General features: G+C 45.8%; 3 long non-coding RNA genes across 5 annotated transcripts; 1 reads left to right on the forward strand and 2 right to left on the reverse strand.

Annotated features, from left to right (window-relative positions):
* LOC110407896 lies at positions 359 to 25,509 on the reverse strand. The gene is made up of 3 exons (XR_002444075.1): positions 25,418 to 25,509; positions 1,186 to 1,301; positions 359 to 721 (listed from the first exon to the last, which is right to left on the reverse strand). It is a non-coding gene; the product is annotated as an uncharacterized LOC110407896 (long non-coding RNA).
* LOC110407895 lies at positions 5,752 to 12,494 on the forward strand. 2 transcript variants are annotated; one of them, XR_002444073.1, is made up of 4 exons: positions 5,752 to 5,787; positions 5,910 to 6,013; positions 8,824 to 8,990; positions 11,298 to 12,494. It is a non-coding gene; the product is annotated as an uncharacterized LOC110407895 (long non-coding RNA). The 2 variants fall into 2 exon arrangements; XR_002444074.1 differs by lacking the exon at positions 11,298 to 12,494 and adding an exon at positions 10,574 to 10,905.
* On the reverse strand, positions 49,121 to 60,035 carry LOC110407810. 2 transcript variants are annotated; one of them, XR_002444043.1, is made up of 3 exons: positions 59,864 to 60,035; positions 53,559 to 53,622; positions 49,121 to 53,071 (listed from the first exon to the last, which is right to left on the reverse strand). It is a non-coding gene; the product is annotated as an uncharacterized LOC110407810 (long non-coding RNA). The 2 variants fall into 2 exon arrangements; XR_002444042.1 differs by having other exon boundaries at positions 49,121 to 53,076.

Genomic DNA, 72,089 nt, shown 5'->3' on the forward strand with positions numbered 1-72,089 from the left:
TACCAGAAGACAACTTTATGTGTGGCCAAGAATTTTTGATTATTTTAGATGTGGAAACCCAGCTGTTGAACGCTGCATTTCAGGTGAAACAAAACCTGCAGCCAGCACTCCTTCTCACACTGTTAATGAAGATAATCTTGCCCTGTCATTGACTTTTTTCCAGAAATAGCAGGAGAGGGATTTCCAAATCCTCTCAGGTTTGCAGAATGTGGTCTCACTCTATTCCTTTCATCTCCTGATACTGAAAGATGGAGCTTTTTCAGTTCTGGCTGGATGTACTTCTATACTCCAGCAGCAAACCATGAAAGGGAATCAGGTTTAAAGAGAAAAAAAAAACAATAAAGAGTTTGGAGTGCTAACATTTACTTGGGCTTGTCTGGACTTTGTCAGCATTGAATTCCAGCACGATTGACCAGGCTGAACATTGCACAGAAGAGACAAGAAACGTGACAAGCTTCATATACAAAGAAAGGCTGCTGGGCAGAGGAAGAGATCACAGTCCTCTGTATGGCAGTGGTGGACAGGGTAAGAAGTTGGAGACCTCAAGGTCAGTGAGGGAGAGAGGTAGGCTGGCTGGGAAAAGGCTTCCTGTAGAACTCCAGCACTGGGTTGGGATATGCTGCAGGATAGCAGCTTGAAGAACAAGGTGGGCAAACATGGAAGTGGTGAAGCTGATCCTTCCCCAGAGGAAGAAAATCTGAGGTCCCGCTGACACTGGTTTCTAGAAAAAAACACACACGGAAAAACTGCACAGCTACAGTAAAAGGCAGCAGTTTGCCTAAGCAATTCCTCCCGAACCGCAGCGAAGGCACAATTCATAGCCTGCTTTTTCATTTCCATGAATCTTAATTGCTCACATAATAATCGCAGAAGTATTTAATAATACAAAGCATATGGGCCAGATGTTCAACTGGTGTAAATCAATAGCACTTGGGAAGCTGCAGCGGTGCTGCGCTGGCGCAACCTGAAGGGCTGGAGCTGCCTTTTTAAGGTGGCTCTCAGGACTCTAGCACCTTCTTATTGCTGCCACTAAAACCAAGCCGCAGTTTATTGCCCGCATGCAAATCGCCACCCCTGCCAAATGCCTGAGTCTCAGATAAAACATCTAAAGCTAAAAGCAAATTGACTTAAGGTCACTTAAAACCACTGCTTTGGACATCCCAAAGCTTTGTCATAGCCACTTACCTTTGCACTTGATCGTAACCTAACTTGAGTGGGAACAGCCAGCAGTCCCTGACCAGGTGCCCATCCAATGCTTTAGTTTAGTCTCACCAGCCACTGTGCAAGCTCTGCTTTATTTGCTTCCCACCATTAAAAAAAATAATGGAAAAAGAAGAAGAAAAAGCTTTTAATTCACTTCCTCCTGGGAGTTTCTGTGAAGCTCATTGATCTACTCCACGAGTACTTCACAAACGCTAATGGATCTAGTGAGATTCTCCACTAATCTCCTTCTGCAACTTGGCACCAAGCTGCTCACTTCTGATGGTTTCTCTTTTTACAGTTGTTTTTCTTTGCTACCTGTTTCAGAGGCACTCCAGGCCTCATTAATTGTTCATCCCTTGTCCCTAGAAAATTTTCCTTTTAATCTTTCCAGTAACATGTTGGATACTGATGTGAAATAGACTTTAATTCGCAGCCTTTCACACTTGCAAAGACACTATTTGAACCGATCATGGCGTTATCAGTGGCACATAGATACACGTAATTGAACTGAAAAGCTTTGCAAGACGTGTATTCATTGGGCTTCTGATCTCATTTGTTAGAGTGCCTCGGGGAACGGGCAATTTCACCTCCTCAAATTATGGAAACCGGTCATAGTTACTTAAATGGAATAAAATAAATCCTGGGGCACGTGTCCCCCCTGGAATCCGGGATGGCAATTGTACCCATAAGAGAATTAAGCTGCTCAGTGACAGGATGGCACTGAGTGAGAAATACGTACAGCGGAAAGGCCAGGTAAAGTTTTTTGCATAGGTTCCCAGGTTAATATCCATCCACTAATACAGTTCCCTGGTTGAGAGTCTCACCGCTTTCAGTAAATTACATGGAGACTATGCAAATACATCTGTCTATTGTAGTTGAAAATAACCTACCCTTGTGCTAATTATATCTAGGGCCAAGCACTGACCTGCTCTACTTCCATAACTAGATTTTCTGCTGCCATCAACAGCTGGATGTTCAGGAGAAATGCACATGAGCTCAGCTTGGCTCTTTTGGCAGCACAGAGCAGGAGGAAGGCTACTCACATCCTGACACTTGACATGATGCTGGTCATGGTCAGCTGGGGGCTGAGAATCCAGTCCTTGTGTCAGATAGCAGTCACCACAGCCACTAACGTGCTGCTGCATGAGAACACTGCTATAGGATTCACAACAGTATCCCAAACCCAAGCTGCACATTTCTTAATTATTGGTATTCTTCTCCAGCGCAAGAAATATTTGCATAATTTCCCAGCAGTAGAAAACAGAAAAATCAAGACAATAAATGAAAAGATGCACCAATTCACCACTGAACTGCACGTACATTTGCTGGCATTGTTCATTTTTTTGCATATCTTAGGCAGGAAGAGCGGATCCTCAGTTTGGCTTATACAGAATCAAACTGACTAGCACTAGCTGAGGAGCTGGCCCTGTGTTAGTATGTTTATTCCACGAGTTTTTCATGGAGCCCAGATAGCTTTGGAAAGAATGCCAATTCAGACAGTGATCCTGCAAATATTTAAGCAGTGAATATTGTTGCTGTTACAGGCAGAGCTGCTGGCACCAGTGTGACTGCTCACAGCAGTGGAGTGAGCCAGGGGAAGAGAGTTTGTGAAGCCAAGGCCTTACAGAGCAAATACGCTTTACCATTTGCTTTTTAATGATGTGGGAGCACATCACACAGGCAGCACATTGCTCATGCACAGGTAAGGGAGAGGTGCAAGCCATGGGCTCTGAATTTAACAGAGGAGGAAACAGGTGATGGGATTGGCACTGGGACTCAAATGCCCTCACAGGAGGTCTCCAGCTCTTATACCTGATGGTCACTTCTGCAAATGGGGATTAAGGACCTAAAGCATGTAAGTGCTACAACCCACTGCTTCCCATTCAATGACAATGACTTTAAACCAATTTTTAATTGCTCTTCAGCTGGTCCAGCTGCCCACGTGAAAACTAAAGATGTTCTTTGACCCTATCTTGTCTACATTTGTGAATGGTTCAGATACTTCCCTTCCTGGCACCATATAACTCAAAATGCCATTGCCCTGGTGAAGTATTTTGAAGGGAGACCATTTTCATGCTGTACTATATCAGGAGAATGACAGGTCCTCGTGGTGTACATCAGCAGAAAGATGACACTCAGCTTTTGCAACTTAATGGCTCCAAGAAATATCATGGGAAGTGCTGTCTTGTTTCAGAAGCCGGAGGGCAGGCACAAGGTGTTATTGTCAAAACGAAACAGAAAAGCTGGGTGGATTTGGAAATCTGCTGTCCCAGGATGATAGCAACAGGCAGGAGGCCCTGGAATCGTCTTTGTATGGTAGATAGGGATTGTGTTTCCTCATCGCTTCATCCCAAGTGTGTTCCTGAAACCATTCCTTCAGGATTTAACTTTTTGCTTAATTTTTACCATCTGCCTCAATCCCATGGACTTTCAGTGGATTTGCATGTGTTTAATTTTAAGCATGTTTTGTTACCACACTACTTAGGGATGGTAATCTGGATTTCATAATGCTGAGCTTAGTTCTGTATATTCAGAAGAAAATGAGAATAAGGAAATAATTTGGTAAAGACCAGCAAAGGATGAGGAAAGATTGATTTGTGAAGAAATGACACAAACGTTCCTCGCTGACAATTTTTACTGAGGAATCCAGCATATATTAAACAACGAAGAGATGCAGAGCAGACTCTCCACCAGCTCCCAGCTGCAGGTGAAACCACAGCCTGCCACCAAGCGCAAAGGAGGAGCTGCAAGAGGACAGGTACCCTAGCGAGTCCAGAAATGGACAAGAGACAGAGATGGCCCCAAAGCAAAATCCTGGGCTTACACACAAAGATGTGGATTTCTAAGGGGGCCTGATGGAGGGTGATCCCAAAGCCTCAAAGGCAGCTTTTTCATTGCGGAGCATCACAACAAGAGCAGTAAGCATGGCAGGGTTGTAGTCTACCCAGCCAAGAGTTCTAGATTGAAGATTGTCCTCAACCCTATTTCCACCATTCAACTATTGGCTCAGGCTTCATCTCACAGATTTAAAGCCTGCCACAAGCTCCCACTACGCTATATAAAATCTGATCATTACATTCAGCGCGTTGCTATAAATTAAGTATCAATAGTAAGTTCACTGGCAACGCTATCTTTCTTGGGTAAAAATATACCAGCAGCATCAAATGTAACTAGATTTAATTTCATGCTGAAGAGTCTGTGAATATTCATTTTTAAATAGTCACCAAGAGCCTAATTTTAATTTGTGTGATGTTTCTGCTAATACCAATGCCTACTTAAAATAACCATTAAAAAGCCTTAAGAATATTAACAGGGAATTCTTACAGAAAGGCACTAGAGTTTTATGTTTTGAATTACCATTACAGGCTTTTTGGTTTAACTCACGTTAAATAGATTTCATTATTAACAAGAATGTGTGCAAATTAAAACAAGCCCATTAGAATCTAAAATTCCATGCTAAAAAGATTAGGGACATTTGAGTTATTTCCTTCTGAAGGAATAAGTGTAATAAAAAAGGATAGGGAGTAAAAACCAATACTTAGAAAAGCACAACAAATCAACAGATTTGAGCCTTGAATTGTGGTCCAGCACAAGGCTGGCTTGGGAACAGGGGATATAAAGAGAGTTGTGCTCTGGAGTTCACCCTGCACTACAAAAACTGCCCAACAGGTTGCCAAAATCCAGCATGCTGAGTGCACCAGACAGCATGGATTGAGCCCCTGGAAGAATGTCCTTTGCTCCAGTGCTAAAATACACACAGGGTGAATCCATGCTAAGGCTTAAGCGGCAGTTAAGTGACTTCACACTGCAAAATGTACTTCTACTTCAGCTGCTTTCACAGGCTTTGGCTCCCTGCTCCTGTATTGATCTCCCCTTCTAAATAACCCTCAATTCGATAAAGCCATCAATGAACAGTCTGCTGCTCTAATAAATCACATGAATATTTACACTGCCCCATGTAAAATACATCTTTTGACACATTGGGTGCTTTACGTGCCCATTCCCTGTCTAGTTACCTCTGTCCTTGTCTTTACCTGTTGCTCCTGTGGCAGGGGAACAATGACCCTGTCCTCAGCTCCAGTGAGCTGCGGTGAATTATCTGTGTTAAAACTCCCTCCTGTCAAGCTGCCAAATCTTTTGCATTAATCCTGAAAATTACAATTAATGAGCACTAAGAGGATCTTTCCACCTTTGTGTAGGGCTCTGCTCTGTTGTAATGATTCCTGCTTCTCCGCCAGCATCTGGAAGCCTCCCGTGGTCCAGGCTGTTGGCTCTCAGGCAGTGTGCTCAGGGGGAGGCAGCAGGCAGGGCTACTTTCTTTCCTTCTCTGATAGCCTGCCATCAAAGATGGGCTTCAGTGATGATGGGTGTAGTGGAAATGCTAAGTCGTGGCCTGAACCAGTGATTGAGAACCTGGTGGGAAGGCAGGGCCAACCCAGGGGAGCTCAGGTGCATGCAATGCACCTGAGTGAGTGGAAGGGGAGGAGCCAGGATCCACCCCTTCCCAGACCTCATTTAAGTGTTGGCAGTTAAGACAAGGGCACCTCTTGTTGGAGATCCCTGTGTGCATGAGGCCTTCTAAAGGTGAGCAGTGCTTTACCTCTGTTTCTGTATCTGTGGTGGCTGCATTTGGGCTTGTTCTCATTTGCTGTTTCCAAAGACTTTGCTACCCCTCTATTATCACTGTACTTTCCATCCCATTATAGCATTACAGTGGGGGTGATTGGAGTTAACAGGAGCCCATGACCAGCTGAGTATGGAATGCTCCTCTGGTGCAGAAGATCACATCATCACTTTATCATTGCTCCAGGTATTCTGAAGTTGTTGTTTCTGTGACCCATGGTAAGATGAAGTATGGGGCTGGGAATCAGGTTGCCACAGGTCTACAGTTCCGCTTTGGTTGGTTGAGGGCTTGAAGTAGTCCCTCTGAGGCTCTGGGATTTGATTTCCTAACACTTCAGTGCTGTTGCAGACTCAGTTCTGAGGTCTATGGAGGAGGAAAAAAAAAGTAGGGATATGGTATTTTTAGTTATTAGGAATTAGAATTTGGAGTCTCATTGACATGCAAATAAATTGTAAGCATGAACTAGGGATCTCTAAATCAGGTGTGGATCAGTTCATCTCCTGGCTGTGCACTGAACCGCTCATTCCTTCTAGGATTTGGAAGGAGATCTGTTCATTTTCGTAAGCACAAACTGGTTGCCATTCTCTCATGACAATGCTGTCTCTACTTGGAGATGCTGAATTGTTCCAGGAAGGGTTTCTGCTGTGCTGCAACCAGCAGTAAGCAGTAACTAAGTTATTTTGCCATTGGCAGGTGCTGGCTCTGGTTCATTCAGTCATCAGATAAAAATGAAAATATCTCCTCCAATTCAATGGGCTGCTAAGTCCTGTACTCCTACTTTCACAAACCTCTTCATTGACATTTCCTCTTCAGGACTATTTATCTGATACACAGCTCTTTTTTCTCTCTTTGTGTTCACTTGACCCTAGTCTGGGTTTATACAAGCCACTTCACCATGAATAGAGCATTTTTACATTTCCAGCTTTTCTGCCCCAGAAATAATCCTACAGATATCACTAGAATTACACTAAGGAAGAAAAAAAACACAAGGGATGTTACTGTAGAAACAAGGTTTCTTTCTCTATTTCCTTAGAAAGGAAATGTTAGATAACTGCTTCCCCCAAGTTAGTAATTTCCACTCTCTTTGGTGGAATTATTTCCAATTTGAACTAATAATGAATTTAACTTGTAATGCCTAGGTTTAATCTATAAAATCAGCCAGTCTGTGCTGAGCTTAATCTGTGAGGTTAAGCTCTTTAATTCTAGAGGATGCAAATAGAATGAGAAAGTTAGAATAGCCCAAATACCTACTGCCCCTGAGCAGCCAACTTCTGGAGGTATCTCTACCTGCATAGGTAGGAGCTTGTAAATGGATGGGGATCTGAGCGGGATGGGGTTAATAGGATTAGCAAGGCAATAGGCAATGTGGGGCTGGTCAGGAGTGCCTGTCCTCATCCTGTGCATTCACACAATTTCAAGCACTTAATGGACTTCTCATCTCAGCTGGGGACTAGAGCTGCTGCTGTTACATAAAACAGTAATGATCTCAAGGCAAAGGGAGACATTTCACAGTAGTCAGTGCTGACATGAGAACTGCTGGGTATGTCTATACACAGCATGCAGTGCTGCACACAGACCCCAATGGCTCTGCTCCCATCAGTGCTATGGCTCTGCCCTGCTATGCCTTGTGTGGTGCTCACAGACCCACCTAGTTCTCCCCAGTCCCAGATCTCATACAGGCAATGAGGACTTTGGTAAGAAGATGTTTGTTGTCAGGCCAGTGAACCTCACTGCTGGAACATGATAAATCTTCAGAGCTCCCAGTTTATCTGACGCAGAGGTTTTTGCTGGTGTTTGGTATCAGTGAGATCCCATTAGAGGAGTTATCTGCTGGGGTCACAAGTGCATGCTGGAAGAGCTGAATGAGAAGTGTGGGAACAGCAGTATTCGAAGAGGTTTGCTTTCCAAAGGCTTAAATACCAGATCTGCATGGGAAACAGGTGTACAAGAGAAAGTTGTGGGATTTGGAAGAAGCAGGACAGCGAGCAAGCAGCAGTATGTAACTGGTAGATGCTCTGTCCTTGGAGGCATTCTGGGTCAGACTGGAGGGGCTCTGAACTCCTGATGGAGCTGTGGGTGTCCCTGTTCACTGGAGGGGAGTTGGACCAGATGGCCTTTAGAGTTGGAAGCCTCCTTCCAACTCTATGATAACTTGTACGAAGACAGTGGGGCTCATCTCAAAGGAACTCTGCCAGTATAAGATGCAATTTGTGCAACCTAAGCTGAAATGGTGATTCTGCCTTTCTTGGCTGGAGATCTTAGATGCACAGCAGAGGTAGAGGAGAACACGGCATCCACTTGAAAGTGCTGCATCCTGGGAAGGGTATGGGATTCGGCCAGCAGCTCACAAATACAGGAAGTAACACGGCATGGGACTGTGTGACCACAGGCAGGGTGATGGATTTAGCACCTCCTTTAGCACAAAGACCCTCTCAACTCTCATCGCTGCTGCCCAGCTTAAGGGGAAATGGTGCTTTCTGTGAGACCAGTGGCCTCCTTTATCTCCTGGTGCTGTTGGGTTGGTGTTAGCTCTTCCTTTGAGAGGGCAAAATTGACTTCTTCCTTTGAATGCACTGGAAAGGCACTTGTGGATGGAGATGATGCTGGGATAGCAGAGCTAATAAAATCGGCAGAGAAGCAGCATTTATCAGCCAGGAAAGCAGAACAGTAGTTTTTTTAGGAACACATAGGCTCTTGCTTTGATGTTGTGTTCAAGTCAAAGCAAGGGCATGTTTTAAATTCCCAATAACTCAAGTTTCTTTTTAAGTTCCCAAGCCTGGCTGAGCTCTTAAAGACAAGAGGAGATCTTGCTCCTGGGGTTGGCTTTCCCAGGCAATCACAATTCTGCTCAGAATACTATTTAAATACCAATTATTTTAATTCTCGGCAGAAATATTACAAGCTTTCAGATTTTTTTTTCTTAACAGCCAAAGGGAGACATTTCCAGCATCTATCAAAACTCTTTTATTTTAATCCACATTAAAATTTCTTTCCAGAAGGACCGGGCAACGGAGCATAATTTATCACTACAGCTCAAAGATCTGCCATGGCAGAGCCTGCTGCCTTGTGCCAAGCCAACCTGCCTGGTGTAACCTTTTGGGGGCAAGGAGGGTTGGCTGGGGAGCGAAGGCTACAGAAGCAACAAGCTAAGGAGAGCAGACAGGTAAGAAGGAGCAGAAGCAGTGTCTCATGCTTCCCTGCAAGCAGCAAGTCCTCTATCTTCTGCACTGTGGAGGACATTGCTACCTCTTCCTCTGATTTTTTTTTTTTTTTTGTCTGGACAGCCAGCAGGCAGGACACAGCCTGAGACATGGCTGGCCACCAGCATGTGTTCACATCACAGAATCACAGAATTGCAGGGGTTGGAAGGGACCTATGGAGATTCCCCCAGTCCAGCCCCCCTGCTGAAGCATGTTCCCCAGAGCAGGTTGCACAGGAAAGCATCTAGGAAGGTTCTGAATATCTCCAGGGAAGGAGACTCTCCCACCTCTGTGGGCAGCCTGTTCCAGGGCTCTTGAACCCAAACAGCAAGGAAGTTTTTCCTCATATTCATATGGGACTTTCTGTGTTCCAACTTGTGCCCATTGCCCCTTGTTCTGTCACTGGGCACCGCTAAAAAGAGCATGGCCCCATCCACTCCACTCCCACCCTTTAGATATTTAGAAGTATTAGTAAGATCCCCCCCTCAGTCTTCTCTAGGCTGGACAGCCCCAGGGCTCTCAGCCTTTCTTCATACAGGAGATGCTCCAGGCCTCCATCATCTCTGCTGGACTCTCTCCAGCAGTTCCCTCTTTCTTGAACTGAGGAGCCCAGAACTGGTCACAGTGCTCCAGATGCAGCCTCCTCAGGGTAGAGCAGAAGAGGATGGAGGATCACCTTCCTTGCCCTGCTAGCCACACTCCTAGTGATGCAACCCAGGACACCACTGGCTGCCTTGGCCACAAGGGCACACTGCTGGCTCATGGTCACCCTGTTGTCCTGACACCAGGACATCCTTCTTTGCAGAGCTCCTCTCCAGCAGGTCATTCCCTAACCTATACTGACACATGTGGTTGTTCCTCCCCAGGTGTAGGACTCTGCACTTTCCCTTTTGAACCTCACCAGCTTCCTCTGCCCAACCCTCAGCCTGTCTAGGTCTCAATGAATGGCAGCATAGTTGGTGATGCTCCTCCCGTGACAGCAGAGCACCACTTGCTTATGGTCACCCTTCTGCAGGCCCTGGCAGCCCAAACAGAGGGCCTGCGGAAGAGGGAAACACTCATTTGGTACCTTGTCTGTTCAGATCCCATGCTGGAATAGCAGCCTTCAGGAGGGTGATTAGGTCTCCTGCTGCCAAAAGCCATCATGCTGCGCTACAGGACTGCTCCAAAGCTGTCATTTTTATTTCCTTTAACAGCTGCTGTCACATCAAGGGTAATTGCAATGAGTGCCCTGGCATGAACGTCAAGTCAGGAGTCGTGTAATGGAAGTTTTAGTTCTGTTATTAATGACCAGTGCTACAAAAAAAGAAAGAATAGATGCCAGAGGAGACCTGCTATGTCACACAGAGATAGTTGCCTGTGTCCCACTCCTCAACCCAGGTGGCTTCTGGGTTGAGTGTCAAGAAAGGCCATTAAATGGCAGTGAAGGGATCTGCTTGGCTCCCTGTAGTGCCAGGGGACTACTGCCTGCATCCCCAGAGCTTCTCAAGATGGCAGAATATGAAGCTCACCTTAATCTAAAAGCTATCTCCTCTCCTTTCTTCAGCTATGCCCATTGTGAACAGAGCGCAGCTGTGGTTCTGGCCCTCTGACTGCATAGGAGCTATAGCGAAGTGTTTGACATACTCCTAGCTTCTAAAGTGCTATTCATCAGCTGCAGTAAAAGGAGAGAGCCAGCACCATGCTGCCAGCCAAGTGACTCCAGCCCCCCACGCACAGTCACGTTGTGTGCTGCACTGGTGGTCTTGAGACCACAGCTTGGCAGACACGGGGAAGGTGGTAAATGTAAATCCTGTCTGCTCTTAATCATGTTCCTAACGACCATATCATCAATTGTGGGCCTTCTCAAGTGCTCAGCAACCACAGCCCCAGGGTATATTTCTCAAAAAAATCCAATTCAGTGAGGTCTCCTGAAAAGCTGGGTTACCATTATTCCCACTCATGGAGAAGGAGGCTTGCTTTTGGCTGTCTCATACTGACAGTGCAGTGAGCTCAGCATCTCCCCCAGAAGTTTGCACGCAGTGAGGGAGCTCAGGGAAATGTGTGCAACTCAAAGTTTTGCTGAGCTTTCGAAGGAAACTAGCTGGAGAAGAACAAAACATGCCAATAGGATCAGGAAAAGCAGCGTTTCGGTTGTTTCTCTGCTCTCAGTGTTTCTCCCTGGGGATGTGGTCAAAGCACTTCAAATATTCAGGCTTTCAGAACTTCCTAAAAATGTTGGAACACAGAGAAATAGTGAGAACTTCAGTGGTTTCTGATTTCTCCTGCAGATCTCTGGCGGACCCAAGACCTTCTGGCTAGACACAGAACTGGAGATGCTCATGTGAAAAAAAGCCATATAGAAATGATACACAAGTGATAAAAGCTCTGAGTTCTCAAAAGAGTTACAGACAAGTCATGTGCAAGACCCCAGCCCCATCATCTCCCACCTGAGTGACAAAGTGCTCAGCACAGCAACTGCACCGTGCCCTTGGGAAAGCCGACTGTGAAGCCCATCCATGAAAGCACTAAAGACATTTGGTGCTTTTTCTGAATTCCGGTTGTGCGGCGTTATCATAATGATTCCATTTCACACCCAGGACAGATCTGAGTCAGACCTGTTTGATTCCACTGGAAGAGCTGATGGAAGCTTTAACACTTTGAGGAGAGTTCAAGACGATTTTACAGCAGCGCGCCTTGGGGAAATTGAAATGTCAAGCATAATTTGGCACTTGAAACATGAAGGAGAAAGGCTTTTCATTTGTTTTCATCTGCATCTTCCCCTCCTCTGAACTGTACATGCTTCATTTCCCTCTCTTCCCTTAGCTTTCATTAGGCAGTGCTGAAAATCTGCTGGATTTGAGAAATCTCCAAGGATAAACAAGTATCTGGTGTTAACCTGCTCTGCAAAAGTCAATTTGACATGTCTCACTATTCTTCCCTTCTTGTTAGGCAAACTAGACCAAAACAAGCTTTTCCCCTGTTATCTATGTTTTCCCATGCATTCATTTGATTTTTCTTGTAAGTCTAGGGGATTATCGCTCACTAGTCTAATTCTTAACACTATGGGTTCCCTTGAAAAAAAGAAAATAGGCTTTTGATCTGGGTTTCAATCTCAGCCCTGGATCTGAGGTGAATCCCAGGTCTGCCTTCAGCCAAGGGCTCAGAGCGACTGCAGTCCCCAGCACAGTGTGGGGCAGCCAGGACTAGGAATCTGCAGCTCTGCTCTCCCACTAAAATAGAAGTGTTCTCACAGCTGTCAGCACCAAAACGAGCTGGCAAACAGGCCTCTGCTAGGTGCAGCTCCTGGGAATGCTGATAATGTGTTCTTGGGAGATAAATTTTTAATTCCCCCATCATCTGAGCAATTTCTGGTGAGACAGAGCCCAGATCCCCCCCGTACTCTGAATTCTTCCCACAGGAGCTTTCCACGAGGCAATGCCTATTTGCTATACGTGGAAGCTCGTGTGGCAACTTAGCAATTTTGACTGAAGTTCACTAAAAAAGTCAAAAGAGCTTTCCATCAGTTAGAAACATACTGGTTTCTATTATCACAGCGATCTTCATATTTTCTCATTGCTTAGCCATTATAGAATCATAGATTGGCTCAGGTTGGAAGGAACCTTAAAGATCATTAGGTTAGATGTTAGGAGGAAGTTTTTCACTCAGAGGGTGGTGATGCACTGGAACAGGTTGCCCAGGGAGGTTGTGGATGCCCCGTCCCTGGATGTGTTCAAGGCCAGCCTGGACGTGGCTGTGGGCAGCCTGGTCTAGTGGTTGGCGACCCTGCACTCAGCAGGGGGGTTGAAACTCGATGATCTTTGAGGTCCTTTTCAACCCAGGCCATTCTATGATTCTATGATCATATAGTTCCAACCCTCCTGCTGTGGGCATGGTTGCCAGCCACTAAATTGATCTCTGGAGCAGGCTGCCCAAGGTCCCATCCAACTTGGCCTTGGGACCTCCAGGGATGGGACAAGCATGACTTCTACAATTTACATTATGACACAACTATGAAACATTTAAACTTTGTAAAGGGTTTGAATCCACCTGAAATGTGGGTTTAGTTTAGAATGTTTTGGACTGTCACAGTTCAGGAAATCGTTTCAAAAGATCACAATGAAAAAAGGGGCTTTTCAGAATTCCCTTCGAAGTACAAAACAAGTCCATTTACTACAAGCCTTGAAAGAACCTTAAGTGACCATGATCAGATCCATCTTTGACAAGGAGCTGGAAAGCATGTACAGTGCAAAATCCTGGCTGAGTTTTCCTAGAAACAGGGGCAGCAAAGCCAGCATAATTTCCCTTTTGGCTCAACAGGACAATTTTAAGAAGCATCATACAGAAGTCCTCCTTGAGAAGCCCCTTCAGCACTACCTGAGCAGCATTTCTCATCTGGGAGGGCTTTCTCCACCACAACATCCAATGGCTTTCTGTGAATTATTTCAGGATCAACCTGGTGCGGGATCTTTCTCTGATGGCTAATTTGCATCAGTAAAAGCAGATTGGATTAGAACCAAAATCCATTGATTGTTCATCACTGCTTCACGATAGTTCCGCCACCAGAATTAACACATGGCACTGTGGTGTTCCTTTGGCAGGGAACAAGCATCCAAACCAGCACCAATGACTTAGCACAGACTCCTGACAAGCAGGTATGAGGTATGCCTATGAGAATCCATCCGTGGGAAGAGATGAACGGAAGGATTTGAGGTCCCTGTGCTGCTCCACATGACACCAGCCCTCCTCCTGTTGTTTCCTGCTTGGTGGGGAAAAAGCACTTTCTCTTGGCGAGGCAGCAGGTTGTTTTGCTCAAGTAAGAAGTCTTTGGGGTAACATAGGCAGGAACAGCCTGCCTGCAGTGCTTCACAGCTGTCTTGTGAAAGGGAAAAAATACAGCCCACTTTGCTGGTTAAGGAGTGTGTTCCTCCTCGTGGGTGGATAAGATATCTCTCAAGTGAACGACTCTCGTATTTATTATGTCAGATTATGCCACTTGAGTTACTGGTTCTGATTATAACAAAACTGGAAAAACAACCACTTACTAGATATTAATTTTATCTTACAGATTCTATTGTAAATGCGATACGGGCCCCTATGTATGCTACAATCCTTAAAATAGCTCCATCTAAATGCAAATGTGGACCTCTGCCTAACGCAGAGCTGAGAGCCTTCCCATTAATGTGCCATGAGATAGGGGAATTAATTCAATGCTAAAAATTCTCATGGATAAGAGGAGTTTCTTCTGTTCATATCTAGCATCATTTTCTCTTCATGACCAAAGCACCTATAATACGATAATTTTTACCTTTTTAAAGCTTACTGAGGGAAAAAGGCAGTGCAATCTCTCTACAGAAATGACTCTACCGGCTCTACTCTGCAGACCAAAGTGCAGGAATGTGTTCACTTGGTAAGGGATGCCCAGGGCAAGATGAAAGATGAAGATGGCTACAGCACAGGAAGGCTACTGGGATTCAATTACTCACCTTTGCAAACTAATCAAAAGCAGAGGCAGTGCTTGACTGCATCCATCTCTCACCAGCATTTTCTCTACCTGCTCCTCTAAGCCCATTAAACTCAGAGTGTATCACACTATCTACCACACATGCACAAATGGTGAGATAACAGTTTCTCTTTGGAGGACTTCGGTGATCACTCAGGGGCATGTGGAAGGTACAATGCCACGAGTATGTTCTGCATCTGCAGGCACACATGGCCTGGAAAGCAAAACACAGCTCAATCTCAAAGAAAACCCTGGCACATGCATAGCTGCCTTGGAGCCAGGGGCTCGTGGTGCTCCGTGCCCCCCCCCTTGCAGTTTCCAGCCTGAGGGTATGGCAGGAAAAAGGGAAGGATGTTGGTCTGGCTGTTCTGTGAGATGTAAATGTGCCGTGGGGAACTCTTCTCTGCAAACACGTCTCTGTTTGAATTCCCAAGTGCCAGGCAGCAGCAGGCAGAAAGCTGACACACAGGCAACTCCGCTGCCTTCTGCTCCACTCTGGGAATGAAACTCTTAAAAGCAGCTATAACCATTTGTATCAAAGAGCACGTCGTGGAGTTGCATAAATACTGAAGAACACATTTGCCATGTACTAACTAACTGTGTTTGTTCATCTTGGTGAACCAGCAGCCGCATCATCCAAATTTGTTCTGCAATCGTATTTTCAGAAAAAGATGGCAGTCGTGGACCTACTTGCTCAAGCATCTCAACAGGAGGAAGCATCCACCTCAGTAACTGCACAGGGAGTGGATAGAGTGGCCATCTTAGAAGCCACAGGATTAGAAACCACCACGTCCAGACAGGGAAATGTTCTCAGGCAGAATCTGGACAAGCAAAAGAAATACTCCAATCACTTTCCATAGACTTGTACTCTGGAACATGTTCCATTTCTCTAATTGTTTCAGCAGCAAAGCTTGTTAATGACCACTTGGTTGTGTCGATGTGAATGGTAAGTTATTGTGCTGACAAGAAAGCAGCAAGATTGCTTTTGGACTTGGCCTCACAAGACACAGGTTGGCCTGACCTCAAATACCTGCAGCAGGAGGGTTAGGACAAGGAGGTTCTGCTCTCTAAGGTGTGTTTTACGCCACACAGCACTTCCCATTTGTTTCTTAGTGTGAGGTTCTTGTTTTCTGTCAGCAGCAACGTATTTGTGGCCTTGCTGAACACGACTGGCTACTGAATTGCTCCAATGGTCACTGCTTTTACAGCTGGGAGCTCTGCAACCAGAGCTCCTCTCATAAATATGTACATATTCTTAGAGTAATGAAACATTCCTTCATCCGTTTTCTCTCTGGACTTTGTTCTGCCAGTGCTGAGTATTTTCTATGCAAGAACTCAGAGGCTGAGTCTTTGGTGATAAATCATTTGTGAGATGATGCCCTCAATGGCATAGGAAAGAGAGAACTTCTTACAGCAAATGGATGTGCCTTAGTTCAGAGAACTCCAAGAGCACAGCATCGAGTTTCATCTGGCAAAGCTAATGCTTCTGGCCTGACCTTTGTTCACCAGCAACATCTAACAGTAAGGTAAAGTCTTGTGAAATGCAGAAAATGAACGAGCTGTTGTGGCTGCAAGCTGATGAAGAGACCACCACAGCCTGGAAAGGTGATGTAAAAGTCTACATGAGTGATTGCCACAAAGCGATCATTTTTGCAAGCAGCTTCTGCTGTTTCGTGAACTACAACACTTTCCAGCATGTTCCTGTAATCTATAAAAGCTTTATGAAATATTGACATTAGTGCTGTTACTGATGTTCCCATAGGAATTATCTTCCGTTATAATTAAACAATATGGCACAAAATCTGGTGAGGTTTGTTCCTGATAAGTGACCTTTAAGACTTGATCTACTTTCCACTCTTATAGAAACAAACCTCTTTTTCTGCACCTTAAGAACTGTTGTTCTTCCAAATGTTAACAGGAGAATTGCATGAAGGCAGGATTCTAGTCTCTGGAGATTAATGTGTTTTTTTTTTCTTTCAACTATTTAGCTCAAATTACATCAAATTATGGACTGAAACTGAAGATACTACTCAATTTTATAAGCATTGAGGATCTGAGGATCTTTTCTAAATGGAAACATATCAAGGAAATCCTCCCTAAACTCAACATTACAAATACTTGCTTCGCAACACACAGGAACGTGGCTTGTCCCTGTTTTCTGCTTTGGGCCTCACAGATTTAAGGGCTGGCTCCACTGTAGAATGAAAAAAATATAACAATGTAAAGCCTTTCAAACAATCGTTACAAAGCACTCCAGCTTTACTAACAAGACCTCTTATTTATACCCAAGATCTAAGCTTGAAGGGATCTTGAAACATTAGAAGTGGTTGGTGAGAGCTTGAGACGTTTTCATTGAGATGGGAGAGATAAAAAGAAGATACAGGAAAACCACAGGATGAAAGCTAAAGGAGAAGAGTAATCCCAAAATAGCTCTGCTTGGAGTGTTCTTCTGGAAGGGCTATTATGCTGTTCAGTATGGCAGAACATCAAAGAGGAAATATTTCAGCCAAATCACTTGCGAGCTGAATTTCTCATCTTCTTCCAGATGATCAAAACTTACTCATTTTCTTAATGTGGCCCCTTGGTCAAATATGGAAGTGTAAAGCTCAAGAGAAGCTCAACAGCTTTTTTGTGTGTCCAACCCGGGAAACAAGGGGACAGAGGCAGAACTGTTGGTTATGCAGCTGTCCTTCCCCAGAAATGCTGCCATTCCACCAGTAACTATAGCACTTTGAACACTGACTTTCACTTTGCAAAGGGGCTTCTCTGTTCTTCCCGTTTGGACATACTGATGGATCCCAGTCCAGCAGTGACTCTGTGCAAGACACCTCCAGACCCATGCTGAGTGTCACTGGCACCTGCTGGGCCATCACTTCATGCCATTGTTCCCTTGCTGTCTCCAGGCCCAGGTGAGAAACTGGTCAAACTGCCATAAATAGGATTTCCCCTCATTGCTAAAGGTCAGCACTATGTTAGTGTGGGGTTATTTCGCTGGTTGGTTGGTTTGTATGAAGTTCTGCTTGAGGCTTTGAGGACGTGATATTACGGGTCCAGCTAAGGATGCATTTTCATATGACAGCCCGGGACTTTCTCAGGGCTGGACTAAAACAGCTCTTCACTAGTACAAATCCTGCTTCTTCGCATGCCTGTTTCCTTCTTGTGCCCCCACTGCCTTTCTCCCTCGCATCCCCCTGTGCTCACAGAGCAAGTCCTTGAGATTAACCACAATATGATTACAATTTAATTGAGGCCAGCTTAGTGTGGGGACATCCTTTTAACTCAGGAGGCCTCAATTCCACAGAACCATAATGAACTAATAATGAATGTGCTAAAGTCATTAAATCAAAATTCATAAAAGGGTGAATATTGCTTTCTTTTATAATAAAGCAATTAAAATCCCATATACTATAATAGATACTACTAAGGTGCACTAAGTGTTCTTTAAGGAGGTTAGTGTTTAACGTCACCCCACAAGAATTTGGGGATCTTCAAAACAGGGCTGCTATGCTATTAATAGATGATCAGAGCTCTTTTCATGTCTTCTTCAGTTCAGCATTGCTTCCTGGTGTTAAGTACTGGTACGATTTCGTTAGTATGTTTCGTAGAACTAGTTAATTATCATAAAATTTTAATTGCAGTACAAGTAACTAACTTTCAAGTAGTGAAGCATCACACGATTACAGAAGTACTCTTTGTCTGTTGAGGTTCTTTCACTCACCCTTCCGTCACTGATATCCCCTTCACATCTCTTGCATGCTTTGTTCCTTGGGGGTGAAGAGACCCAAGTGAAGGTAGCAATCCACCCAAGTGATGGCTGAGGCAAAACGAGGTGCACAGCGTGCTTAGGATCAGACAGCACAAAGCCAGGAACATCACCAACCCTGCTGCACCAGACCACGTTGTGTCTTGAAAGCCTTTGGCCTCCGTTCAGGAAGAAAAATCCTGACAGTGCACCAAATGTCTGGGATGCGAACACAAGGCACCTTCAAGTTCTTCACAAATTCACACAAAGCAACAAGGCACAGTCATGAAAACCCAGGACCCTGAAGAGGGCTCAGGAAAAGAGACTGACAGAGAGCACATCTCAGGGCAGGAGGATGCATGTACCTGTGTGAGAGAGAAGAACAGATTGGCAGAAAAAGAATTCTTTAATAGTACATGGTGGAGTAGGGGATTATCTGGAGAACATGATATAAGAACAGACAGATTAAAGGAACACTAAATATTTATTACAAAGTCCTTTGTGTCATATGTAATAATACGTGCCATAGCTGCTACTGACTCGTGCAGGCAACAGCCAGTTGGTGAGTTGGATAAAATAGAATTAGAGGCTTTTAGTCCGCTGGAGACCACGCTCTGTTATACATAATAATCAAAGGCGCTCAGAAAAGAGACAAATAACTCAGTGATCAGTGGAAGTACACACAGTGAAGCTTTCCGGATAGGTCAGTGTGGAGGGATGGAAATGGCCCAGAGAGTCACAGCCCCATTTCTTCCTGAACATCAGTGCTACTGGAAGGGATGAGCCCAAAGGGATGGAAGGAATTCCGTCCACAAGAGGCCAAGAGCCAGCCTGCTGTGCACTGGCTGTAGGGCTACATAAACACATGAACACAGTTTATACAGTTCAACCCTAGCGTTAGTGGGGAACAAAACACGTTGTTGCCACGAACAGCTTTGATGTGAGCCTGTTCTCCCTGTTCCATGCACACAAGCCCTTCTAGCAGGCTGAGGGACGCAATCCTGGATTCCCAGCACACTTACAAGGGAGTTTACCTTGCTGCGGCAAATCAGCCCTCAGCATCTGACGTTATACAGAGGAGAGAAAACAGAGGGCTGTCACAACAGGTAACTTGCCACAGGGCAGCAGCCTTGTGTCCCCTTTGTCAGAGCTGGGTCCTTCCTGCTGATTTCCTGGCATGGACAGAAACTGTCACCAAAATGAGATCTCATCGAATCACGGACTCATTAAGGTTGGAAAAGACCACTAAGATCATCTAGTCCAACCATCAACCCATCACCACTGTGCCCACTGGCCATGGATGTGCCTTTGGTTGTATAATGGCAATCAGAATTAAAGGGGTTACTTTTCAGTCATGGGGAGGGGGAAAAAAAAAAAGGCGTGGGAAGCAAACTGCTTTGGGACTGGGACTTTCTAACCAGATACAGTGATTTTGTCAGAACTACTGTGACTATAAGACATAATATTTAAAATTAAAGAGCCAAGTTCTCCACTGGCTCAATTCCACTGATAGAATTTGGTTTACTGGCATTTAGCACAGTCAGCTTTCCCCTCTTGGAGCTCTGTTCCCTTCTTTTGGAGGTTTTGCACTGGTGGTTCCCAGTGGCACCGGCAGAAATTACCCAGAGCAATCCTCCATGAACTGAGCAGAGCATGGATCCCTACAAGCATTGTATTTCTTCCTTTCTCATACACGCTGAGGAGAGCATAGCCGATTCACCACAGGAAACCCAGGTGCTGAATTCATCTAACAAGCTGCTTAAAACTCTAAACAGATGTTTCTGTGTCTTTCCTGCTTCTCAAGCAGTCTGTGTGGAAGCACCAGCAGATTTACAATAGGACAGATGCATGAACCATACATGCTTTGGTATCAAGGCCTGAGTCACTGGAAAAATTGTTTATGACGATGCATATCATCTGAGCAATGTGCTGTAGGGATACAAGATCAGCCTTGTCCATGAGGGAAATGCAGACTGACCTGGCCAGAGCCATAGCGGAAGGCAGCAAAATTCATGCTGAAAATGAAAATTATAGCTGTCTTGGTATGTTCCAGCTCCTGAAACGACTCATGAAAATGTAGATTGGGTATTTAGGCTGGACCTCATCCAGGGCCCAAAGACATATACAAAACAAGTCATCGATCTCAGTGGATATTTTATCAGGGTCCTTAGCTTTCCAAAGATGATGGCAGGATCATAGATAGGCCAGAAAACACACTGAGAGCTATTTCAGCCTAGAAAAACGAATTCTTTCTTACACCATCTCCTTCTCATGTTCTCAGAGCGATGTAAGTGTGCTTCAGTGGCTGTAATTTCTGACCGTGGCATTGCCAGCCCCGCAGCCCCCACAGTCACGAGATGGTTTGAAGAGCAAGCACTGGATTTAAATAATCATTCCCAGAAGCACTGCATTTTCCTGGCATTTCTTGACCCTTTGAGATTTATTACTTAAGAGTTTTCACACAAACTACTTCTTTTGCAGGAAAAAAAAGTGAAATTGAAGATTCTAATGTGCCCAGATCATTTCACAAGCTGTGATTTAAAGAGAAATACCAATATCAGAAGATTCGTGATAGAGGGCAGAAAATCAGCACTGTCATGGAAGAGGCCACACCACTGCCATGCCAAAAACTTTTTCCATGTGTTTTATCCTCAGTTCAGCTTTTGGGGTTCATCTCATCAGGCTTTAGCCATAGCGATGCTGACTTTTACAACTGAACTCTTTTCCTAAGCACTTCTTATAGTCCATGGAGAAACTATTATCCCTAACACAGCTCCTCCGCCCCATTCTGGACGTTTTCCACTATTTGAAGCTCTCCAAGGGGATCTGTTTCTCACTATATATCCAAGAAACAGCATGTGGTATTTGCTCTAGCTTAGAGGAGGTGACTCCTACCTGAGACAACAACAGTCCTAAGATTTGTGCTGTGCCACTGGGATAGAATACACAAACTGGAGACACAAAGACACAAAGCTCCTGAAGGAGTGAAATACATGAGCTTGTGGTCTTCATCTCCCCAGTTGCTGCTTCTGCTGGAAAAAAAAACGTGATATGCTACTGATGATAAGTACCAGTGAATTCCCAAGAAGTTTCACAAGCATCACGCACACTGACGCCCAAGAACCACTTGTTTAATGCACACAAGACAGAACTATTTTCTCAGGTGATTTGTGGTAATTGCTAGTTATTAATCCTTTCAACCATAAGTTAGGCTCTCTAGGTTTCATGGACACCACTGGCAGGGAGGTCACTGAAGTCTGGCTCTGGAGACTGCAGGAGAAATGCTGCCCTCGCAGAGCGGAGAGAGCTCTGCCTGCCTCTCATGGGGCCATGATTTCACCTCTCCTTGACAGCTTCCACAGCTTCCATAGAGGCTTCCACTAATGGTTCACCTCGCTGCCACCATATCAAAGACTTTTTAAGCCAAATACTCCAGGATATTTATAAAGTTACGAAGAGATTCACAGCAAGCAAAGGAGACCTCTGCTTCAATTAAGCCTTTATTTATACGCACTGCATTGCACATGTTGCGTTTCCTGATGAAATGTGTTTCATTATTTCTGAAATATTAAACATGAATAGCAGAGCTATAATGCATGAATTATACAGTGTTGCAAAAGCTATCATTAGGTCCATTTTTTTTTTTTGTCTTTTCAGTGTCTAAATATTATACCAAGGAGCTTTTATACTAATGGATGATTGCCTGCAGTGCATACTTAACCTATGTCCATTTAAATGAACTTGGTAGCGTTACCTACATACATCAAACATCAATTCATCCAAATTGGCACCGAAGGAAAGGCATGTGGCCAAATTCCTTCTCTCCTGCAAAGCTTGACTCTACAGGACTCGAATAGCGATGCAAATGAGAAGCCATACCACAAACTAATTGGGCTCGGTTCTAAGCCCACTCTACACATGCCAGGGGAGGTATTCTGAATTCAGGTTAACGGCTGATCAGATCCCATAAAAAGTTGGTTACTGGACCCAGGCGGATTCCAATTAACTGCTGGTAAACAATATTACTTGATGCAACACGCCTTAATCAAACAAGAAGCTTCATGGGAAAAAACACTAGAGACATTTCAAAACGACAGTGCACATCCTCCTCTATGCTTGGAAAAGCCACACTAACCTCCTTGCTGTGGGGAAAGAAAAAACTGTCTCTTGAACTTCCAGAGAAAGGAAAGATGGAAGGCTGCTACAAATAGACTCCACACATGAAGCTGCAGGCCGTCCCCTTCGTCTTTGCATATATTCACTAATAGGTGCTGTGACCATTGCTGCAAAGCTTTAGAGTTCTAATTATGACAGTGACGCTACACAAAATTCAAGTGAGATTTGTAATCCAAAAATCCCAAATTCATAAAGAAGTGTCCAACAGAAGGACTTTGCTCTGGCTACGAGTGTTGCTTGGCTTTTGTCTCGTTGATTCTGTAATAGTTTCTCTCACCAGGAATGATGCCAGTCCTGTTAGGTACAGGCATGAGCTTCTCCACTTCATCCTACCTATTCCCCCATTAAACTGCATATTGTGTGTGTGTGTGTATATAAGCAGCTGCTTTCTGCCATCCAGGACTGCTACTGTTTCATACATATCCAAATCTCAGAAGCAATCAGCCTTTCAGATCTGTAATACTCAACCCTTTGAAATGCCAAGCAATAGAATATAACCAGCAAGGATGCACAAGAGTGTCAATGTAAACATTATTTTCATGGCATGACCCCACTCCTGCTTTGAATTTGCCAGTAATAATCCCAGACCTTTCTATTTCACTCCAGGAAAATGAAAGCAGAACAAAGGAAGAGAGGATAATAGTAATATAAAAAAATCAGACTGCAACAGAGAAACAACCGGGCTGCAGTGCAAGAAGCTGTTTAGGGATCAGCCCATGCTAATCCCTTCTAATGCTTTGCTGGGGGGGTTGCCTTCTTTTTTGCCCCTTATTCCCTGTTTGACTTTGGGAAAGCCATGCAGTCCCTGACTTTCTACAGGGATTTTGATTTCTGTGGCTATCAAGCACAATTTCTCCATTCGCAGCTCTGTTCCTGACCTGGAGGCTGCTCCCACCTGCAAGGACACAATGCCACCTCTGAGCCTCACTGCAGCATCACACAAAGGGCTTCATTAGAGGCTCAAAGGCTCGAGAGCTCAGATATCAAAATAATGGGTCCAAACAATAAGCGGGAAGAGTTACCACCTAGACAGGGAAAACAGTAAGCTGTGTTACCCTTAGAAGTGGTCCTGAGAGCAGCTCCCTAAAGAGCTGTCTGTCTATTCATGAAGGAGCTGGAAGGCACTGCCAGGCTTGCTAGCAGACAGCCCAAGCGCATGCAGTAACCCCTCCTTATAGCTTGGCATATGCTGGGGTCAAATTAATCTCACTGCTCTAGTTACTGGAGTGCAAATGAGCTGCCCCGGTCCCCTTCTGCTCAAGAGATCTGTGGGAGCACTGCAGGTGGTTCACCCCTACATCCACTGCCCAGCTCGGCGGGGTAAGCTGAGCCCTGGGGGGACTTGTTTTCCTCCATCAATTATAAAGGGCCTTGGAAGGGCTCCTTACAGCTCGTGAGTCATTACAGATGTAGCTTGCAGAGACAGCAAGCCTCTGGGTCCCCCAAAACACCACACAAGCAGAGAAAACAGGAGCTGAAGGAAAACAAATACAATAACAGTAAACATCATTCAGAAGTGTTTCTGCAGGTAGAGGCTTTCACGTAATAAGAAGAAACCCCAGGCAGTGGCAGCCAGAAGAGCTCTCCTCCTGGTTTGGAATGGTAGCCAGCAACTGGCACCTGCAAGAAGGCAAAGCACTCGTGCTCTGCTCCCTCCTCAACAACACCATGGCTTCACACCAACCCATGGCAGCTCAGCTTGGCTCACCTGGGGCAGCACTTTAAAGCTGGTGAAAGCTCTGGATAAGCCCAGAATGGCTCCAGGTTGGGGGCTGCACTTCAGCAAGCAGCAAGCACACTTGCCACCACACCAGGAAATGAGCCCATCCAAAACTCTCATGCAGAATCACTTGCTGGGGGATGCAGGGCATGCACTCACAGCTCCATGCAGCGCTGTTTGAGATCTACATCCCCAATGTTATCTTTGCACTCTCATGAAGTGCAATTACCTCCTCATTTTGCAGCTCTTTGTGCTCCTTTAATCTCTCCCGTTTTGTTTCTGACATCTCCAATAATCCAACCCTGACACTCCTTATAGATACTGCAATTACAATACAGAGCAGCTCTTGACAGGATGAGTTGTATTTTGCTTCCTTCCCATAACGCTCAAGCCATCAGACATTGCTACATGAAATGGCAGAAGAAACCACCGCTGACAATTTATATGGGTCCCCAGCAGATAGTGACAGTGCTATATATCTGTCTTTACCAATTAAATGTCTGGAAGCCACCCAGAATAGGCCAGCAAAGGTAGGATTTACATGTGTTTCTGTTTCAAGCAGTAACTCAGCTGTAATTTCCCTTTCTTTCCTTGTATTAAAGCCTGTGCTGTTGCCCCCCTCCTGCCTTCCCACCCTATGACTGATCCTAAGGATAATTAATTAGCTTGCAGAAAACACCTCACTGCAAGGCGACATTAGATCCTTCACTATCCTCTCCCAGCTCCCGATAGATGCTGGGACGCATCGTATTCTTTTCCCTGCCCAAGAAACTACAACCTGCAGTTGCTCCAGAAGAATGCAAAGGGACTATTGGCTGACTATAAAAACCGAATGGGCCTCATGGTAACCCTGAAAGCTAAAGTATTTTAGGGCCTTGCATCTTCCTTCCACCAAGTGCAGCAAAAGCTATCCCTAGCAAGTATATATACGGATTCAAATATAATGGGCTTCCTGATCCCCAGTGCCAGTTAATCCCTAGCTAAGGTGAGATCACAGAAATAATTGAATCCTTCCAGAGCAGGTTTGATTTGTAAGAGGGCTAAGGGACTTAGGCATTCCACTGCCACTGAGTTTGTTTACACCTTATTTACAGAATGCTAATCCCATGCTTTGGGATTGCTAGTTACCTGCAGGAACAGGGAGGGATTATTTTCCCCTGCTGATGCACAGCTTGCCTTTACATCTGCCTCCTCATTTGTTGGCTTTGCTCCCAAGTGGTTCGCTTTAAACTCATCCTCCAACCCAGAGTAAGGAAAGATGCATTCCTACCTAATGTGCAGGATCTGTGGGAAGGCAAACAAACCTCCGCCTTCAGCACCGCCAGTCCCTGCAGAGCATCACACCGGAGCTGGCCCTGATGGTGCAACTCACCCAGAAGTGAAGAACCTCTGTGAGGTCATCAACCCGCCCTCACTGTGCTCATCCCTCTGCAAAGCACAGGGGTGCAGCAGGTAGCCCCTCTGCCCGGATGGCTGCAGGCAGGGGCTGCAGACCTTGTGGAGGGCTTCAGGGAGGGAGCGCTGCTGCAGCTCGGGAGAGGTGCAGGGCTGGGAGCGGAGGCAGAGCTGACATCTGCTTGTCAGCCCAGCAGCCGCTGTCTCTTCAGGTGACCTTGAGCACACGCCGTCAGCAGCACACTCGGAAAGCCTCCTCTGCAGCAAGGATTATGAGACCAACCCACCTCACAGGTGTTCAGGGAGGCTCCTCTGCCAAATGATTCGTGGCTGTCATAGCACAGCGTACGTGCAAGGAGGGAGCAGGATTCGTGGGAGAGGAGCTCGGCTGAGGCTGGCACCTGAGCCCTCAGAGGTGGCAGATGCCCCACGCCTGGCAGCGTTCAAGGGGCATCTGGACTCGATGGTCTCCGTAGGCGTCTTCCAATGGAACCATTCTGTGCTATTCTATCTATCAGAGGCATCTTAGTGGATGTAGTGATGCTGGAATGATTGGGTTTTCCTTAGCAGTGGTAATTGTGGCAGTGTGCTTGTCTATACATTCCTTAAAATCAGGCTAAGTATGAAGCCTCAGGAGCTGGTGAGTATGGCATATATTGAAGATGAGAAGCACATATAGAGCCAGTGGGTGCGAAGGAAACCCTTAGTATAAGAACATGCAAACCTATATTTGTACACTACATGTATTTGTTGCTGGTATTATGTCTGGATTAATTACATCAGTGTGAAGTTGGCTTTCTTCTCACCTTCATTACAGCTCAACAAATGAATCCCTTTATTGATGATATAATGTGCAGCCCTGTGCTAACAAATTATTTGCTGTGTGCAATTGATTTCTACTGCTGTAATCACTACGCACAAATACCTTCTGTATCATTGCTCTGTAGAAAAATAGGCTTTCTAGCAAGATTATATAGAGTAACAGACAGTGGGATTATTCAGCTTCTATAAAGTTATCTGCTTAACCTCTGAGCAGCCCTTACAGCAGGTTTATACAGATAGGCTTCAGAAATTTATCCACCTACACTTTGTAAAACACCTTGTTAAACCATCTTCCAGCTCACTCTGAGAATGAACTTCCAACTCCTTCACAGAGAGGGCTGTGTCTAAGACTAATTGCTTAATTTAGGAGAGCAAGCCAGCTTCTCTTTTTACTGATATTACTTTTCCAAAGTGAATTTCGCACGGGTAGAAGTCTCAGATCGGCAGCTCTGCAGACTGGACTCCTCATCTCCATACAAGCCTGCAAAAAGGAGCAGCACAGCTTTCCTCTGTGATTGAAATCTGAGCTCGCTTGAAATTAATCTGCCCCCTGCACCAAGACAGAGCTCAGCTTTTATACTGGGAGGATGGAGAAGGTGTACGAGTTAATAAAACACTGCATTTGCAGGAACCATGCAGAGCTCCCAGATGCACTCCACAGCTTTCAGTGCTTCTGCCCCAGCTGCAGCCTGTGGTCAATATTCAGTCCGTGGGGAGAAATGAAAGGAACCAGACAGCCCTTGCATTTGAAGTGATAGTGCAAACCTTGCATCCCTTGCACTTTGCCCAAGCTCTGTGCTTTGCTTGCTCCACGACGACTCGAGATAAATAAAGGCTGCTGGTAGGAAGCGTTTCCAGCAGCTCCCAAGCAGAGGTGGGTGCTGTCAGCCCCATGCCATGCTCACAGGCCTGCTCGCAGCAATTGCACCGCAGCCACAAAGCAAAAAGGCAGCTGGTGCCGTGTGACATTTCTATAGATCTCCAAGGATCAGCACCTCAGCTGGCAGCGTCAGCACAGACAGGATGGTTTACTACAGCTGAGGACGCAGCCCCTGTTGTTTATCCTGTTCTATAAAGCTGTCTTGTAAAGGTCGTTATTTGCCCTGCTCGCATTTGTCGCGAGGCCATTTTGCTCCCCTGTTTTCAGATGTCACTGATAAGCACTCGTGCCTGAAACGTTTCAGATTCACAGCCCCTAGATATTCCAGGTACAACAGTTACACACCAATCAACGGCAAACGCCTTTCAATCACAAGAAGAGAAATGTTCATGCTGCATTATGCACAATTACGTGCTCAACTGTTATGAATAACTCGGAGGCTCCTGCTCTGAGCCTATTGCAACCATATGTGGCACTCGCTCGGTTACTTCCCGCTCCCCTCTCAGGAAGGGTTGTGCAGGAGAAATGCTTTCACCCTTTGCCACTGCAGAAACAGCCATTATTTAAATCATCTCCAGCCAGCAGGATGGTTTTGTCCCTATACATGTCAGATGTAAACCATTAATTCACCTCAGAGGTGTCACACTGAATCTGAACAAGGATCACAGTGGCCCAGCAGGTCTCACTATTCAAACCACACTTGGAAACCTACAGAATTTCTGTATTATCAGTGAGCGGCCTTAGGAAAAAAAGCACTCGAGCACAGGCTTCAGCCCACCCCAGCTCAGTGCAAGCATGTACCTCTGAGCCCACTGCAAAGCTTGGAGGACCATCACACCCGAACCATCACACCTGAACTGAACACACACATCCTTCCACACCAGCCCCCTCGATGGGAATTACAGTCTGCACCAGGAGAGAACAAATGGGTCGTTTTCCTTTTTTATACACGTGGGTGATGAGTTGTGCGAGCAACGCTTTTTGCTTCCAATTCTAACATGTTCAGCGATGCATTTAGGACAGTGGTATGTACCTGGTGAGCAATACACACATGCTCACGTACTCTGTTTGTCTGACAACAGGAGACATCAATAATTGCTGAGCCTGTGAGTACGAATTGTCTCTTGAAAGGAACTAAGAGACCTCGTGAGCACCGAGGAAAAGAAAATGCAACTTGGAGAGACAGTAACCTGACAGCTTCCCCGTCCAAAAATATCTTGCAGACTCCTAATTGCACAGATTGCTTCTGATTACATCAGGTAGCACCAGGAAGTAGGTTACTCTGCAGCGGGGAGAGGCGACAAAATAAGAGGAATTCAGGCTACGCTCTCTTTGATCAAACTCTGGTTCACCAAGACTCTCATTTCTGACAACAACAAAAAAAAGAACGACGACGACGACGAGACACAGAAACACCTGCATCATCACAAAGCAGCACCATCGCCAGCATGACTGCTTTATCCACACTGGTCCCTACTTCAGCTCCTGCTGCTCCTTTTGTGCATTGTGACACCCAACACTGAGGAAGCAGGGACATATTTCAGAGAGCTGGTTCTGCTGAGACAGGAGAATATTCTCACTTCCATGTGTTTGCCCTTCTCCAGCTCAATTCACCAAACATTGTCTTGAACAGAAAGCAACAATGGCTGGCAAAGTATCACCAAAGGGGAGTGAAATCAAGGTCATGAAAATCAGGAAGAAGCCACAAAATTAAGACAAAAGCCTCCATAGAGGTTATTGGAGGGTATGGATTTGCCTGAGAGTGTCAGAAAGGGTCAGGCCTTGTACTGGATAGGATGCTGGCATCTGACAGAATGCAGATTAGCTGCAAAGCCAAATTTGAGAATGGCCTATTTTTAACAAGACTACATATGCCCTCCTCAGACAGAGGTTCCAGAGACTGGAGAGCTAGTGTACATAATATAGCAAAAATATACTGGTTAAAGCACACGGAGCTGCAGGGTTGTCGTTCCTTTTTCTGAGGGATGTGTGGAGAAAGCAAGAACGTCAAATAACAGCGCTAGATGCCGAGTCCTGAGAAAGGCTCGGGCCTTCACTCAACTTCAGGTTTCAAAATCAGCTGGGAAGGCTGGGATGTGCTTAGGAGAAGGGTAAGTGCCCACCCGGGGCAAGCACACACAGCCAGCTCCTCTCCCTGCACGGCCCAGCTGAGCTGCATGAAGGTTGGGCTGTGACACGGGCACATCTCCTTGGTGTTTGTGCTGGTGAAGATGGTTGTGTGTCATGGGAATACTCCTCTTGGTAAACGTTCCTGGAATGAAATCACAACAATATAAAGATAAGGCAGCTGTCTTTCTTTTTACAGCCAGCGAAACTATATCCAGGCAGGGAAATACTGCCATGAGCTCAAGGCTCAGTTGCACCTTGCCTTGAATCAAGAGGTGTATGGGTACCAGGGTGTACCCACTTCTCCAGCACATCAGCTGAGCATCTCTGAGACAGAAACAGCCCTGAAATTCAAAAAGCAGCCGCAGCAGCAGGCACAGCCTGCCTGGCATCACAAATTTGACCAAAATTTTTTATCACACACCATAAGCTCCGGGGCTTTAGGAAGTGGGTGCCCTCCTTAGGATGCATGTGAGGAGATTCAATTTCAGATGTCACCTTGGGAAATGGTGCCCAAATCACAAAGGGGCCAGGAAGATCCAGTCAATACCAGCCTGATTTCTGATGATGCTGCACCAAGGTCCCTCTCGGCGTCTGGGCTCAAACAGCACCGGCTTCTCTGGGAGCACTGCTGGTAAGCAGCTTGCAAACAGCAGCAAGTCACAGGGTCAGAGAGACAATAACACACATGTGCACGTGGGGGGGTAGGGGAGGGTGCTGCCTGGGCTACAGGAGGAAATTAAAACCGTGGAATATGAAATTATATCCAGTGTCCTGCCCGATTCCAGGGATGCTGAGGTAAAGGCAATGAATAAATAAGAGAAATTCAAAACCAAGCAAATCTCTGGGATGAGACAAAATTCATTCCAGGGTGTTAGAGCAGATTTGAGGAAGGAAACGTGTGTGCCAACAGCAATTACTATGGAGAACTCGCTGAGCACAAGTCTAGAAGACTGGAAAATTGGAAAATAACAAACCAAATGTGGTATCAATATGCAAAAAATGAGAGCAAACCCAGCACAGGAAATTACAGGGCTATCAGCTTAATATTCATTACATATAGGAAAACGCAAGGTCCCCATTGTATACAAGAGTGTAATTAAATCAAGGGGTTCTGCTGAAATCAACTGCTTGTGATGTTTATCAATTAGCAGCAGATTCAAAACGCAGCCGCAGCCATCGCGCTCAGCCTGGGCTCTGGTGCTGTTTGCTCCATCTATAAACCAGCCCCGGTTTCTCTTAGTGTAAATTTGAAATCTCTTGCTCAGTGGGTTTTTTTTTTTTTTTTTTTTTTTTTTTTTTTTTTTTTTTTTGCATGTGATTCCGTGCTGAGGAGGATTAGCACTAACAGGCCATCTGAGGACAGCATCGGGGGGGGAAAATGGTCCAGGCTGATTTCATGATTAGTGCTTATTTGTTTACTGTTAGGAGCAACAGCAACGAAGCACATCTCTTACTGCTCTTACTTCTGCTCCCCCCATTTCTCCTCAGCAGTAACATCTGCACTTACCCACTTATTTCCTCGTGGTGCTGGGAAGCAGAGCCAGATTTTCATTACCTTTCAGAGGGGCTGTTGCTGGTGGCTACAGAAACACCATCTTCCACTTCTACTGCTCTCCAACCACATGGCTTGTAAAATCACATCAGATTTTATCTTCAAAGACACTGCTAAGGTCCTCAGGCACTGTACCATGCAGGGCCCCAGAGATGCCACATGGTTTCTCCTCCATTAGGAGCATACCCCGCAAAAGGAATGGGGAACAAGCAGCTGAGGGATGTAAGTGAGGATAAAAGTTATCGGCAAGCATAAAGAAGGGGAAGGTTTTCAGTTACCACTGCCATCCAGGGAGAAGAGCTGCTGGCAGCCAAAGCTTTGCTCCCAGCACAGGAGGACCAAGAGAAATGTTCTCTACCCCAGGTTGTCCAATGATCAGCTGTGGGTGGTCAGTCATAGAATCACAGAATCATCAGTGTTGGACAAAACCTCTAAGATCTTCTCGCCTAACCCATCCCCACCATGCCCACCAACCACGTCCCTCAGTGCCACATCTCCATGATTTTTGAACACCTCATTTCCATTGCACCTCATTTGAACCACTGCATTTCCATTCTTTCTGTGAAGAAATTTTTCCCAATGTTCAGCTTGAACCTCCCCTGGTGCAATTTAATGCCATCACCTCTCATCCTATTGCTGTTACTTGGGAGCAGAGGCCAACATCCACTCACCACCACCTCCTTTCAGGCAGTTGTAGAGAGCGATGAGGTCTCCTCTGAGCCTCCTCTGCTCCACACTGACCCATCCCATTCCTCTCAGCTGCTGCCCATCAGATGCGTGCTCCAGAGCCCTCTCAGCTTTCTTGCCCTTCTCTGGACACACTCCAAGGCCTCCATGTCTTTCTTGTGGTGAGGGGCCCAACACAGAATGCAGCACTCGAGGTGTGGCCTCACCGATGCCATGCAAGGACTAGAGCCACGAGGATTTACAACTATACCCCCACTGCCTGGTGAGAGGCTTCGAGCTCTGAACAAGGATCCCAAGTCCCAGGGGTGGCCCTGGGATATAGCCCAGCTCTCAGACAGGCTCTGTGTGCTCAGTTGCCCAGATGCCCAAGTAATAGATAAGGATCCTCAGCTGCTTCTCCTCTGCAAGGAACATGTAGAAACATTAATAAATATTTTAAAAGCTTCTACAATGGACTGAGCTTTTAGAAACGCATTCCACAATACTTTATTACCCTTAATAACCTTCAAATTCTGAATGAACACAAAGAGCCTATTTTAAGTGTGCAGTTGCAAATGCCAAACAGGATTTTCAAATATAGCACGCAGTGCCAGAGAGAAATTGCACGTCTCTTCACTTTCATCCCAAGTTTCTTGCATCAAGAAAAGATATGGTGAAATTACACAGAACCTTACTATGCTTTTTTTTGTTGCTTTTTTTTTTAACTCAAAGTGAGATCTTTAAGGAATCTCCTCTTTGAATCAGTGTATTTATACCACCAGCACTGGATAAAAAGCTTACTACTTATAGTAGGTTAAAATGAAAAATCCACAAATGCCCAAATCTGGAAAGGATTTAAAAACTAGATCCAGGTTCCATGCTCCACTTCAACACTTTCCTCCACCCCTGATTTCCCCCCCAAACAACAATGTGCTGCATTCAGGAGCACATGGATAGCCTGATTTCCTGGGGGCTCAGACATGCCTTGCAGGAACCCTGGAAACCAAGTGCTTGCACCAGGGGAAGAACTTGCATCCCAGTTTCTCTTCCCAAGGGTGCCCAGAATCTAATTTTGAGATATTGTTCTTATTCAAAATTCCTGAAGCAGATAAGTATGCTGGCAGCCATAACCATGTGAGCTTTGTTTCCATCTCCTTACCTTTGCTGTCTGCTGGTACTCCTGCAAAATGCAAAACCAGCTTCTTTTTAGCATGAAGCCCATGGAGGTGTGAATTGGAGCAGGGAAGAAGCAGAGGTTTTATTATTTTCTGCTGGTGGGTTGTAACCCCCTCTCTCAAAGAGGTATTGCTTTCCAGTGCGCAGTATCCAGGAAGACCTAAAGATGTGTTTGGCTTTGAGTGGGCTCCTCACTACAAGAAGGTCATTGAAGCACTGGAGTACGTACAAAGAAGGGCAACGGAGCTGTGAAGGCTTTGGAACACAGTCTGATATGCAGCAGCTGAGGGAACTGGGATGGGTCAGCCTGGAGAAGAGAAGGCTCAGGAGAGGCCTCAGGGCTATCTACAACTGCCTGAAAGGAGGTGGTGGTGAGTGGGGATCTGCCTCTGCTCCCAGGTAACAGTGACAGGATGAGAGGTGATGGCGTTAAGTTGCGCCAGGTGAAGCTCGGGTTGGATATTAGGAAAAATTTATTCTCAGAAAATGTGGTGATGCATTGGCACAGGCTGCCCAGGGATGTGGTGGAGTCATCGTCCCTGGAGGTGTTCAAGAACTGTGGAGATGGAACACTGAGCGACATGGTCTAGAGCAAACACAGGCATGGGTTGAAGGTTGGACTAGATGGTCTTAGTGGTCTTTTCCAACCTTCATGATTCTATGATCCTATGACAATAACCCTAGCGCATGTTCGCGTTAGCTCTGCACAAGGAAAGGCACCACAAAAAGCAGTGGTAAGGAGAAAGCAAGAGAACTATCCCTTTTTTTTAAAGCCCTTAAGTCCTTTTCCATCTTGACTCCGCCTACAAAGAAGGCAGTCCCCTGCAATTGCACTGCTGGGCATGTTCCCAGTTCCCCACGTTCCTTCTGAACACCGCAGCTGACTTCAGATACCACCTGTCAGAAAAATGAAGGCCCCAGATGTATGTTTATGTTTATGAATTCCACCAGAACAAGTAGCTGGGTGCAAGAAACTGGCGACAAGCGAGTCCATGAGGGAAAGGATCCAGGCGAGAGGCAGGAGGGCCAGGCCTCACCGCGGTGCTGGGAGCATGGTGTCTGTGGTGTGCTTCCACTTCACCCGCCATGAAGCCACAAATTAAAAGCTGCGGCTTGGTAGAACAACAATTTATAAATAGAAAGGCCTATTTCCTGCAAAAAATCTTGTGGACTGAGTATTGGGAACTAATTAGTAGACTGAATCACTAGAAAAACTGCTGCCTTCCTGTTACTCATGAGGAGATGATACTTTGCTATCACTCCTCCTTTGGCTCTGTTGAACAAGGCAATCCTGTGGGTGCTGCACAGCCCCTCCTTACTCTCATTTCCTTCATTTTCCAATAAAATGCAGTAAGCTAAAGAACAAAGCCCATCATTAGCCATCCCTGTTACAGCACCAGCCGCCGTGCACTGCTGTTTCCTCACAGATTATGTGACTGTGAGGCAGGAAGGTGGGAATGCACCTAAAATGCTTTGCTAAAATAACTCCTCCATTCAATGCAGCTTGCAAGCAGCTAGACTAAATTTCCTTCTTATATGTATAAAACATAGCATCCACTCCAGGCAAACTCTTGTACAATCTTGGCACTACCCTGTAGGGATGGGAACCTCAGGGCTCAGCGTGGATACAAGGAGAGGAAATGAGCCTGGTTCAGGCAGTCACCACACAGCCCAGCGACAGCTCACCTGGAGAGCTGCAGTGAGATTTGGCTGCACCATGTCCTGGTTTCAGCCAGAAGAGAAATGCACTCCAGTATCAGTACTACATAACCATGAGACAGACACGTTAAAGCGAAAGATCATCAGTTCCCAGAGTTCTCCAAGCAGTTTAGACCTGAAATTACAGAGTTCAGAGCCATTTCCTAATGGCTCACTCTGAGAGCGCACAAGCAAAGTGTTGTTTATTCCAGCTCCTGGAGGAAAGCCAAGCTCTCACGGGGCTGCAACACCAATGGATCTCCCTGGAGCAACTCTAGCAGGACTTTCCAGCTGTTTGTTATCTCTGTGGGCATACAAAAAGCATGGCTGTGATAGACCCATACCATAGGCTACGTCAAGTATTGGAGGGAACAACCCTGGGACCACTCACAGAGCAACCAGGAACAAGAAGGTGCTCCTGAGAAGGGCAAAGAGGGTTGCAGGAGCCCTCACCACTCACTGCAGCGAGCCAGCTGAGCAACACTTTCTTTGACCTTAATTCCCTGGAGAAAGCAGTGTGACAAGGTACAGCACAGTGCTACAAAACACCACGGCTGTGCAAGGCAGTTCAGAGAAGGCAGAGTTCTTTTATTACCAAATTAACTTTAAAAAAAAAATCCATTTCACTTTCCACATCAAAGATCATAATCTCCATGTAAAAGAGAGGGTTGATGAAAAAAGAGGTACTTAGAAAACACATTTTAAAATTTAAAACACTACTAACACTGATTCTTCTTGCTTGTAAAGAAGTCAGGCTTTTTGTCTTATAAAGTACTCCAAGACCTCATTTGCAAACTACCACTGCTAGCTACTCTGTTTTTTGCAGGCTGCTCACTTACTCTTTAGGGATTTCATATTCTTCTAAATTTTGTAAATGGCCACTAAAGTGGAGATGAACATTATAAAATACATTTCAATCACCCTCACAATTTAGGCTAATTCATTGGCAACCGTACAAAATGCTATTTACAAGGTACTTCCATCAGCTGGTATCTGGCATTAAGTCTTTTGAATCAATCTACCATCATTTTCATCTCTTATTTTTCATACAAGGGAAATTATTGATCGAAGCTTTTCAGTCTCATTTAATATACTGGAATAGGCTTTAAATTTTCCCATGTAAACCTCAGTGGAGATTAGCAACTCCGTCTTGCTTAATGCAACACAAATCAGTCTCCCTGATGAGACCACAATATTGTACATGACATCATGACCATTTTACCAGTTGATGGGCCCTCAGACAAGCACCTGCCAGAAACCCCTGAGGGCCTCAGCATTGGAGCTGAATTTGAGCTAATATGCAAGGTTGGTGCTTTCAAGAGAAAAATGGTGTCTTAATCTCTGAGGCCATCCCAGAGTAGCACCCAGGGTGGATCTGTGGGGAGGAAGATGTCCTGCATTGCTCCTATCAAGTCTGCATTCAGTGTTTGAATCCCATTCAATTTTGCATTCAGCTGCCATTGCAATGGGCATATTCAGAATGCTATAGATTAGATTTGTGTATGTTGAGGACAGAAAGCTTGGCTGAATTTTGATGAACTCATTCTTGAATAAATAAGCAAAACACCACGAAGTAGGATACTCAGCCAGCTTCAATAAATACATATGGTAGCAAAAGAGCCAGCTAGACAAACAGAACAGAACACTGGAACAAGCACTGATGATATTGTAATGACTCTGGCAGCTTTCAGCATATTGGATACTACTGTAAAGAACAATATGCAAATGCCTTACTCCAGTTTACAGTACAAAGCAAGTTATGTTACCAAAGCAGCAGTCAATGGGCAACACAGTGCAGTACATGCACAACAGCAAAACGTCTTACGCTGAAGACCCAGTACAAGATAAAGGTGCTTTGGGCTGCTGTGGCATCGAGGATGCTGCACTTGATGCAAAACAAGAGAGAATGAATATGCTCATTGCTGAACTCCTAGCGGCCCATTTCAGGGACTGATTTGTGTGCAGGCTGCTATTTTCAGTATGTTTTTGTACTAACAGAGAATAATCATAGGATAAGTAGAGCAAGATAAGTACATACGCTGCCATTGTTTTCTTGCAGCATAATAGCAGCATCAATGAGCCTGAATGCAGCCCAATTAGCATACAGTAATTAGAATCACTGCTGCTTTTTCATTCACTCTTGCACACTATGACGAGGTGTTGCTTGCAGTATACAGCACTGCAGTTGTACAGATAATGCCCATTGTACAAAGCATGTATCCCATTCTTTCTAAAGAAACAAGGGAGACATTAAATCACTGTAAGCTGCTAAAACTCTTCATTTTGGCCTGACTCAGGAAAGTCTCATCTTACCTAAAGAATACCTGAGCACACACTATGCTCTCCAGGAGCAAGCACACCTGTAATACAGGCTGCCTTTACAGGCAAATGGAAGATTTATTGAAAAATCTGATTTTCTAAGACAAATTGCTGTTTGGCCTGTAACTTCTAACACCCTGCTGACACCTGCTTAGAGCGTAGACAAGCCTTGGTAACAGTGGTTGAAGAAGCCCTGCGCAATTGTCCTGTTCTGCTACAAGAGCAGATGGCAGATATCTGGAGCTGGCTCCTCCAGAGCATCCAGTAACCAGGCATTTACTGAAGTGCGGGTGGCTGTGGACTATTTATAACCCATCCACCACTGAAGAGTCTCTTAATGCTTCTCCAGACTTAAATGGCTAAATTTTATGGCCCCTTTACGGCCCATTTCAACAAAGCAGTTAAACATGTTCCAGGACTGGTATCTATATGTAAATAAAAGGAAGCTGTGCTTAGCTGGGACCCAGGCTCCCCATACCCATGCCAGACTGCATGGCCTCAAGCAAAGCAAAGTGACTGCTTGTGCCACACAGCTGGGGCTGTGCTTACCTAACAGCACTCCTTTGCCCTATATAACCCATCGTGCAGCACCTGAAATGGGAAATAGGAAAGTGAAATGCATGGGCTGGCTGGGAGGGACACCCAACCCAGTGCTCTCACGCCAGCCACATACGGTTGAATTAGGATTTACGCCAAGGCTGGAAGGAAAGCCAGAGGTTAGTAGTCTGGTTTGGAGTGTTTCAAAAACCAGCAGGCTTTTAAAAACATGTTTTGTTCTCGTACCCTGCAGGAGGTGATCTGATAATGCAGGGTGGAGGACATGGTGTTTTCTGATGATACAGCAAGGAAGGGCACGCAAGGAGAAGCATTACATAAGATGTAGGTTTTGCAAGCTTTATAAAGACTCTCTTAGCACTTGTTAGTGGCAGGAACCTCCTGTGTACCAACGGTTCTGAAGCAGGAAGGATGGAAAAGTGCCTTCCCTTTAAAGAAATGGGCTGTGAATGTGCTGTCAATGCCTGTGATTCTTTTTATTGATTTACAGTTCCCAAGCCATAAATCATTCTAACTTTTACTGAGTGTATAACTATGCATCACTGTGTCAGGGAAACTCCTCAAATTTTAAGGGGGATGTGCAAGAAAACAGACTTCTCTTTCATCGACTGAGCTAGATGAACTGCAATGGCCAAAGCCAGATTTAGCAGACACAGTGGGGTGGATACATATAGACAAACACTTAATTTGAACAGCTGCCATATCTACTGCTCTTTATGACTTCCAGGATTAATCTCTGGCTGCAAGGGGACAGATGCAAGCCATTCTTTCTTTGGCAGGGATTGCACAGTGGTGTGCTTACTTCAGGCAGCAGATCCCTAGGCACACACACACACACACACGTATACATACATACACACCCTGTGCCAGGGCTCTGGCTGCAGCAGAGCCTCTGAAAGCACCAAGCCAGGAGGGACCAGTGTGGCAGGAGCGATGCTGTTAGTTGCAGCAGGTGCAGCAGCTTCCCGAAGGTGGAACTGCAGCAAGACACACGATGTTAAGATAATTGAAGTATCAATCCTGTTTTACAACAGATTTCAAGAGAAAAATCTGTGTTTAATGAATTCATAGATCAATTCCCAGCCAACGTCAGATCGAGAAAGGATTTCACCTACTTTTCCCAGCTCTTCAGAAGAAGCCAATGAGAATTAGGAAGCACAGGCTTGGTTCATCCACAGGATTGAGCAGCTACATTCCTGCTACAAAAATCTTACCTGGAGGCCAACACTCAGCTAAAGACACCCACAAAATCCATCTGCTTTCTGCAGAACTCCCCTAGGCGTGCTACTAGCAAAGTCACAAAGACCTCTGCAGTAGGTGCAGCAACAAGTCATAAAGCTTTTGGGGTGCTGCTCAACACTGAGATCAGTGCGGAGCTCAGCCCACCCGCAAAGGCAGCATGCAGAGCACCATCTACTGGCACTGAGACACCTTCCTCCCCTGTAGGTCCTGTCAAGCTTGGGTTGGTTTATGTTTCAAATAACCCTGATGATCTGCCTCTTAAGGCGTCTCCTTCTTTGTATGCTAATTGAAGCCCCAAGGCAAACCCCTGTTCTTCTTCAGCACAAGACGAACGCACCTTCTGAAAGCAGTCAGATCATGTGCGTCTTAGGAACAGGTGTGAAATTAAGGGTGTGATTAAGTGCCTTGCTGCAGAAGGACTGCTTGCTACATGAGCACAGGGCTTGCTGAACTGGGGCCTTGCTGCTCGGAGGTGTTCTGATTAACCATCCCCACCAGAGAACACCACTGAGGCTCCAACAAGCAGTTCTCCGCCAGAACAAAGCCACTGGGATTGTTCAGTTCCTTTGCTTGCTCAGGGTTGATCACTGACAGGGCAGAAATTAATTTCCTATAAACACAGGCATATTTTTTTCACTACCTTGGCAAATGCTGTTGTAAAGAAGCCATTACAGAGGCTGATCTTTATGATGCGTGACTTTGGTTTGTCCCAATGGGGGATATTTTATGAGGCATTTACATAAACATATACAAATCAAAATGGCCAGCTGTGCTCCTCATGCACCTGCAATGTATAGATACTTCATCTAACCTAGGACTGTACAAGTGGCCAGCTGAGGTGGGATTGAGTTGAGTACCTGGGATGGACAAACTGAAGTGAGATCTGACATGCACTCCTGATCCCAAGGCTCTGTATAGCACTGACAGCATGCTTCCTCACTACCTAAGTGGTAGTAGGACTTGATTTTCCAACTTCAGTATCTAGAATTAAGTGCCTAAAGTCACTTCTTTACCCTTTTAGCCAACAAACATTTACTCAGCTCAGTCATGTTGGCCAAGGGCCGGGATGGACCCAGAGGCAGAAATTGAGACCCTGATTCCTGTCTTGCTGCTGTTTCATAGAATAATAGAATCATAAAGGTTGGAAAAGACCTCTGAGATCATCTAGACTATCCATTAACTCAGTCCACCATGCCAACTGACCATGTCCCTCAGTGCCACATCTACCCTTTTCTTGAACACTTCCAGGGACAGTGACCCTACCACCTCCCTGGGCAGCCTGTGCCAGTGCATTACCACTCTTTCTGAGAAGAAATGTTTCCCAATACCCAACCTGAACCTCCCATGGCACCACTTAAGGCCATCACCTCTCATCCTATCGCTGTTACACGGGAGCAGAGGCCGACCCCCACTCACCACCATCTCCTTTCAGGCAGTTGTAGAGAGCCATAAGGTCTCCCCTGGGCTCCTCATCTCCACACTGACCCATCCCAGCTCCCTCAGCCGCCCCCCATCAGATGTGTGCTCCAGACGCCTCACATCTCCATTGCCCACCTCTGGACACACTTCAGGGCCTCAATGTCTTTGTTGTAGTAAGGGGCTCAAAGCAGAACACAGCGCTTGAAGTGCAGCCTCACCAGTTCTGAGTTTCCTCCATCTTCAGATCATTCACCTTCTCAGTTTCTATCTCCCTCTGGATCCCTTCTCTTTCCCCTCGCTGGCACCAGCTCTATGACCACTTCTTTCCCCCTTTACACTTCTGTTTTCTTTCCAAACATCTCAGTCTCGGGTGGCTGATGTTGTGCACACACATTCCTTTGCCAGGATCCGTTCAACTCAAACAGCAGCTCCAAGTGCCAAAATCACTTATGCTGTGCCCTCAAGCCGAGGTTGCTCCAGCACTGTGTTTTGTCCATCCTTTCTACTCCTCTTGCAGGATATGAGCAACTCAGCTAAATGCAGGAGCAAGGGGAAGGTGTCTCGGAAGGCCAGCTGTCAGGCCAGGCTTAGCGGCTGATTGAGCTGAATTAAGTTCTCTGCCTCCTGTTTATTTCTTTAAATGACAGAAGGCCTCCTTGTACTTCCTGGTCAGGCTTGTTAAGCTCATGTCTGGCAATGATTTGTATTGATTTGACAGGCTTGCTCATGCTCGCAGATCTGCTCTGACCACTGAGAGTTGCTTAATTACAACAAAGAGACGAAGAATTTCTGGGAACCTGAAAGATCCATCCCAAAGGATCTTTGAATAAGAATGAATGCAGAAAAACAGTGCCATTCTGCAGAGTTACATCACAACATCCTCACAGAGAAAGCAATTACTCCAAAGAGCAGTAAGCAAGGGGAAATGGTTTCACACTGAAAGAGGGGAAATTCAGATTGGATATAAGGAAAAGTTTTTTTCAATAAGGATGGTGAGGCACTGGAACATGTTGCCTAGAGAGGTGGCGGATGCCTGGTCCCTGGAGACACCCAAGGTCAATCTGGACAGGGCTCTGAGCACCTGATGTTGCTGTGGGTGTTCATTGCAGGGGTGCTGGGATAGATGACCTTTTAGGGTCCCTTCCAACTCAAATGATTCTGTGATTCTATGATCATACAGAAAACTTTCCACTAGGCGATCTGATGGAGATGCTATTTTTCCCCCAAAAACAAAGACAACCACACTACCTACATGTCCCAACCATGGTGCATCCCCCTGGGGCAGCAGGATTGTAATGAGGAGCTGGGTTGGCCAGGACAAAGAGGATGCTATCCCCTCTGCAGTGTGCAACATCCTCGTGCTCACCTCTCCTCCCCAGCTACCCCAGGGCCACAGTCACCCTATTTGATCCTTGCTAATAAATAGGAAATATCAGACTGAGCACTCAGGAAGTGGCAGCTAAGCACTACTCGAGAAACTACATTCACTGGATATGGAGAGAAAAAAAGCATTCATTTGGAAGCACGGCCTGATTTCCTCTCCACTTCCATCAGTTTTCCAAACTCTTCCAGTAATATACTAGCTTTCAAAGTAAGGTCACCTCCCTGTCTTTTTTCAACAGGTTACACAGACTGTTAAATACATTTGTCCCTCCTCTCCTTGTCTGTTCTCATTTGCTTGAAGCAGCATCTGAACTGCACCTGTTCCTTCATCAGCTGGAAGGTGCATACATATATTGCAGAGGATACTACTCCTTGTGCATGCTGCTTCGGGAAAGCTCAGGCAGTGCTTGCTGGTCACAGGAAGATGGTTAACTGGTACTTGGCCTTCTGATTACTGATGTAAAGAGTGATATCTGGCTCCCTAAAAGATCTTAAGTGTCCCAAAGGTGAAGAAAAATTAGGCTGAGAGTGGCTTCTGTGCTGATGGAGCCTTTCCATTCACCTCCGCATGGTTCTGATTGATCCGCCCAGATGAGCTGAGATACACCCAGGTGTCAAACCAGTGAGCTTGGGTTGTAAATCCCTCAGTGGGAGAACAGGGAGCCTCTCCCTCATCCCAAGCTGTTGTCTTTTTCAACTCAGATGCAGAAGTCGGACAGGAAGGTACCGCTGGCTGAAAGCACTTGGGAACTCCTGATGACTGTGGGCTGGTTTGAAGGTGGGAATCTGAAAGCTTTGATGCCACTTTGCTGCTGCAAAACAAACTCAACCCACTCCTTCAGCACTGGAGAGATCTGAACAAAGCATCAGCTCAAAAAGCACTTGATGATATTCCCATCCATCATTTTCTGTCCCTTTTTTATTTATTTCCCCCAAACTGGGGGACGTTGATTACCCAGTCTAGAGACTTGCATAGATCAATAGCTGTTTTCAGAAGGGTATTGTGCGAAGCTTAGGTTTATTTTGTAATGGGGAAGAAATAGGGTGTCAATCAGACCTTTGGATTTTCCTGTCAAGTCATTGCAGTGCTCAGTGCTGAAGTTAAAAAACAAGTTTTAAAAAGAGAAATGGTAGAAATGGCCAAGTGGGCAGGAAATGGGTGTTTTGCTTTAGGGGAAAGGAGCCAGCAAGGAGAGAGGAATGGAAGCAACATGGAGATGATGCTCACCCTGAGATCCACCCTAACAACTTGCCATCCACTTCTGCTTTTCCTGCCACATTTTTTCCTTTCCTATAGCACTTGGTTTCACACAGCTGAGGGAAGAGAGGAAAGAGGAAGAGATAATCCTTTCACGCACACATGCACCCTGGTTAATTAGACACCACCTATGTGCTGCTGCAGGACAAACAAAAAACAGCAGAACTTGAGGGTGAAGTGGTAACATCTATCTAATTTGTACGGAGAACCAATGCTTTAGAACCACCTCTTGGTTTCATATAGCCTGGAGCAGCAGACAAGAGGTCTGTCCCTTATCAGGAATCTCAGAAGAAAGCATTGCCTGTGTTGGGATTTGCAGATGAGAGTGGCAGCAGTCCCCAAGCTGCCCATCTCTTGTATCTAGTACAGCTACCAAGGGAAAACACCTATAAAACCCACATCTGGAATTTGATACAGTAAAACTAAAGCCTTCACCTCGCGCGGGTTCTCGCAAGAAATTCTGCTTCAGCAAATAAATACTTTGGACGTCCCTCTGTACAGCTGCTTCTTTAATTTACATCTCCTGTCCAGACCCGACTTTATTTAGCATCATGCCATATTGGTACTGCATTTCTATTACTCTTAAACTGCATGCCCCTGTATGTGGCACAGCCTGTGCAACTGCTCTGTACCGCGCTCCAATTAAACCGCATACCGAGAACATGTTGACATTGTTAAGGTTAATGACCTAATGATGAGCACCAGGAAACAGGTTTGCAATAAAATGCTCTGTACTGATTGCTTCCATGATGAATGCGAACAATATGTTGGACTGGGAACAATATGTTAAACAATATGTTGTGGTTTATCAATGTCACGGAGCAGAGCTTGCCGCAGTGGCTGCTGTCTGGGGATGCTCAGGAGGGTCACTTTGAGATGAACATGAGAACAGCCCATTGGGAAGGGAAAAGAGCCTGATCCTGCCCAGCACTGGGTTTATCAGACCCAGCATGGGAACACAGCTTGGTGACACCTGCCACCAGAAATGAGCCACCTTCTAAAAGGCAAATTTAAGATAATACACGGACTACAGTTTAAGGCGAAGCAGATTTGGTGCTCCTGAGAAAAAGGCACAATGAAGTAGACATTAATACAAAAGAATGGCTCAGCTGTTGTGTGAATAGATATAAATATTTCAAGAGCTGAAAAGCAGGCTTCCTAAAAAAGTATCTTCTCCATGGAAAAGTTTAATTTCTTTGGGGGGAGAAAAGGGAAAAAAAAAAAGATTTTTAATCCTCAGAACTCTTGTTTGGAGATGTTTTTTGCAGGAGCTTGGTGCAGGTGGTGCAGAACCTCAAAAGGCTGCTCTCTGTGTCTTCAGGGCATAATCCCAGAGAGCCCAGAAACAAGGCTGCTGCTGTCATGTTCCCCAGTTGCCTGTCCAACACCACCAAACCCTGCAGGAGCAGCACCCACAGGAATCAGCTTCTACCCAAAACACAAACTCCCAGAAGCCAAGTTAATTAGAGTTGCATTAGCATCAAGCGACACAGAAAGCAGGGCACATGCTGAGCTGCGTGACTCCCCAGCAGCAGCCACCTCTGCTTCCCTCTGGGTTCAGCAGAGCCACCAGGGAAGCGATGCCCACAGGAACAGGCTTGGGAGAGCCATCAGCTGGGCAAGGGCACAAACCCTCCAGGCAGAAAACCTGAACTTGAGACCTTCAGAAACAGAGAAATGCTGAATGTGAGGAAACAATGCCTCGCAGCTTAAAAACGATAAAAGATGCCACTTCACAACAGTGCATGTGGCATTATTCAAAAGTAGAGAAATAGAGATAGGCATATAATTAACTCCCTACTAGCTTGAAGCTATTCCCCAATTTTAGGGCTTCAGTATGAAAAGGCCCTCACTAGGAAGAGCCCAGAGGAACAGATGTACTCACTAGGCAAATTCCATGTGTAGGGGCAAGACATTGATGAAGCATCCTTGGCCTCCCATCCCATCCCATCCCATCCCATCCCAACCCATCCCATCCTATACCATCCCATCCCGTCCCATCCCATCCCATCCATCAATCTGTCCAAGCTACTTATCAAGAGGTATGACTGATATTCAGTACTGCCATGGAGGGCTTGGCTTCGCCTATCTCCACCCATCCTGTGACCAATGGGAGAACAGCCTGAAGACAACAATCCCTAATTGGCATTCTCATCCTCAGAGTGGAAAACCCCACCATCAGGACCCAAGGACCTCACAGACTGAGGACCCCTCCTGCTGTCCTAGTACAGCTGCTCTGTTTTGATCACCATGGGACACTGTCAGAATCCTATCACTGTGGCCACCTCCTGCTCCGAGCCATATAAATACAGAGACCCCGCATCCAGAACCCCAGTTGCTGAAGCAGACAGTGGCAGCTTGTCTCCACATGAGACATACAAAATGGTTTTCTTTTGATGATAGGATGGGCCATCCACCTGTGAAGGTGAGGTGGCTGATGGAAAGGAGCTTGCATGGACAATAAGCCCATGCAGGTGGACCAGCCTGACAGTGATGAAGAGCCCATGGAGGTGGATCCACCTCTGGAGGAAGACTTGATGGAAGTGGACCCCCTCCATTGAGGCAGACCAGTCACAAATCCATCACTGTCAGACTGACCATGAAGAGACTGCGCCCAAACAACACAGGGGCACCAGGATCCATCCAGCTCCCTCCTAACAGCTGCTTTTATGCCAGTGCTGATCCTCCCATCTTGTAAGTTTCACATAGAGCCTTCTTTTCCCAGATATTTACGAAGGCCGCATGCAGGCTCCTGTTCATCTCTGGTGAAAATGCATAGCTACTGGTGGTGACTATGTTGAAGAATAGTGTTTTGTAGCTGAGAATTTGCTCTATGAAATAGTGTTCTTGTGTTCTTTGTAGCTGTTGTAGTTTCCATAGAAATAAATATGAGGCATTCTTTTTGGAGCAACTTACATGTTTTATATGAGATCTAAGACAATTCCTCTTCACTCAGTGCAGCCCAGGAAAACAAAAAGGTTGGATGCCCATGCCTTAACTGAATTAAAGATGTAATATTTAGTAATAGGAGTACCTCTCCTTCCCCACAGACCACCTTTGTGTCAAGGGACTGGGTGAACTTATTTGCAGCTCTTGTGTTCTTAACAAACAAGAACTATTTAGAGTGTTGAACTGGGAGTCAAGAGCCTGTCTTTCTGCTCCTAGGTCTGAGGTAAGAAAAAATCACTCAGCTCAGTGATCCAGGAAAACGAATGCCCTACATTCTGGTAGAAAGCTGGATAAACTGGATAACTGTTTCAAATGTTCACCTCATAGATCTCTGGTTCCGTGGTCACTTAGAAGCTCTGAAAATACTATTCTGCATGTACCAGAGTGAGATGGATTTTAGGCACTTCTATCTCCAACGCATGAGAGACCTTTCTATGAGAAGTTCCTCATTAGCACCTTTAATTTTGGTTCTCTGGAAGCTGAGCTATTCTAGGAACCCTGGCTCCAGTGGCAGGTGTGGAAGGGCTGATGAACCTCTGTGCTATCTGAGAGATCCGGGCTGACATGAAGCGTGTTGGTGCGATCAGAATCATATCTGACTCACAATGGAAAGAAAAAAATGTATTCTGCGTTGAGAAAATGTACTCTTTGTCAATACCAATCAAGTTTTAGAGCAACTAATTTAATTACAAATGAAAGAAAACAACAAAAGCCAGGGAAAGCTAGTTCTTTCCCAGGTGCATGAGCATGTCAGTTTGTTTCTAACTCATTTTGACTGGAGATATATCCTATACGATCTCTAAAAGTCATTCAAGTATTTGTAATTATGTTAGCTGAAACAAAGGCTTGGAAAGACTCTGGCTTTATGGAATGAATTTCAAAACCATCTTGCATGGATTTAGCTGTGATTACTATTAAAAACCAGTATGCTCCTAAGGGATAAAAGCCGTGAAAAGTGACCTCTGTCAGTTTGAAGCTGTCTGTGTCATCACATTTCAAAGTTACAGTGCTTCTAGGTTAACAATAAAACTTTCTGATGAGAATAAATAGGCTTGCAAAACACTAAGCCAGGTATCACCTTGCTTCTATTGTTCTGGAAATACAATGCCAGCTAATCAAAGCCCACATTCCATGTAATTCCTGAAAAACCTGCCTCTGGGTTGGTTGAACCCCCTTTGCTCCAGAAGATCAGGGGTTTTCATCTGTCAGTGGTCTTTTCATTTCCAGTGGTCTCAGCAGTTCTGAGGGTTCAACATAAACACTGCCACAGCCACGTGGGGGCACCTCATCATGGCCACTTATTCTGGAAGAGCCTGGGCATGCTGGTACCCCTAATCCAGGCAAATCCTGAGGGGATTGGAATTGAGTGGGACAGAGCTGAACTCCGGTTACTAGAATTGTTGTTCAGTCTACAAATGAAAAATGCATTCTCTGGGTCTTTCATGGGTCCGTTCCCTGAGCACTCTAATAGAAAGAATCCTGCTCCCACCAGCAGGCATCAGCAGAACTCATCATTTCTATCTTTCCACCTGACAGACATCAGGTGGGACTGGGCCTTGTGCAGGACTGGGATCCTTACGTGAAAGCCACCAGTGACCACTTTGATGTCTGCTTATCTACGGCTCTGCACTCTGGGAGGAAAGGGAATCTCACCCATTCCGGAGTGCTTGGGTATTTGCCTTGCTAATGAAGACAGTGCATGCTCACTTTTGATCTGCTGAGAAATGGGAAGTGAAAAATTAAAGCTGATTTCCCCCACTAATATTGTCACAGAGCATCACCGTGCTGTCTCCTGGCTGTGATTTATATGCACGCTGCTTCATGTGGGAGCTGGTGCCATTGAAAGACATCAGGCTGGTGGGTCTCGATGGATGCCTGCTTGTTAATTCCTGATGTCTGGTGCAGTCAACCCAGCCCAACCCAACCAGCCTGCAGTCCTCCATACCTCCATATTAGTCTGAAAACGGATCCCACCCCAAGGCCTTCTATAGGAAAAACCTGACATCAAAGTAGCCCCGCAGCCAGGAAATCCTTCCCTCTTGCCTGCTCTTGGTTTGGGTCTGTGAGGTGGAAGTTAATCACTCGTGAAGGGGTTTTTACCTCTCCAAGTCGCTTCCCTAGATGTAAGGTGACCTGAGCTCAGCACCAGTGGCTGTGAGCTCCCACTGCTCAGCCTGAAGACAGGGATTCAATCAAGGGTACATCCTGAACACGCTTCTGCCAGCACAGAGCGGCATTTGGACACAGGGGAGCCTCAGAACAATCCCATCTCCCTTTAATGCAGCAAATACCTCCTTCCTCTCACCCGGAGTTCAAAATCATGTCATAGCAGCAGAAATTGCTGTTGTTCCTCAGAACAAAAGAGACCAAAACCTTGTCCTACCAAGGTTCCTGGCAAAGGTGAAGAAAGGCAGACTTTGACCTGAACAGCCTTGGGTCTGATATAAAACAAGTCAGTGGAAAAACATCAGTGGCAGCATGAACGGACTGTACATCAGGCTCCTTGATCTGTAAGAACAAAGAGAAAACCAGGATGAAAGGTGCTAAAGCAGCAGAGGGACCCATTGTTTAGAGAGATACCTCTTTGTGTCACCGAAATGTCACTGGAGGACATGCAGGGCCATAGCCACAGGATGGTAAAAACAGGATCTCTGAGGCATGGGCTATTGGGTGTTTGTAGCATCTTTAAACAGACCCTCCCCATGGGAGGCACGAAGCCACCCCATATAGACTAGGGATGAGCTGTGGGGTCACAGCACCTGCCCCTTGTCCCGGTGTGCACATGACATTGGTGCAGTCCGACTGAGCTCCTTTTTGTTGACCAGATCCGTGAGGTGTGAAGGTCACCGCCTCACTTCACACGTCTCAGTGGAACTGTATTTCCACATTTAACCACTTCAGTTTGTCAATATTAACATCTGCTCCTATTTAACACCTGCCACTGCTCTAATGCACGTGGGTTTTGCACCCAACCCGGTGTAGTGGGGAGGGATGGAGGTTCCAGTTGTGCCCACTGGGCTCCCCAGTGCTGCTGGCTCCCACTCTCAAGGAGGAAGGACACACCGAGCTGCAGCTCTGCTCTGTGGGACCAGGCAATGGCCAGCACCAGGAGCTGCTGAGTGCTCCCAGGAGCTGCAAGCAGCAGCCCCAGCCACGTTCCTGCCATTTATCCCACGGATCAATTGTTTTCACTGCAGTGGGGGAGAAAAAAAATTACACAACTCCAAGCTGTGAACTTTCTGTCATGATTTCCCGTCGCCGGAGCTCGGCCTCCCTGGGGTCCTTGTTATTATGAAAAAACAACAGCGCATGAATGTTAGTCGCTCCAAATATTTGTGCGGCTCACGATTCAGTGCTCATTCACCGAACGCTTTAACAAACACGTAATTTGGCCGTGACAGCTGAGTCACAGCAAGGACTGGCCTGATGATGTAAACCCTGTGGCACAGAGTGCTCCCAGAGCTGAGCGTTGCTGCGCTTCGGGGTTCTGGCATTGAGTTTTTAGTGTCACTCTACCACACTGCTCACCAGTGCTGCACCAGTCCTGCTCTCCAGTATTTCCTATTGCCCAGCAGCAGCCTTCCATGCTCCCCTGCACAAGGGGCAGTGCTTCACATAACCGATGGTACAAGGATGCTAATGAAGCAGCAGGGGATATCTCTGCTGCTGGTGGCCAACCCTGAGCTCAGCCAACAGAGAACTCATTGGGCTTTGGGGCTCAGGCTAATGCTGGCTACAGAGCATGGCTCTTGATAGTCAGATAATAATTTCAAGTGTTATTCCGGCACTGTCTACGTGGCGCTGTGAACACAAGGTGCAGGACAACTGGGAATGGCAGATAAAGTATGAATCGACACCAAAGCAAACCCAGATGTTGCAATTTCATTCTCACTGGCTTTCATTTCCCCATGCCTTCACGTTTCCTGGTTGTTATTGCGAGCAGAAGGGAAGATATAAAATTGCAGGAGACTGAGCCTGCTCCTGGAGCAGTGCCTCACTGTTCTGCGTGCTGAGGGGTCCAAAACACATGCAGATCCAGGGGAAGGCACAAGTGAACTGAAATCAGCTTCCATGGGGTCTTTGAGACTCATCTGCTGCTGTACATCACTGCCTGCAGCTATGGTGGTGGTGTCTCCTGTGACCAATACACAGCCATATAAATCAGAACAAAGGAAGAGAAGATGCAGCTGTTTACTGAGCCACTCTGTGACCACTGGGATGAATTCAAACTTTCTGCTGCCAGGTTTCTTCTGCTGATGAGAGCTCTTCATTTTTACATTCCCTTGAACTTCACAGGATTTCCTTTTCCCATGAGTAACGTGTCTCATGAAACCAACTTCCAACTGGGACATCATTACAAAGTCTCAAAACATCTCTTTTGTAGAAAAATCCCAACAGAAAAGAATCTGTACACTCTTATTTAGTTAACAGTGCAGACAATTACTTGCAGATACTCCAAACCATGGAAATCAGCCAAGCTCTGTGTCTTTAAAAGAGGTTTCAAGTATCGTGGTTTTCCACCTCCAAACCTCCTCACCCCTCTGGCTAGACAAGTATAATTACTGCTGATTTGCTTTACCTGTGCAGGTAAAATTCCATCAGTTCCTTATCATTTCAAATAGCTGTCTGGAAATTCCATTGTTTGCTTAATATCCCTTCATTTGTTTAAAACAAGCTTCATGTCTATTCAACAGTGCCTGCTTTGTGAGAATTTTACAGACTACTAATTCCATGCAGACAATATCCACTATAAATAGGAATGACTGGTCACCATGTGAAGCCATTACAGTGTAATGTACATCTCCTAAAGAGGATGGAAAAGAGAAAATAGAATGAAAAAGAGAAAGAACCTCCCTGATTAATAAATGGCAGGATGATGGCAAACCTCCATCTCTGCACAGTGGTAGAGGGCTGTAGAACAGACAGCTACAGCTAAGAGAGGTGATGTGGAGAAGTTCAAAGTGCTAGCTCAGGCCGCTGATCTCGATGGAAGCAGAAATTTCAGCAGTTCTAAATGGTTTCTACTTCTCTATTTCCAATCCTAAATGGCTTTTTCTTCTCTGTTTCCTCCAGTGCCACTTATTAAATTAGAGCCTTTCATATACAATATTCCATCTGCCTTTTTCTGGAGCACCAAGATCCTTTCGTAGATGAGCTTATCGTATGCTTTCTTTTCTTCTTCACTACGGGACTGGAAGATATTGGGAGATATCAACTATAGCATAAGCCAGGGCAAGCATTGTGTAACATTGTCATCAGGAAATAACAAGTTCACACATCCAGGTCCCATAGCCTCTGGGGAACAAGTGATACCTTGATTCAGAAACACAAATCTAAATGGTTGAAGTGTAAAATATTGGAGCAAAAAGCTCCATTACAGACTATAATGAGAAACAGAATAGAAATCGCCAAAGACCAGATAAGATTCTCTGAGAGCTAGCTGTACGATGCTGGGAGTGATGGCTACAGCCCTGAGAAACTGAAGGTGTAATAGGAAGGTTTTCAGCAAATGACTGAATAACATAAAGACTGAAGGATTAAAAGCTGTTGGTACAGTGCAGTTCAGCACTGGAGGAACAAAAGGGGAAAAAAAGGCCATTCTGATAGCTCTTGTGCAGATTTTCACAGGACTGGAAATAAAATTGTAGTGTCTTATCTTCCCTTCCCCACACCTTGCCACGTCCTTCTGCCCTTGCTGGTAAAAGCAAAGTAAGTGTTCAGAAGATATTCTCCAGAAGGTGAAAACAATACACTATAGGACACCAAGGGGGTAATACCCAGACCTACCTTCGCGTGGATCTACACTGGGCTTCACAATTTCTCCTTCCAGATTGTAGATACACAAGGTCAGGCAGGAGGGGCTCTGAGCACTGATGGAGCTGTGGGTGTCCCTGTTCATTGCAGGGAGTGGGACCAGGTGGCCTTTATGGGTCCCTTCCAACTCAAAGAATTCTACGATCATCTCCTACAGCCCAGTGACTAGTTCCTGCATACTCAGTGGCCTCTGACTACTGAATATCCTCAGATGTGAGAGCAGCAACAGATTTTCGACAGATTTTCCCTCTCCCTCACCCACCAGAAACAAGAAGCAATGTGGAAATGAATTCATGTAAGCATTCAGGCCTGCAAATTGCCTCAGTTGGACTTTGCCTTAGAAGCAGACTCAATCCCTCGCAGCATTATCCTGTTTCAGGCCACTGGGTAATCTGTCTCGCAATCAAACATCTCATCTCTGTCTGATACAGCTTTCTTTTGGCATTACTCGCAAACCGGAGACAGCACCTCAATGCAGATGTTGTCAGGGTGAATTATTAAAAGAGGAAAGATCTTCAGAAAGAGATTTTGGAGTTGATGCTGAACTTGTCCCGACTGCAGCCCCAGCACTTTCCGGTTGTCTTCAGAAAACTGGAGATGAGGAAGGGTGAGATTTGCTGGCGCCTGGGCTGATGGCATTGAGTGCCAACAACATTCCTGGGCTGAGGGCTGGCAAAGCTTCCATGGGCTGAGGGCCTTACTGTGATCAGATAGAAATGCTCCCCACGAGGCAGGAACACACACACAACAAATTTCCTAATGGTGACAAATCCCAGCCCTAGCAGAAGGCTAATGAGGGAAAACCTCCCCACATACTGTCACTGCAGCTCTCTGACACCTTCGTGGGAGGTAAAAGCAGACGTTGTATGGGAAGGGCCCCACATTCCTTACTGTGAGTAATATTTACAGGACACAGCAGTGCTCCTTGAGTCCTCTTTTCAGATAATTGCCCTCTGTTTACTGCTGAAACATTCCCAGCAGACATTGATTTTCAATGCTGCACTAATCATTCCTATTACTCCCCGAACACCGCTGATCCATAGACTCACTGCAGACTTTAAGAAGAGTTTTTCAAAAAGCAGCAGAGCCCTACCTAATACTCCTGGTGCAAACCCTTGCTGCTTGACCACCTCCAGCAGAATTCCAAGCAGGAAGGTGACTAAGGTCCTCGTGTGTAGCTCTGATGGATAAAACTAACCCCATCAGAAGAAATAGAAAAGGAAAGGTCTGCAAAAGAAATGCTCAGCAGCACCAGAACATCACGCTCTGTTCCGGATCTGGGAGCTGTGACTCGAGAAGTTGACACAAGTGCCTGGATTTTGCCCCAGCAGTGGTTTGGCAGTGCTTTGCGGGGACTCATCCCACACCATCAGGTTCCTTTTTACCATTCCCAATGCACAGCAAAAAGTAAATGTGGGTCTCCTGAGTAGGACTTGGAAACAAGGAAATAAGCTTTTATCATCTGTTCCTTTTTGTAAAACAGGGCGAGAGAAGACGTGGAGTGACTACAGAATGACCTCTTCTTCCCCAGTACCAGACACACTGTGCTGATAGTGATGATCTTGGAGATGGGAGTTCAGCAGGGAAAGATAAGTGGGTATTTCATTGGAGGAGTATTTCTCAGCTTTGCCTTCCATGGGATCCTCCTCCTCACAGTTTTCTTCACCTGTACTTCAAAGAGAGAGACCAACATGTCAATCTCAAATAGACATACTGACGTCTTAACCCGAACTTTTCAAAATGCCCGGTGATTTTAAATAGGAGATAAATTCCAGGAGCAAAACAAAAAAAAAGTATCATAGGATCATAGAATCATAGAATGGTTTGGGTTGGAAGGGACCTTTCAGATCACCTAGTTCCAACTCCTCTGCTATAGGTAGGGACACATCCCTCTCTCTTTAAAGGATGCTCAGTGTGGCCATTTAAAGACCAAATCACAATAAACCGTAAACCCAATAAGTCACAGGTAAGGGTAAAGCCCTCTTTTTCCTCAATGAATAGCCACACTGTATGAAATCATACTTCACCTATTGTACAGAAGCACACGCAGAGAAACATACAGTCATCAAAATGTGTAATGAGCAGAACTTGCATGGGTTTTGCCAAAAGCCTGTAATGAATTAGTAATCCCCTGCAGAAATTAGAACACTCACATTCCTCGATAGATGAAAGAATGGCTGAAAGTTGTGGCAAAATGCTTTCGTACTTCAAAATGCTCTGCAGTAGCAAAAAAAAAAAAAAAAAAAAAGAGATGAAATGAATATGAACAAATTTTCATGAGCAGTGTGTTCCTCTTTGATCAGCTCTGCTAGGTAATAAACACTATACGCACATGTACATAACCGCTAATTGAACCAGCTGTATGCTTTAATAATTGCAATTGACTGAAGAGGCTTTCAGTGGTTATTTTCCCAGGCCCCCTCTCCCCTGCACATTCGTTACATTTCTTGTCTTATTTGCTCACATTTCAATTTTAAATCCCGCCACTGGTAACATGACAGCAGCGCTTTCATGAGGCCGCCTCGGCCCGGGGAAGGCTGTCATCGCCAGCACGCTGATCCCGGGGAAGGGAGCCTGATTAAAAACCTCATTGTGTCAGGCAGGCAATCAGATGTTCATTATCCTATGACACACGACTACTGAAATGGAACATTCACATATTTTAAACTTGAGAGATTTGTACTTTAATATAATTATTTTTGAAAGATTCTTCATCAGAAAGGTTAATAAGAGCAATATAGGTTAATAACAGCACTAAGGCAGCTGACATAATCAGATAATTGACCTTATTGATATGTTAAGTGCCCTATGCTTCACCTTGGGATGTGTGACTGCTCTCCACAGTCAATTATCTTATAATGATGCCTGCTTCTTAAGGTCTTATTGCTCGAATATTGGACTTCATCCAAGGTTTTTGGTTCACCCCCTCCCTCCTGGAAACCGCCTCGTGTTGGATTTCTGCTCCACTTTCACTAGAACTATGCAAAACTGTAACAGGCACTTTCCACAAATATGCTGATGCAGAGAGCGCCGTTGATTGCCCATAAATTCAGATTGTTTCCTTTCACGGCACGGGGGTGGATTGGGTTTTGTGCCTGTGGTGGAGCTGGGAGGAGGGCAGGACTGCTGGGTGAAAAGGGACGGCCACTTTCCTCCCTTACTGTCCCCCCCACAGGTAGGCGTCATGGCCCTGCTCAACCCTGTGTCCAATTCCCACCTTCACTGCCCAGTGTATCCGCTCCAGACTGTTGAATTTTGCAAATCCCTGAACGAGGCTGAGAAACAGAGCAGAGGCACCCAATGAATGGCCTCTATCCTGCATTGCCTGAGGAAGATCCTGCTCTTACTTGGCTTAACCCCAGCCCTTAACCATGAGAGGTGCTCAGGATGGATGCCCGATTCAAGGAAAGTCGGGGACAGAGCTCATAGAGTTCAAAGGCTCTGGGAAGACCTCACTGCAACCTTCCAGTACTTGAAGGGAGCTTATAAACAGGAGTAAGAGCTACTTGGTACATGGGCAGATAGTGATAGGACAAAGGAAGATGGCCTTAAACTAAAAGAGGGGAGATCTCGGTCAGATGTGAGGAAAAAGCTCTTTACTCAGAGAGCAGTGAGGCACTGGCACCGCTGCCCAGAGCTGTGGGTGCCCCATCCCTGCAGGTACCCAAGGCCATCGTTGGGTCCTGGGCAGCCTGATTCTTCTTTTCACTCTCTTCTTCCCAAGTATCATCCACACGCAGTGCCTCAGCCCCGCAGCATGCTCTAAACCATTCCATTTGCTCCACACTGGATCCTCTTGTCGCCTAATGGGCTTAAAATTGGGGTAATATTCAGCTAGAAGGCATTAGCTGATTCTGTGAAAGGCATGGCACAAATCGAGCTCCTGCGCTCTGAGCAGAGTTGGGCTGCGGCGCAGAGGCCAGCAAGGACAGAGATTTACTCTGCAACCACTGTGAAAATGAGGGCTGCAGAGGAAGCCATTATCTCCGAGGCATTTTCTCGTTCTTTCCCAGCAGAGCACTGGAGCATGCCGCGATGTTTTCCCCTCTAACAGATGCAAATGGCAGGCTGGGATAACACTGTCCTGCCAGTTAATAAATGCGGTGGCAAAACGGAGCAGTGGGCTGCGGTGGGCACCCCCTGGGCAGGGCTGCGTGGGGCTCCTCACGGGAATGAGAAATGAAGGCTCGTTCTGCAGGACTGATTAGGAAACCAGCTCTCTGCAGCTCTACCTGATGGGACTGCTCTGATCGCTGTAATTCAGCAAATGAAATTTAATCTGTGTGAGTTCCTATTGGTTAATATCCAAACAGGGATGGCCTCGCCGCAGCCTTAGCCCAGTAGCCCAATTCAGTCGCACAGACGGGGTATCTTCTGTAATCTCAGGCACTCTGAAAGCTTTGGGGATGGATCTGCTGAAAGAAAATTGCCTCATCCTGGCAGCAGCGCTTTGAGTAAGACAACGCGGTGCATAGTCACTCCACGAGCCAAGCAATGAAACCACAAAAAGTGGATTAGGCCAAAGTAAATCAAAATAGCCAAGGAAATCCTAAAATAGTTTCCAGCTACATTTCTGTCAATCTCCTGCCTGCAGGGCAGCAGGCTCTGCCGTTCCCTCGGACACCATGCCAGCCAGTCCCTTCAGCTCCATCCCAACATTGGTTTTTCATTGCCACGGACCGAGGACAGCCAGCCAGCGTTGGCTTGCACTGTCCCCTCACCTCACTGCCTTCCACATGTTTTTAATAGTCCGTCCTCAGATCGCTGAGAATGTCTGGGAAAATGTAGATGCCTCTGATTAAAGTGATGGGGAAGAAGGGAGCTGATGTGGTGCTCTTAGCTGCTTTCCAGCCTGCATGGAAGCACCTATCACAAGGCAATCATGTCTGGTCCAGGCAGAGTATTTAAGATAGCAGGAGACTTGCAGTTGTGCAATATGCTTTAAAGTGTGCAGGAAAAGAGACTCTGCACACTAATACACATTCACATTTGCGGCACTCTCCAGCGATAAGGTTTTACAGCCCTTCCCATAACATTATCTATTAGCAGACGCAGAGCATCCGAGCAGAACAAACTGTTTTAAAGGAACCAAAGAAATAAAAAATAGAAGCTCAGAGCAACACGTTCTGCTTCTGATCCCTCACACATGGGGCCAGAAAAGTGGGACTGGCCCTGCTCAATAGATCATGATGATGTATGGGGCAGGAGAGAGGCACATTCAGAACATGTTTGACCAAGTCAAGTTTCAGGGTGTATTTGTGCCTCGTAGACAACATGAGTTGGAAATAGCCTGCTGCTTTAGGCCTGCTCTGAAATGCATTCTCAGAAGGAGAACTCCTGTGGGTTGCTGTGATTTTTTTCCCCTGCCAATTCTTGGAAGAAATTGGCCTGAGAAGCTCAGCTTGCCCCCAGTCCAGAGAGCTGTGCTCCCAGGCAGGGCACTGATGTTCCCCCACGACCATGTGCCTCTGTTAATGCCCAGTAATTCCCACCAGCTCAGGGGAGCATCCCCAGTGCCCAATGTATGCAGGGACAGGGAGGGCACATCCCTCTTTTGAAAAGCTCGGGTGGTTGGTCTGGTTGATTAATAATAAACTGGGAGCTACTCACTGCATATCTTGGCCTCTGCCTGCAAGCTGTTGTGGCTCAAGGGAGAGTCTGCAGGGCTGATCTTCCCATGAAGATGGGAAGGGGGGATGGTGGCCCCTCACCAGAAGGGGTAAGAGCAGAACTGCTCAGCTGTCCTTGTCCCCGATGGTGCTCGTGCTGGGTATTGAGTAGAAGCAGCATTAGACCAACCCAGAATAGCAGGGAAAATCCCAGCTTTTCTCCGTGGTTAAACAATAAGCCAATTGAGCTGCATCATGCTGTTTTAAAGCAATATAAATATGGCTGAATTCACAAAAAGTATCGACCGAGCTCTCACAGAAATCACTGCGGGCTGCATTACAGGAGAAGAGCAGCTTGTGTCCCACGCAGTCTGTGCTCCAGCACTCTGCTGGACTGGAGTTCCCGGAGCAGCCTGCCCTGAGAAGCCAGCGAGCACCTTGTCACCTGGCAGGGTGGAGAAGAAGGAGAGAAGCCACAAACTAAGTTATTTTGCTTTGTCCCCGTGGAGAAAAAGGCTTCAATTAGAGCCGAGCCCTAATTAGGCATGAAGGAAACCTGCGAGTGCCCGAATCCATGCGAAGCATTTCAGTCAGCGATCGCACTGCATCAGACATCAGGGAATAAAAAGACAAAGCACAGATCCCCAAGGAACAGCTTCGGTTATTTCCACTGCTTACAGAACTGTTTGGCTTAGGCCAGGCAGAACCTACTGAGCAACGACTCCCATTTGCCTATTTTACTGCATCGACTACCAGGACATTTATGACAGATTACAAATAATACATCGCAGTGATTAATAAATAATGAAGTGAAGCATTGTGCAAACTCTGAGCAGAATCCATGTCCTCTTCTGAAGTTCTACAGCAGAGGCAACATTTGCAACTGCATTTCAGAAAATACACTAATTGTAAAAAAAGTTGAAAAATACCAGTGTCATAATTAGATTTTCCATTAGGCTTGTGTGGCATAATTAAAAATGTAATTTCTCTGCAAGCACATAGCAGTGCTCTAGGAACAAGGTGTCACTGCTTATTAGGGGCATTTGCAGTACTTTAGCTAACCACATAAATTGATTAAGCACTAAACTAGGCTATGGAGCCTAATTGTTATGAACAAATACCTACTTACTGCATGCAAAAGGACACTTTGCCCTCCCTGTTGGAAAGCCTAATTTATTCTGACGATGACTAACATTATTGTTGGATGCCGTTTGGTTCTGTTCTCAGCTCCAGACACCCAAATGCACCCTATGCTGACAGATGAGATGTGGGATGGGACGGGAACCAGATGGGAGTGGGATGCTGTTGGCAGCCCCTGGCTGTGCCCCTGCCCTCTGCAGCCTTCATCCAGGGGCATCTCCATGCCCTCTGCAGACTGCAGATTGCAGTAGCTTAACCCTCCTTTGTAAAGTCCTGCTTGACACTCCTCCCCGTGTATTTCTTCCTGAGATGTACAAAGGAGCAGAGGGGAGCCAGTTGTTAAAATCAGATAAGCTCCTTTGAAATTCCTCGCTGCTATTATTAGCCAGCTTTGACATATTTTTGCTCGAGCAGGCAGTTGTGATGCGGGTAAGCCTGGGTTAGAAATCTGCGCTCTGGTTATCAGAGCATGTGGGACACTCAAGCTCTGGAAAGGTCTGGGAAAAAAAAAAAAAAGTATTGAGTTTATATTTCCAGGAGGGTTTTCTGTGGTGTTTAAAAAGCCCTATAGCACTGAAGGGATGAGCGACGAGCTTCTGGGACAGCTCACCCAGCTGACACCCAGGCAAGTGCTCACCCACCATTCAGCCCCATTCTGGGACGGAGCGGCTCAGTGTTGGCACATAGCACCTGAGAGATGGGGCTGCGTCCCAGCAGGAACTTAAATACAGCTCTGCAAGAAGTAATTGGAGGCTGGCGGGATCTGGAACAACGCGCCCGTGTCCCAGCGCTGTGATTTCCTACTGTTGTGCTTGCATAAAGCCCCCTCAGCTTTCCCCGCTGACAAATGAGAAGACAATCTGGCCCAGCGTGTTCATTGACAAGCTCTGCAAAAGAAACCTCAGGAATTTTTTTATTCCTCCCACATTAGGAACGTAGGGAACATACAGAGAAATTTACCATCGCATAATGATCCCTATTATGCAAAGCGAAGCTGACAAAATTTCCATCATTACATCCCTGACAAGTGCTCAGAACTGCGGGGGATTTCAGGCTTTCTTTTGAAAGAAAAAAACCTGCAGAGTAGCTTTAATATCTTAAATATGGAGCAGGAACTTCGTCCTCTCCCTATTCACAAACACCTTAAATACATCTCCTTCCTTCACAGCTCATTAATCCCTACTCCTCTGCTCTTCAGACATTTAAATTCTTCCCACAGATCTACAGCAGCAGAGGTATTTATATCGTGTTTAATCAGTGCTCGCCAGCCCTGAGCAACCCTCATGACCTTACTTTTTTGAATGACCAAAGCTTGCTATGAAATCAGCTGAGTGAGGGCCTTCCAGAGCCTGAAGCCCTTGTACCTGTTACAAACCTTAGTATCCCCCCACGCCTTTTCTCCTATTTGTGCATCCAAAAATGCCATCAAATCAAACCACAGAATCGTAGACTATCCCGAGTTGGAAGGGATCATTGAGTCTAACTCCAGCCTCCACACAGGACCATCCAAAAAGGTTTGGTTATCACCGATGCAAAGCCCAGATCCCACCTTAGGCATCAGTACAGCAGCACACCAATACACCTAAATATCAAAGAAATGTGTGCCAAGGAGGATGCACGTAGCACTGCTCCCACTTCTACTCTATTCCATATGTCTATATTTCCCCTCCTACCTCACATCTGCACTTTCGCTGCTCTGGTGGCCTTACCTGTCCCACCATGGCTCCTGTCAGCCTGGAACCCTTCTTGCTCTCTTTGCAGCCTCCTAGCAAGCTTTCTTCCCTCTGCTGCTCAGAAGAGGAAAGAGCAGAGGCTGAGGAAGTTAATGAACATCACACCGGGGTGACTGCTGCCAGCACTCCCCTCTCGTGCATGCTGCGGGCCAGGAACACATGTGAGCCCCAGAGCAGTAATTAAGGGATTTTAGGAGGATAATGCCCTCGAAGGTCTTTGGGAGATTGACACATGGTATTTCTTCTTAATAATGACTGTCCTGAAACATATCGGATCCGTGTGCTGCCGCGTTTCCGGCAATTTGTAAGAACTGTTCAATGTGTAGCCAGCTGGAACGCACAACAGCACATAATTGTTCTATTACTGCAGACTTCAATTGTTTCTCTTTTATTCATTAAATGGCCATTTATTGGAAGAAAGGTCCTTTTTTTAGATGCATTTTTATACAGCTCTAGATTGGACTTGCCAGGACTGAACAAGGGCAGACCTTCCTTTCTCTCACTCTGCTCTTGGAAGGAAAATGGGGAGCCCAGCGCTGGAATTTTTGTTGTTTCAATTGAGATGTTGAAAGCCTTTTGCATTCCGCACTGGAACAAAACCAAGGCCTTTTGAAACGTTGCATGGGAGTCAATGAGCAGGCCACCCACAGAGCCCGCGGGAGAGGCGAGAGCAAGGTCCGACCAGCACAGCTCTGAGCGTGTGTCCTTTGGGACAAGAGAGTGCCCAGAGAGCAGGACTTGGGGCAGCAGGACTGCTGTGGGTACAGGACGTAGGGCAAGTGACATCACTGACTGCACACTGCTTACTGTGCTCACCTGAAGTCTGGAGGCATGACAGCTGTCACCGAGGTCCCACGTGACCCTCAACGGAGGAGGAACAGTGTGAGTCCCAGCAAACTCACAGCAGCCAGGAGTCTGCAGTCCTTGGAAAAGACCTCACTGAAGTCCAAGGAACCACCATGCAGACCTGAAGGATGTGGCAGAATGACCACACTAACTTGAGAATTGCTTCCATTGAGTCAATATGACCAGGATTGGCACGTTTTACACTACAGAAGAGTCAAAACCCAAACCCAGGACCCCGAGTCCGAAATTCCTAATTCCCATTTCAACTATTGTTCCTCATTGAGGTCGGACTTGATGATCTCCAGAAGTCTCTTCCAACCCCTATGACTCTGTGATTTCCTCCATCAGAAGACAGAAGGTGGACCCTGGTATCAGAAACCAGTGCATTCCGCTCAGACCACACTACTGAGCAAGATAAGGCCGCAAAATAGTGCCAGGAGAAAATACCTCTTGCTCTCCTAGATTTTCTTTAAGCTATTGAAATGGCTAAAAGAAAGAAAAAAAAAGCAAGACTCAGTTGTTTCCTGTGCAAACGCAGTGCCAGACTTTATTTTTACGGGCTCTATTTATTGACTTTAGCTTTTTTTCCAGTATGCTGCACGGCGTTACGCTTGGCAGGAAGTCCTCTGAAGTGAAATAACATCTCTGAAAAAGTGGGAATTCTCACTGTTTGGCATGGTCCAAGAAAACTGCAGCCAAGCAAACTTCTGACCTCTCATGTCAGCCTCCAACCCCGGCCAGGGCTGACACTTCATCGCACACCTCGGTGCTCTGAAGTCACCAGAAGATGCAACACAGGATCTGATTCAGCACCTGAGCAAAGCCATTTTCTCCAACCTGATGACTTCAACTTTAGCTTTCTCCTAAGAACACCCATACGTTGGACATTAGGAAAAATCTTGTCTCAGAGAGAGTGGTGATGCATTGGCACAAGCTGCCCAGGGAGGTGGTGCAGTCACTGTCCCTGGAGGTGTTCGACAATGGTGGAGATGTGGCACTGAGGGACGTGGTTTAGAGTGGTCATAGACATGGATTGATAGTTTGGCTAAGATGATCATATTGGTCTTTCCATCCTTAATGATTCTACGATTTCCCAGTGTCCAAAACGCCATGACAAGCTGCGGTTTGTACCTTGTGCAATACCAATTTGTTCGCAGAGGTTCGAAAGAGCAAAGCAGGGCATCCAGTCTCACCAGCAGCAACTGGGAGTGAGTTGCAGCTGTGTAAGAGTTAGAGCTTAAGAGGACTCCAGGCACTAGCTGCACTTCTGGATCCTGCTCGCATCCAAGCAGACAGCTCCGAGGCAATCAGAGGCGGCCCACAGTGCTCACAGAAGAAGACGGAAGACAACTGAAGAGATTTATGTTGGATGGAATGACAAGCTCAAGAGTTTAACCGCACATGGCATTTCTGGATGCTTGCCAGCTCCGAGTTTAGTGTGTTTTGTGTACTTCACTCATAACTGTTTATTGTGACAGGTAAACACTTGTTTTGAAAGCTTGCAGGCGTACTATTAAAACAGAAGTGTTCCTGACACAGTCAAGCTGTGCTGTCAAATGTTTATCTTTTGAATGATGAATGCTGGCTTTTCTTCTTCCTCTCAGTCTGCGTGGAACAGATTTGCAGGCTCTCCCGCCTCGCTGGGGCTTGTTTCACCTGGGGGACCCAACTGAGGAGCCAGGGGAGCAGCCCTGCCATTACCGCCCACCTGCCCATAAATGAAGGGATGCAGAGAGTGACCAGGAGCAGCAGGGCAAACAAGATCAGCACCGCCTCCAACGGCAAAGGCAGATGCAGATGTTGAGTTTTAGAACCTAGCTGCAAGTTCAACGGGGGGGGACAATCCATCCTTCAGAGCATCTCGGAGGCACACACTTCACAGGTCAAAATCTGGAGATGATGTGATGAAAAAGTGACGGTAACAGATTTTCCACAATATTAATATCATTTCTCTCTCTCTCTCTCTCTTTTTTTTTTTCTTTTTCTCAAGAGTAAGAATCCAGAAAATCTGGAAACAGTTAAGTCACAGCGCTGGATGTATACACAGTCTGTGAAACAGCAGACAATCATAAAAGCTGTTGGCAAAAAAAGGAACAAAGAGTCTTTTGGGTGAGAATTAAGTTCTCCAGTTGGTGCAAATATGCTTGCTACAGAATGAAAAGAAAAGACTGTGAAAAAAAAGACAGCAATTTCTGCGTATCTCAGTGTAATTGCATATGTTACAAGGCTGTGGAATTCAGTGATGATCCCACGGGCTTTCAAGTGGATTTCAGATATTTCACAGCGTGTCAGTTGTAGATTGAGACATAAGACTTTGGGGAAAAAGCACCATCTTTGATTAGATGAAATAGCATCAGATTTCCATGAAAATACAAGCGCTTAATGAATTCATTGCTAATGCAGATCTGCTTCTGCTTTGTTCTGCTACAGTGCTGCTGGCACCATGAGTTTGCTGACCTGCAGAGGGTGTTGCATCGGGGCCAATTTAACCACGCCATTGGAAGGGCTACCTGCAGAGAGCACGTGGACCAGAATGAGAATCTGAGATTTCCCACTGATCCGAGAAAATCCTCTTTACAGGACACGCAAGGCATGGGATGCCTGCTGCAGGAGGCACCTGATGAAGCGCTCATCTCATACGGGAGTCAGAAAGTGATGGAGTATTCTTCGGGATGGTGGAAATATTAGGGATCAATTAGAAAAAAATAAAATAAAAACTGCTTCCAAAAAGACAGAAACATCAAAGCGCAAGTCCTTAGATAATATCTAGTTAAAAAAAGCAAAGGATCTGTAAATCCAGCGGGCTCACATCCCAGATCACCGCAGAGAGATTGGCCATACAGAAAAGCTGATGGACTAAATTAGGCTATTTCAGCAGAAGGTGGAATTAGATCTTTACCGCCTAGGGAGCCACATACATCATAGCTCTGATGCATGCTTAACACGCAGGATTTGTGCAGGGCTGTTACTCTGTGTGGGGACCACTGTGAGCCCACAGCGGAGCACTTGAGACGAGGGGTGACCAAGCACTAGGCTGACATTGACCTCTGCATCTGATTTGCTCCTTCAGCCTAAAACATTCCCTCTTTCTCCGCCCTACAGCTGTTTCTTTAGGCCTGAACATACCACGGTGCCGAACAGAAATGATCCCAAGCAGCTGCTGCACGCAGTGCACTAGGCAGATTCCAGGTTTGGGGATAGGAGCAAACCACCTCATCATTATCCTTCTACTGCAAAGTGCACCGTGCTTTCTGCAAAACAGGAGATCCCTGCCCGGGATTCCGTGCTAAGCACTGCTTTTGTCCTACTGAATGAAAAGAAAAGGAAAAAGGCAGTCGTAAAATAGCATTAAGACTCACACAAGGCTTGTTAAATGATTTAAATCTTCATAATGTACAGCATTTTTCTGGTAATTAAGTTTGAACGCCAAGTTGGTCTGAATGCCTACTGCTGCTAGATACCACTTAAAGAGCTCCCTCATACATGCAGGTGTTTTTGTCTTCACTGCAGCACAACAGTGCAATGCCCATTTCACACTCACCCCACAACACGCTCCAAGCTCAGATGTACCCTATGTCTCACAAATGGAGATCTGCTTGGAATAGGTGGCTTTTTCATTTAAAAAAAAAAGACAACCAACCAACCCAGAAAATTTGGAAAGAGTTGGGGAGAGAAATCACTTTTTGATGTGAATTGGGAGGAAGAGAAGGGGAATGACCTCTGCTCTTGTTTTTATTTTATTTTTCTAAATTTGCTTTTGTTTGGACTGAAAAATGACTTAAAGAGAAAGCCCTGCCCTGCTCTGCCCTGCCCTGCCCTGCCCTGGTAACAGGCTGTTTGCCAGAACCCAAAGACTAAGAGTTGTTCCCACTTTCTCACCCACTCTTTCCTTCCTCTTCCTGCTATCTTTGCCCTCCTATTTCTTTGCTCTTGCTTTACATCTCCCTTTTTGTTCTCAGCTCTCTTGCTTTCCTGCCCTCTCAGCGCTAATTTACATCCAGCCCACACCCAACTCTTCCTTCCCAAACCAATTCTTTCCACTGAAAAGCTGATGCTTTGTACCCAGTACCATGTTCTGCTGGGGGGTCTGATGGTCCCATGCAGTGGGGGACACTGCTCACACCCATCACCCCCACAAATGTTTTCCTGTCCCTCGCAAGCCTAGCTGAACTGCATGTTGTCCCATTTAGACTGCCACTGTATCTAATATTTTCTGTTTTAAATATAACCAGGCCAAGGCAGTACTGCAAACAAAAAAAACAAAAAAACAAAGGGAAATAGATGTGATGCACGCTTGGGTTTTGGCCACCCAACCTACAAAGTCCCACCAGGTTAACTAACACTGCTAACTCTGGCATGTGCAAGGCAAGGAAGAAATGATTTAGATATTCAGTAAACTCTTTGGGTGAAATCTTCAACCACTCAGAGTTACACAAAAAAAATTCCAGAAATTTAGGTCTATTTTAAAATCCTCCCAGGCTGGCTTCATATATCATCCAAGTTGAAACTGTTCTCGTGATATATTATACATGGAAACTGCACTACATCATCAGAGTTCTGACACTGCCATGTTCAGGCTATGCTGGGATACAACGTAATGAATTACAACAGTGGACAGTGACAAATACACTTTAGGGGAAGCTTAAATTAATTTTTTTAGCTGCTCGCGGTTGGTTCAGAAAGTAATTTTTATTAAATAAACTAGTGGGAGAGTGGGCAGTTTCAGAGCCCTTGAGAAAGAGAATGGCAGAGCAGAGAGAACATGAGGCAGAGAGTAAGGAAGAATTTCAGCTCCGAGTCTAATGTGCTCTGTGATTATGGAAAAGCCAGCTGGGCTAGAACATGGCCATGCACATCCAGAAGCTCTGCTGAAACATCCCTGTACCTGGACTAAAGACAGTGCCAACTTCCTGGGTGCAATCCCACAGCTGAGGATTGGATGGCCAACAGTTCCCACCGACTTCATTGGGTAATGTTGTTGTATACGACAGGTATTGAGTATCAAAGGGACACGGTAGATGGGCTCCCACCTGGAAAGTGTATAATCACCCAATTGTGTATTTCATAAAAATAAAAAAATGTTAACAATAAGAAAAGGGTCAGGTACAGCTGATTAATCTAAACAAACAAAAAAAACAAACAAAAAAAAAAAACCTTTCATGAGAAGCAAAAGTTAGTACCTTTGAGAAACTCCTGAATATTAAACATCTCTTTACTCTGAAGTAATCTTTTGTCATTTTATGGGGAATCAATTAACCACAGTGTCTTATTCTGGTAGACTTTAGATTAGTACCACATCCTTTCACTATAGATAATTAACCTCAGTTTCTGAATTAGCAGCAAAATAAGCCCTTTATTAGTTTTTATAATGACTAGAACTCAATATTTTGGGTAGTTAAACACCCAAGAGTTTAAATTAAAATAGACATCTGACAGAAATCCCTAAAGTGTTCTTCAGATCATTAATACTATAAATTCCACAGTAGATTGAACTGACAATGTTCCCTTTTCCTTCTGGAGCACTCCAAAGGGATGAGCTACTCCCTCGAATCAGCATTCAGTTTGATCTCTGAAATAATCTCTCCTTGATACCTAAAGCCTCAAGGCCAACAGCATAGTTAAACTCATATCCTCCTCTTACCAGCAGAATACATCTAGTGAAGGGAAAAAAATTAAGCTTGCTATTCTGCTCTACCTGCAGCCACTTCATGCATTACCAAGACAAACTGGCAGATCTGACTACAGAACTTTGGCCATGGGGAGTGACCTCTCCACAAAAAGCCTTCCTGCTACCCAGCCTCCACCACTTCTGCTATAAAACGATGCTGTTACTTGATGTCCTGCCTAGACCTGCCTTTTCTTTCCCCAGTGTGGCACCAATTTGCCCTTTCCTCCCGTCATCAGTTCCTTTCTGCAGAGCCACTGCCCTGTCCTCACCCTCTGGACATGAATTATTCCAGCCCAAGTCTCATGCCTTGCACTTTTTTCTACTCTTTTTCCTTCCAAACCATTTCTGCAATTTGTTGAACTCATTTCAATTCTCATCCTGTTGTCCAATATATTTGCACTCCCTCCCAGCTTGGTGCCACTTGTAAATTTAATAAGCGCACTCTCTATTCCATCATCCAGGTTGTTGTTAATGAAAATGGTGAACAGAACCCAGTGCCTCCCTCCTCCCAGGGCTCCCTGCTGAGGGTTTCCAGGGGGTGTTTCCCCATAGAAAGCTGCAGTTGCACAGAGCTTTGACTTCTGAGGATGCTGTCACAGCTCTCAGTGGGGTCAGGGGGTTTCATGGGCGTAGTGTTCACCCTGAGCATGCTGCTTGGTGCACTGCACACCTTGCCAGAGTTTGCTTTATTCCGTTTTCTCTCCAACCAGCTGTATATAAAGGGAAGAATAAAAGCTCTAGGGGTTGTCCTACTGCAAGGAAAATGTGTTTTCTAAGAGAAATGAATGTTTACCTTCCCATTTATGTGAACCAATTAGCGCTAAATGTCCCCAGGGCACAGAAAAGACTAATGCAGATAACAAAGGATATGCCCCAAATAATGGAGGATTAGAAAGACGCACACACGAGTAATAAAATATAAACTACAGCTGCCACTTGAGAAGATTGCAAAGTAGAGAAGAGTAAGTAGCTGAGGAAGGAAAGAAAGCAGAGGTGACGAGAAGATTGCAGCTGCAGTAAAGATAAATGATGAGCACAGTTTTTGAGTATATATGCTAGAGTTAAAAGAGTTCAGTGTAGAGACAGGAAGGTCTCCAGGAGAACAGAAGGGTAATTTATAAACAAAAGAGACAGACAGGGCTTCTATGCCCAAAAATGTGTCCATTTTTTTTCTCAGTTCTATCAGTTGCTCTAAGAAAAGATATTACCTTTCCTACAAACCCTACCTCTTGACAGTACCAAAATAGAAAGATATATTTGCCCTGGCACTCTGAAAGGACAATGGGAAATAGATGCCAGGAGCCTAGAGAGAAAGAGGCATTTTAAGAATGAAAAAGGACCGGGGCTAGAGCTTCTCAGGAATTACATTTTATCACATGAAAAATGTCACCAAAAAGGAATAAAAATTGGTTCCTTTTTCTCAATAGCTCCATTTTTGCCCAAATGTTTTTATCAAAAAATGAAATCTCTCCATCAAAAACCCCAGCCCCCCCAAAAAACACAAGTAGCTTTAAAGCAAACCCAGGTTTCCTACACAGGCCTTTTAGGGCTTTGTAGCATTCCTACAGCACGAATCATAAAGAACGAGCTTTTCAAGGCAATTTAATCTTTTTAGTAAAATCCTTCACCAGGCTTTTAATATTGATTTTTGCTGGCTTTTCAACAAAGCCAGTAGTAAAAGGGGAAAGAAGGATGGAAGGAGATGTGGCTACACTCAAAGCAGCCGGGAGATGCTGGACAGCGCTTTCCCCTTGCTCCACTCAAGGCATCCCACTGTGCCCAAGCTCCACCTGTGTCACCGCAGCCCTGCTCCTCCTGCCACCAGGGTCCCCTCCTGGGCTCAGACCTGGTGCCCGGGTCCTGCCTGCAGCAGGGAGCAAAAGGAGTAAGCAGAGAGCTGAAGGGGAGGGAAGAGCTGTTTCATTTGGGGAAGTTTTGTTGCTGTTTTCGGCTCTCGGCATGTTGGCGGAAGCTAGAGGCTGCTCCCCATCCAGTAATTACTGGAGGTGCTCCTAACTCAGCCCTGTCTTGATCTTACACTGTGCGATCGCTTTATTATTCAGTTTTATTTTATTATTCAGTTTGATTTGGCAGCTGCCTGAGAAACCTGAGGCTACTCAAGCTGTATATTTTAAGATCTTTAAAATCTGTTGATAGAAATTCCTTTCAAGTCTTCAGGCCTGAGTCAACGCTGTTAATTCTGGAGCTGCAGCCCCTCGGCTTGGCAGGACAGCTCTGATGCATGCACACAGCTCCAGCAGGGCCTTTTCTCTGGGTCACAGCCAGCCCAAATCAGGGCACCAACCAAGAAAGAGGTTCAGCTGTGTGCATTGTGCCAGAAATGGTCACTTAGAAGAGGGAAAATAGGATTCCTGCTAGGAAATTAAAAGCAAAAACCCCACTTGCTGTACCACTCTCTGCTGTTCAAATGGGGTCCTGGTGCCAGCCTGCTGGTCCCTCATGGGTCATGCCAAACCCTCTCCCCATCTCCATCAGAGCAGGGGGTATCTCGGCCCCTTCCTCAGCAGAGGCTGCACCACTGCAGGGATCTGAGGAAACCTCTCACCTCACTTTACCGGGGCCTTGGATCTCATCTCTTCAAGGGAAGGATTTGTGGATTGTTTCATGTTCAGGTTTGATTTCCTCCTGTACTTTGATTTCAGATTACTCAGCCTCCTCTCAGCCTTTTCTTGATCAAAACCAAGATCCAGCTTCCCCCTTCTGACTTCAAACAGTTTCAGTCCTGCCTCCCTAACATCTGTTTTCCTTCTGATTCCCGAAAGATTTTCTCTCCTGGGATCGCCCCTGTTCATATTCTCTCACATGTTCAAAGTCCTTCACATTCTTCTTTTATCGATGCTGTGCTCCCCTATCACAGACTCCTCTGACTCCACTCCCTGAAGGGCAGCAATGTATATTTTCACTCAGAGTTGGAAGAGCTGGATCCTTACCACCTCTCCACTCACACATCGCAGGACCATGGAGAGCCCCAGGACCATTTGGTCGCCTATGGGGGGGGCTTGGCCAGGGCCCTCATGCTCAGGAAGAGGCCTTGTCTGCCAGACACATTCCTGAAGTGCAGCGGGGGCAGCCAACTTGCATCCTGCAGCCACAGCACAGGAAACTCATTCCCTGCCCTGCCAATGGTGGATGCTGGAGTTCCTGGGGCTGGTCATGCTTTGCTATAGGTTAGGACTAGCGCTTACAAAATCTAGAGCATCAAATCCTCATTTTCGCTGATCCCCCCACAGGAATGTAGGAACAGCTCTCCATTCCCTAAGAGATGGGGAAATCGATGACAGCCCAAACCAGACCCAACAGCTCTCCCATAAGAACAGACTGGAGTCAGGTATTGTGGTCTGGCACTCCAGGCCCTGATAAGAAATTGTGATGACCGTGACAGAGCTGCTCCAGGGTTAAGCTTTCCCTCTGGTCCTCCCCCATTCCTGCACTTCCACTTCAGTTTCATCAATATTACAGGAAACCACTTTGCATCAGTGTGCAGTGCAGGGAAGGTGGAGATCTGACCAGGGCTGTGCCAGCCTTGCTGAAGCAAACCAAACCAGTCCCCGAGGAGCTTCTGCCTTACAACATCCACCTGACCAGTCCCCTCCAGATTTTATTGCCCAGTGGAGGCACATCATCTTATGCTGTTGAAATATATTTATTAGGGGTGCTTTCAAGATAAAGCAGTGCTCACATCCCAGTGCTTTACATCAGTATCCATTCGTCTCCCTTCCTATCTGAGTGTCTCGTTACTTTCCAGTAATTAATTAATTAACATGAGCAACACCATTCATGCATGGCTTGCTCTTCAACATGATAAGGAGGACTCCAAATATGTATCTAGTGTGAAAACTCCCTGTAAGGACTCTTTTTCCCCCTTGGAATCTTGGCATATTAGCTGATCTGAAGCAGAGCTATAGGATTTTTCATATGGTCCATATTGTTTTTTTTCCATGTGGCAACACTGGAGGTATTTGGAAAAACAAAAGACAACTCAACCTGCTGTTACAGAACTAACAACTTCTAGGGCTATGACCCTCTTGGCAAATCCTTCCCTTTAGGAATCACGAGAGAGCTGCCAGCTCAGCATCCCTCATCATTAACTCTGCCAGGCTTTCAAGTACGGCTTCTGAGTCTGCACCTGAGCTTTGCTTACAAACAAGATGGCTCTGTGTTCGATAAGCATCTGATAGAAAAGTGCTGGTTTTTTTTTGTCTTTCTGTTGACTTCAGCATAGCTTGGGTCAGGCCCTACCTTGTCGCACATCATTTGATGTCTTCTGGCACCTAATGCAACTGCAGGCAGCAAGGATTGGATGTACAAGTATCCTGGAATGGTCCTGTCTACCATGTTGGGTTCCTGGACGCCTTTTAAGTTCTGTCCCTAAGTGATTTATCCATGGGAAGGCTACAGCTCAGCCATGCAATTATGCCAGTTCTGCTGAGCTTTGGTCCAGTGCTCCAGCCTCCAAGGCCATTCCTCCTGCCTGAGGACAGAAATTCCAGAGACAAATGATGAGGCACACTGGGAGAACAGCAAGTGTGATAGAGACCCGGATGGCATGAACACTAAATATCATCAAAAATCTTTTCACTAATAGTGTGTAAAAGTATAGAAGCAGCCAATCTGTGCATTGCCAACAGATCTGCTCTCTCTGGTCAGCTGGAGTCCCAGAGAAGTCAGCATTACAAGCCCTAATGCACTGTATGTAACGCTGCAGTGGGGCTCGATGTACTAATTACATGTACGTTTTCCAAGATTTCTGCCGGGAGTATTTCACAGAAAAGATAATTGTTCTTTGGGGGGTTTTGGTGCTGGTTTATTTAATTACGCTGGAGTTTTCATATATGTTGTGTGAAAGCCAGCAGAAGGAGAACTGCCTGGCAGGAGGAGAAGTGAAGCCGAGAGATGTGCGGAGGAGGCACTGAGGACAATCCCGGCTGCTGGAGGCATTCAGGAGCCTGAAAAGCAGCAAAGAAAGAAAGAACAGGGGCTGTCAGCTTCAAACCTAGGTTCAGAATTACCTATACCTGAACCACTGTCATATGGCACAGCTCAGAAGCACTGATTGCAGCAGCAGCTCTTGCACAGGGGTGTTCCACAGAACAGCATGTGTTTACTTTTCTGCCATACAAAAGTTTTAATTTAAAGCCATTTGCAGCCTGCCACTCACCCCAACTGTCTCCAGAAAGGCCACATTTCACTGACAAGTACTTCTGAGGGAGGTTCTACTTTGTCAAAGCATCTTCGTTCTGTTCCCTCCGAACGGAGCTTTCAGACTTCTAACTTTCTGCTTTGAAATAACTTTTTAAAGAGTAGCCTGCGTTTTATGCTTAAAAGAAGAAACAGTTTAAAAGATGTCAAAGGTAAGAGAAAGCATTTGGGCTCACCTGAGGGAGAGGTTGCTGCTGATCTGACCTGAAAGAGATTTCATTTCTTTGTTGGCAAAATTCACAAATCAGGTCCTGAGGGGGGAACACTGGAGCAGGATGGGAAACCCTTTAAATCACCCACTTCCCAAACTGGGAAAAAATACCTAATTCTCACTACAGGAGCCTGGAGAAACATTCTGACAGGCGGCCTTTAGTCAGGGGGAACAGAAAGGATTGCTGCTGTCTCTCACTGTTTCAGAAATAATCTACAAGATCCTGGCTGCTGCCAGTGAGGAACAGCCGCCCATTA

Source organism: Numida meleagris, chromosome 18 (assembly GCF_002078875.1).
Source record: "Numida meleagris isolate 19003 breed g44 Domestic line chromosome 18, NumMel1.0, whole genome shotgun sequence".
NCBI classification, from domain to species: Eukaryota; Metazoa; Chordata; class Aves; order Galliformes; family Numididae; genus Numida; species Numida meleagris.